The sequence below is a fragment of the Phascolarctos cinereus genome, unplaced genomic scaffold, assembly GCF_003287225.1.
Source record: "Phascolarctos cinereus isolate Bilbo 61053 unplaced genomic scaffold, phaCin_HiC Scaffold_1;HRSCAF=81, whole genome shotgun sequence".
NCBI classification, from domain to species: Eukaryota; Metazoa; Chordata; class Mammalia; order Diprotodontia; family Phascolarctidae; genus Phascolarctos; species Phascolarctos cinereus.
The window spans coordinates 266369368-266441456 of NW_027555514.1; positions in this window are offsets into that span (position 1 = coordinate 266369368).

Consider the following 72089-nt stretch of genomic DNA (forward strand, 5'->3'; position numbering starts at 1 on the left):
TCCTTTAGGTAGGGAAGCTCCCTCCAACAGATGTGCAATTATAACCTGTAATGTTGAGTCTTAGAGAATTTGCCTGGGGTGGAGATAGGGGGCCACCAAGAGCTGAAGATATTTGCCTTTGGGCAGTCAGCTACTATGCATCAGAAACAGGACTTGAACCAGTGTGAAACCCTAGAAAGAATTCTGGATTTGAAGGTGAAGGACCTGATTTCAAATCCTTCCTCTGTTGTGGACCATGTATTTGACCTTGGCCAAGAGTTTTGTCTGGGGGCTCCAAACCAGCCACTAATTCTTAATTCTTATGTCTTTGGTTAAATCCCTTTGTTCCTTGGTGCCTAATCTCCCAGTCTGTAAGACGAAGGGCTTGGCTGTTGGCCTCTGAAGTCCTTTACAGATAGAGATCTATGCTCCCAAGATTAATTAAATCAGATTGCTCCTCATCTATAAAATGAAGAAGCTGGATAAGATGCCCTCTGAGCCAATGAGCCTATAGTCCTGGCATGTAGTTGGTTCCTAATAAATGCTTATTGACAGATGAGCCCAAGTCTTCCCGACCCTAAGTCAGTCCCTGACTCTGGCCCAATGCTGCTCTATATTAATATTGGAAGACACATACACAAATGACTCTAATATACAATAATACTGGGTTAGTTTACTGTAGAGATGGTAAATTAAGTTAGGTCTGTAGCTGTGACTAAGACAGGGAAGTCAGGGCTTTAACCCAGGGTGCTGAATCTAGGGATAATGAGAGCACAAGTAACCTTTCAGCTGAGCTCCTCTCCCACCCCTGCTCCTGGTCTGTTTTGCATGGCTTGCCTCAAATACAGTTTGATACTTACTTTGGGCAAAAAATTTCCTAGTTCTTACTGTGGCAAATGCCATGGAAGAACTCCCAAAATCCATACATGAAAAAGATGGAATCTTTTAAAGTGACTTAAAAAACCCAATAGATTTTCTCTATCCCTACCATTAAAAAGGAAAAAAAGAATTCAAAAGGGTAGAATCTTAAAAAACAAAGAAACCAAAACAACCACAATACTCTCCTTTGCTTCTACTCTTTAAATCGCAGAATGTATCCTGTCCTCCCCAAATTGGTAATTCTAGCCCCTCTCCTAGATTTTCGCCCTCCCCAAATTGGTAACTATAGTCCCAGTAGGCCAGGCTGCTTTTTCCTCTGCTCTCTCCATACTGTCAAACTTGCTTCTGGCATGCTATGTACTGTCAGTCTTATTGATTAAGTCCCATGGTGGATTCTGGGACCTTCTTGCCTTATATTGTCACAGATCTACTTAAAATGGATTTTCTTTCCTTATAGGCCTGCATTTTTCAGTTGGTCGAGCAGATGCGAAGCAGGTGGTGCAGAGATTGCAAATAGAAGCCATTTCTGGGTATTAGAGAGATAGAGGTGGGGAGAGGGGGATAAACGATGGCATAATGACTTCTCTCGTTTTGTTTTCCTTTCTGTTTACATTTTTATTGAATTTTTAAGGAAGAATCATACTACCTTTTAGTACATATAGTTAATTCAAATAAGGAGAACTTGTTATATTGATAAAAGAAGGGACTTTAAATACCAGAATTGAAATGCAGAGTCAAAAGTGTCGAACATAATTTATTGCAAAAATATTTGTTGAACGCCTGCTACGCATCAAGCACTGTACTAGGTATTACTAGGAATATAAAGAAAAACCAGAACCAGTATGTCTTCAGTTCTACTCTTAAGGAATTTATAGGCTAAGAAAGGGAAGATGAAATGTGTACTGTTGCCAGTGGTACAGGGGAGAGTGTGATAACTGAAAAACCAGAGGAATAGAGCAGGAAAAGATCTCAAAGGCCATCTCCTCCAACTCTAATTACACAGAAGAGGAAACAGGCCTAGAGGGGCGAAGTGATGTAATAAAACTAGCAAGCATCATTGTATGTGGGATTTGGACCCAGGCCCTGTGAGTCCAGAGTCAGGCCCTTTACCCTCTAAGCTAGATGGTACAGTGGAGGGAGAGCAGGGATTGGAGTCAGGGAGACTTGGGTTCAAATCTCATTTCCCAAACTTACTATCTGTGTGACCCTGGACAATTTAATTAACTTCTGTGTGCCTCAGTTTCCTCATCTTCTTGACTCCTGAGTCAGAAAATCCTTTTAACCTTATACGTACTCAGATGAAATCTATCTTAGCAAGGAGAAATCACTTTCATCTGTGGCTTGAAGGAATCAGAAGTTTTCATGGAGAAGGGAATACCCCAGTTAGGGTCATAAAGGGAGAGACTATATGAGAAAAAGATGGAGGACATGCAGTGGTTCATTCCAGGCATGGCGGGATACTATAAACAAAACATGGAAGAGAGGACAAGAAATAGGGGATGGAGAGTAGTCCAATTTGGTTGAAACATAGAATACATGAAAGGAGTATGAGGAAATAAGATCACAATGCACATGGTGTCCAAATTGTAGATGGCCTTGAATCTCTGGATTAGATGTCCATATTCTTTATTCCTCAGGCAATGGAGAGCCACTCAAAATTTGAGTAGAGATGTGACATGATCAAAACAACATATTCAGAAGAATACTTGAAGAGCAAAGTCAAGGATGGGTAGAAGAGGGGATAGACTGGAGGTCGGAAGACCAATTAATCATTTAGATAGAAGTATGGGTTTTCATGGGAAGGAGATGCAAGAGATGGTTGAGTTGGAATCTGTGGCACTTAGCAATTGATTGAATGTAAGGAAAGGGAGGGAGGAGAGTCAAAGACAAATCTGAGCTTATGAGCTTAGCTCACCTTGGGGAAATCATAGTACCAACATCAAAAAAATTGCCAATGTTGTGGAGAAAAGCAGATTTTTGTTTTTTTAAGGAAAGATTAAATGTTCAGTGAGTATCCTCCATGCCAATAGATAATGACATCAAGGATTAGGAGAGGCTGCTGCAATTGGCAGTGGTGAATTTGGAAGGAGATGTTGAGTGATTATGGCTAAGCAAGGGTCTGGATGTGACAATTTGGAACAAGAATTTATCAGCAAGAGTAGACAGCTTCCTGTTTGGATACAGCCATTCTCCTGAGTTTACAATTCTGCCACTGATATATACATGCTAAATAATGTCCATTTATGTCCCAGTTCAGCATTTCTGTTCTGTTGCTGGTGGTGCCCCAGATGTGCATCTCTGGCCGTACATTTGCCTCACACTGGGAGCTCATTGGGTCAAGGCCCAATGAGATGGTACGGAGTAGCAGAATGGGACATGTTAAGCAAGTCACTTAAGCTCTCAGCACCTCAGTCTCCTGAATACTAAAATGAAGGCATTAGATTAAGTGACCTTTAAAATCATTTCTTAGCTCCAGACTGATGAGTCTATGATCCGGTTTATATAATAATCGTAATACTAGATGATATGGAGAAATAGGTATGGGCTGAAGTTTTGGATTCTTAGAAGCAGTTGAATAGACCTTGAAGGGTGGGTAAGATTTTAATAATAATAATAATAATAATAATAATAATAATAACAACAACAACAACAACAACTAATATTTATACATAGTTATAGAGTGCTGGGCCTGAAGTCAGGAAGACTCGTCTTTGTGAATTCAAATTCAGCCTGAGATACTTATTAGTTGTGTGACCCTGGGCAAGTCAATTAGCCTTATTTGTCTCAGTTTCCTCATCATGAGCAGAAAGAGGAAATGACAGACCACTCCAGCGACTTTGCCAAGAAAACCCCCAGAAGGGGTCATGAAGAGTCAGACAAAACTGAAACGTGACTGAGCAAAAGGTGGCACAGGGATAGAGCACTGGATGTGGAGTCAGCAAGACATAAGTTCAAATATGGCCTCAGACACTTACTAGCTGTGTGACCTTGGGCAAGTCGCTTGACCCCTGCCTCAGTTTACTCATCTGTAAAATGGGAATAATAACACTATCCCTGGCAGTTTCCCTCTAGCCCAAGGACCCTATCTCTGGCAGTGACTCATGAGTGGGCCCAGTGAGGCAAATTATTTCTCCCTGTTACAAGAACAAGCTGCCTTCGGTAGAATTTCCCTCATACGAACATGACTTATCTTGTACCGGCAGAACTATCAAGTACCGATGCCCACAGTTACTGTATACAATCCAGAGGTCACGCTGTAGACATCAACTCCTGAAACTATCTTGTTATAGACATAACAGACCAAAAACATACCCCTTAGGAAACCTCTCTCCCCACAGTTTTCCAGTAGTGAATGACATAGTTGTATGTTATCACCTAATTAGCATACTTGGCACAAAATCCACTGCTTTTCCTATATAAGATGTAGCATCATTCCTCTTAGGTTGCAAGTTCCCTAAGGAACTCTGCCCACCATGGCAGCATTCTTTAAGGATCTCTGCCCACTGTATAGCGTAACAATAAAATCTATGCCACCTTGACTTAAAGAATGCCTGAGTCTGTGAATTCATTCCAGACGACCCTATCCTGTGCTCCAATCTTTGAGGGGTGTCTAAATCTCTCAGACTTCAATACCTTCAAGGCTTGTTGGGAGCATCAAAGGAGATAATATGTATACAATACTTTGCAAGCCTTAAAGCACTATCTAAATGCTAGTGAGTATTACTATTATCAGGCAAAACAAGATACTGACATAGAATTCTACTCATAAGAGTATTGTGACTGATTTTATCAAAAGTTGGACCTAAATTGGGCTTCAGGAATCTGGAAAATCTGGTAAAATATTTACCAAAGCAGAGGCTAGAGTGGTTGTCATCAGGATCAGATGAGATAGTGTATGTAAGGGAAGTTTTTTCCAAACCCTAAGTTGATATTTAAATGTCAGTTTATATAATACTTAGATTTAATCTAACAGTTTTAGGGTCAGTCACCTTCACTTGTAGTCTATATAAAATATTCATCCTTTAGCAGCCTTTAACTTGTTACCATATTCATTATTATCATCCAGAGTTCTAAGGTATTATTAAAAATTATTTATTATTTTATTTCTACCTATTTTTCATTAATTGGTTACAGTAGCTCTGGAGCCCCACTCCATTTTATTCAATATTATTATTTAACAAACTAAGGGAACCTCTTTCTCTATCTGTATCTCTTTCTTTTGGTCATTCTCTCTCTCTCTCTCTCTCTCTCTCTCTCTCTCTCTCTCTCTCTCTCTCTTTCTCTTTCTCTGTCTCTTCTGTTTGTCTCTCTCATTATCTTCTGTCTCTCTGTCACTGTCTGTCTCTGTCTCTCTGAATTTTGGTCTCTCTTTCCCCAGTTCCACCTTTTACCTTTCCTAAAAAGTGACCAGAGTCCCTCAAGAATCCCATTCTTATTTCTCTGCAACATTTCATTATCTTTTAACTGTTGACCCTTAGTTGAGGGCTGACCCAGATAAAGGGTTAAATTCCACCACCTCAGAGATTAAATTCTCTCTTTATAATCTGTCTCTCTTCAGCCATGATAAGGAAACAATCTCTTCACAGATGCCGGTTAAAACTTAATGTCTTCAAAAATAATTAAAACTCAATCTCTTTACAGAAAGCAGTTAAAACTCTTTTTCTCATGGACTTCTCACAGATCAAAGATGAAGCGCATACCCTCCCTAGGCAATGGCAGTGAAATTGTCACTCTTCAGGAATCCATAGGTTCTTAAGGAGACAGTGACAGCATCTGTAGCTCAGTGAGAAAGGCTGTTAAGTCTGATGTTACAATAATTATTATTTTGCTACTAGCTCTGCCAGAGCCCATTTCTCCCCACCTGGACCAGGTACCAAGCCCTTAATCCCTTGGTGAGTTCTTGCTCTAAGGATGGTCTTCCAAACAATTCTACCATTGCTCTTGACAAAAGGGCATGACAGTTGTAGACTGCTCAGTGGATCAGCTGAACATCCTTGGAATTCTCCAGTCCAGAAGCCTCTTTCCCGGTCACCACTCTTCTATGTGTTTGCTTTTCTTTATTAGAATATAAGCTCCTTGAGGGCAGAGATGGCTGTCATTTTGTGTTTGTATCCCCAGTACTTAAAACAGTGCCTGGAACATAGTAAATGTTTAATATATGAATTTTCTATTTTTTTAATTCATTATTTTATTTACTAGATAAAATTTCATAAAGATACACATGCACACCCATGTTATAAAGACAATAGATGATCAGTTATGAAAAGTTTTCAATTCCTACCACCACTGCAACTACCACTACTATCACCACCACTACTCCTACCATCACTACTACTATTAACATTACTATCACCACCACTACTGTTACCACTACCATTACTTCTACTACTACAGCTAGGTGCTGCAGTGGATAGAACACTGAGCATGGAGTCAGGAAGACTTAAGTTCAAATCCAGCTTCAGACACTTGCTAGCTTTGTGACCCTGGGCAAGTCACATATCCAGTTTCCTCATCTGCAAAATGGGGATAATAATAGCACCTACCTCCCAGGGTTGTTATGAGGATCAAATTAGGTAATAATTGTAAAGTACTTAGCACGATGCCCAGCACAAAATAAGTGCTATATAAATGGTAGCTATGATTAGTACTATTATTATGTTTTTTTTTTCAAAACAGAGTAGGTACTTAATAAATGTTGATTGATTGATTGTTAGGCATGATGCTAAGTTCTGGGAACACAAAGAACTGGGGGAAAGTCCCTGGCTGCAGGGAGCTTATATTCTAATGGGGGATCTGGTAGGTTAGATACCCTATATCCCATAGTCCATTGTCGATATTGTTGTTGTCATACAGCAAGTCTAAAACTAGTTTTTATCTGCATTGCACTGGGGAAAGTGGCATTTTTAAATGAACCCTTTATAGCTGGCAATTCCTCTAATTTATGTTCTGTAGCACTGAAATATACAGCTAGATGCAAGAGAGAATCTGAAACGGGAATCATGCCTTCAAAAGCCAGCCATCATTTTGCAGCCTCTAGCATGGTCTGTCATTAAAAGTAAGTACCCAGGATAATCATATGCACCTCCCTGACAGGGATGTTTTGACATTTCACTAATAAATTATTGTTAAGTGCATTGAGAAATGTAAAGAGCAATATAACTACTATTATCTATCTCCAAGTATTATGTAGCTGGTGTTTTATGGCAGCTATCCTCATATTTCTTGTAGATAATTTAAATGGTGTCAATTCTCTACATCTTTGGTGGGATTTCACTTGTCCTTCCTCCCCCCTTTTTTGAAGTGACTGTGGTTTCTCTTTGGTTTCCCTTACAAAGGAGGAATTGCAAAGGAAAAGTTCAGATCTTTTCAATTTGGTACGAACTGATTATTTCCTTCATCAGGATTATTTTCATGATACTCCCCATCCACCTCCCAAAAGCCACATCCTCTAGGAAACTCCTCCAGACTGCCCCATCCCTGAGGCAATAATAACCTTTCCATCTTTTCAATCACATCATACTTGATTTACGTTTTTCCATGTGTACGTCATCTATTATTATTTATTTTGGCTTGACCTGTGGTTTCATAGCGCTAGGGAGCTCCTGATGAGGTTATATTTTTAGAGAATTGCTTAGGGGTAAAAACAGATGAAAGGATTTGCCCATGGTGATAATGCAGCCATCATGTGTTGTCACAGGTAAGACCTGAATCCAAATCTACCTGGCTTTGAGGTCAGCTCTCTATCTAATATTCAATTCAATAAGCATTTATTAAGCTCGTATTACGTGCCAGGCACTGGGCTAAGTGCTGGGCCAATATGCCATACTACCTTTCTTATTTTCATGATATTTTACATTATTAGTAATTTAAGAGGCAATATTTGGCAGAATGCTGGTTTGAGAGTCAGAACAGTCCTGGGTTCATAATCAATTTCTAACAGTAACTAAACAAGCCCCTTCCCTTTGCTGAGCCTCAGTTTCCTTGTACAATGAGGTTATTAACCTTTGTTACTACCCTGCAAGTCATGGCATCATCTTCCTGATATCATGGGCCTCTTCGAGAATGAAGGACAAATCACACAACCACAACAAGCCCACAAGGTTGTTAGGAAAAAAAGCAAACCCTAAATCGGTACATAATTGTGAGGTAGTTTTTAATCCCCATTTCGGAAGTCATTCCTTAACATGACATCTCTACTGTTGAAATCCTGTGGTGATTATTGTTTAACAATCTGGCTCCTCCCTTTTCATCGGATGACTTTGAGTTGGAAGGGACCTTAAAGGCCCTCTAGATTAGCTGCTTAATTTTACAGAGGAAGAAACTGAGACCAGAGAGATAAAATGATGCCTAAAGTGACACATTTAAACCCAGCTCCTTGTATTTGAAATCCAGTACTCTTTTCAGGATAAAGTATTGTGTCTCTTAATTGTCCCATTTCTTTTCTTATCTCATAATTTACTTATCTTTTAAAAATTAGAATCTATTTGTGATAGTGAGCTAAAACCACTCTCCTTTTTTTATAGATTAAGTGAGCATTTATTGATCACTTACTATATGCTAGACACTGTACCTAGACACTTAGACTCAAAAATTAAAATTACTTGCCTTCAGGGAGCTTACATGCTACATTTAGCATCAACTTGGAGCTTTTCATTTACTTTAATAGCTTGCCAGAATTTTACCGATAAACTCATCTTTCTTCACACTTTGAATCACAGATACAGAGGTGGAAAGGACCATGGAACCCTTAATTTTATTTCAAATTAAATTAAAATTTATTTTTTCAATTATCAAACATTTTTCCCTTCCACCCTCTACTATTTTTTAAGTATGTCAAAACCCCTGTAATAAATAAGCATGATCAAACAGAGCAAATTCCCATATTGGCCATGTCCAAAAATATATGTTTCATACTACAAATTAGTACATTATACTATATATATTATGTACTATACTATATATTAGTACTTCTGTGTCAGGAGGTGGGGAGCATTCTTCATCACTGGTCCTCTGGAATGATGGTAGATCATTGTGTTGATCAGGACTCTTAAATCTTTCAAAATTGTTTATTATTACAGTGTTGATGTTATAGGACATAAAAATCTATTGTTATTTATTTTGACTTGACCTATGATTTGATACCTCTAGGGAGCTCCCAGTGAGGTTATATTGTAGAGTGTTGCTTGTGGGGTAAAAAGAGATAAAGGGATTTGCCCATGGTGATAATACAGTATAGTAAATAAAAATTGATCTCCTGGTTCTGCTCACTTCACTCTGCATCAGTTAATTCAAGATTTCCCAGATTTCTCTGAAACCATCCCCTTCAGTAGTTCTTATAGTACAATAGTATTCATTCATATTGTAATTTGTTTATTCATTGCCTAGGTTATAGGCACCCTCTTAGTTTTCATTTCTTTGCTACCACAACATAGGTTCTAAAATATTTTTGTACACATAGAACTTGTCATTGTTTGATCTTTAGGAAATCCTTCATTTTAGAAATTGAGCAACCGAGGCCAGAAAGGTGAAATACCTTGACAAGAGTCATATAGAGAGTAAGGAAAATAAGCCAACATTTGAACTTGGTTCTATTAAGCCAATGTTCTATTAAGCCATTCTGATATTTCTTTTCTTTTTTCTTTCTCCCATCAGTCTCTCTGTATCTCTCTAAATCATTCTCCATCTCACACTTACTGGCTATGTGACTCTGGGCAAGTCTGGGCAATTCTCTGAGCCTCAATTGCCTCACTTGTAAAATGAGAATGATACCCACAGTCCCTCTACCTCCTGGTATTGTGGTAAGGCTCAAATGACATGCGTATGTAAAGCATTTTGCAAATCTCTATGCATTATAGAAACTTCAGCTATTATAGTGTCTGATAATTCTGTAAGGTTTTCTGCCATTTTCCATGTGATAACTTCCCTTTTTTCTTACCACTTCTGTTTTAAGAGATTTTCTTCATTTTATATATCAATCCTTTAAGGGTGCGGGGTTTTTTTGAGCGCTCAAATTAATATATCTCCTAGGAAGTTGATGTGGAGAGAATTTTCTTTTTAATATATTAAATGAAACCTTGGATAAATGCAACAGTGAAAATGGACTGGGTAGAGAAATGAAGAGATTTATTTCTTAACTGTCCTAGTTTTAAGGCTCCAAGAGCAGTTAGGGGAATAGGAGGAGGTTTCACTGAATAAACAGTTAGACCAGTAATACCTGAGGCCTTAGGTCTTTTATTGAAACATATATTTTTTAGCTCATACAAAGAGAAGATGGGGATCTAACGAAAAACAACCATAGTCATGAAGGAGCAGGGTAACAAAGGAAGGAAACAAAATTAGGTGATGCAGTGGATAGGGGCCACACCTGGAGTCAGGAAAATGTTCAGATCTGACCTTAGACACTCCTAGCTGTGTGACCCTGGGCTAGTTACTTAATTCTGTTTGCCTCAGTTTCCTCATCTGTAAAATGAGGTGGAGAAGGAAATGGTAAACCTTTCCAGTATCTCTGCCAAGAAAACCCAAAAAGGGGTGGAAAGGAGTCAGATATAACTTAAATGAGTGAATAGTAACAAAAATTGGTAAAAAGAAGGCTGGATCTGAAGATAAGTCTTGGGTTCAAATCTTGCTTCTATTGCTTATTGCCCATGTGATCTTAAGTCAATCACTCAAGTTTAAATCTCAAGTTTTCCATTCATATAATGAGGAAATTAGACTAGATGGCCTCTGAGTGTACTTGAGCCTATGATCAAAGGTGGGCACTGGGACCTCACGTGTAAGACATTGGTTCTGGGGAATGGTCCATCAATGTTGGCAAACCTTTGTCCCCTAAATTTCCTTTCAATCCTCCTTCACCCTTCCATGCCAGGCTCTTTATGACCTTCACACTGAGGCAGCTCAAGGTGATGGGGATTTTATACTTATGGGGGTGGGAGAGAAGATTTTCACTAGTATCTGCTTTTCCTCATTTGATGTTATGTTTAGGAGAGATGATAGTATCACCTTTGTTCTATAACTGCCCTTTTCATAATATGCGGATCTGATGCAGGGGGCTTTGGGGATGGGGAGCTAGAGAGGACATGACAAGGGGAACTAGGGTAGTCCTCAAAGCTGGACAGATACTGAGAGTATAGTGGTCATAGGTTTCCACTTGATGGAGCTGGGCATTGGGTCCAGCTGTTCTGCTACATAAGTACCAAGCTAGCTGCACCTAGAGGCAGGTGAGATCCCTACTAGAGATAGGTCCAAGACCAGACAATGTAAAAGCTTCTGTCTTCTCCCAATTCTCCTTTGATCCCAAGTCTTTCTTCCCATGCTTGGAATTCTACATCCAGCATTTCTACCTGTCATTGGATTACCTTCAGTCTAATCTCCTTTTAGGGATTGTTTCATTCTTTGTATCCCCAGGGCCTACCAATATGTATGGTTTCTAGTACCTCTTACTAGAAACTTGTTGATTGATATATGAGTTCAGATTGAGTGGGCAGTTACAGAGGGCATAGTTTTGGAGTACCACACAAACTCAAACTGGGCATTTCCTTGACCTCTTGGATCAAAGTAGATCTTTGGGCAGCTTTTGAGATTTAGGTGTATGGCAGTCAGTGGTCCTGCCTTTTATTATTTTATTATTATGCCTTTTCTTCTAGTTGTTATCAGCTACTTATTTCCTTATAAATTCTATGCCAAAGGTGAAAACAACCCAGTATCTAAAAATGTATCTGCTTCATTACTCATGTAGCCTTGGGCAAGTTGCTTAACCTTCCTGGCCTCAGTTTCCTAATCTGTAAAATACCCAGTAGAGAGAGCCAATTTTTCTATGCCTCACTCATCTAATTAGTTCTCTCTGAAACAGGGCAAATTCAAAGAAGCGGGTGGCATTTGGCTTACGAGTGGAGTCTCAGGACTGATTATGTGAATCCACAAGTCCATGTACTTCTTGCCAATGAATGGCAGTATTCTATAGAGACAGAGCAGAGAAATAGAAGGTCACTGACTGTCTGAGAATCATAGATAGCAGGGCACTAACTCAGTACTTTTACCTACTGGCTCATGTGCAAGCTGCCAGGGTGAGTTTGGGAATCCTCAGGACCCAGAATCTCAGAGCTAAAACAGATCAGGTGAGTGGTTGCTGATGCCATCTGGTGGTTAAATTTGGTATTGGATACCAAAGAGGGCTTGGCTAGGTGATAAACATAAGCTTCTAGAGAAAAGGCATGGAGTAGTTTTATATTAGAAGAGTAAGTGTGCCGTTGTCCAGAGCTGAGGTTGCTTAATGTGAGTAAGCATCATGGACTCAAAGAGGGTCACACTGTCCAGTTTTTTGGTGTGTTTGTGTTTTCTTGTTATCATATTAGTTGATTATAAAGGATGATCTATGAATGGGATATAACTAAACATCTGAATATTTTTTTTTTTTGGTTGGGATTGGTGTGGGGACCAGATCTGTGATTCATCAGTAGAGGGATCTTCCAGTGTGGAATCTTCCTCCCCAAATAAGTAAACTCTAATCTTGTTACTACTATTTGAAGTTGCTATAACTGTTCTGAAATTCAGATGTAACCACAAAGCAATGTCTAGATTGAAGAGACAACAACAGATTGAGGCTCAAAATATAGTGGATTTCAGATCAGACAGCCTAGATTTGAATCCTTGCCAGCAAGTTACTCATTGTATGATCTTGGACAGGTCACTAAATCTCCTTCAGCTTCAGTTTCTTCATCTGTAAAATGAAGATATTAAATTTTATCCCCTCTAAGATCCTAACCAACTTGGGAGCTATGCTTCTATTATCCCATGTTTTCATCAAGAAAAGCCAATAATCAGAAGTCAAACATTTATTAAACACCTACTATGTGACTAACACTGTGCTTGCTGCTGAGGATACAAAAAGAGGCAAAAGCCAGTTCCTGCTCTCAGGGAGCTCACACGCTAAGGGGAGGGGGGGAAACAGCAAGCAAACAAATATATGTACAAACAAGCGGTATACAAGAAAGTGCTTTTCCTGGAAGCTCCCAATGACCTCTAAACTGTGCTGTTGTTATAATGTCAACCTCCAGCTATCCTGAAAATAATTGACTGATAAATTCAGCTCGGTGACTCAAGTGAACCACAAAGAATTTGGTGCAGTGGTACCAATAACCAAATATATTTCCTTTCATTGAAATGTGATTGACTCATCACTGCTCTAATTATGCCTAATTAGTGCTTCAATTATTCTATCCCCACAGGTACATTTTGTAGTAATGTTTCTCAGTTGCCAAATCATACTTTAATATTATTGTTTGTGGTCTTTTATTTCATTTTATAAACAAAGTTTCAGAGGGTTAAACCTGCTGCCAAGGCTTTCATATATTTAATTAGGTTTTTTTTTTATAGGAACTATGATGTAATTAGTATAGGGAAATTCCCTCTATCAGTACTAACAACCCCTGCTCTGTAACTTAGAGGTTTTTATTGTCCACAGCAATGAAAGGTCAAGAGACTTGCCAACCGTCATACAGTTATCATGTGTTAGAGGTGGACATTGGACCTAGGTCTTCCTGACTTTGAGGCCAGCTTTCTAGCCACTACTCCTTGATGTCTCTAAGCATAATTACTAATATAATTATTGTTATTATGTTTTATTGGCTTGAGTACTTTGAGTTCAATTAAATAAATTTCTCTATGAGTTTATCATTTTACTGTAATGAGAGGACTCAAGCCTTATCTAAGTGGTACTCTTGGGCAGCACTACTTGTAAGCAGATATAGTGGAACACAGCCTTAGAGCTGGAAGGGACCTCATGGACCGTCGAGACCAGCCCCCTTATTTTACAGACTAGGAAGCTGAGGCCCAAGGAGGTTACACAAATAATAAAGGTCAAGCATTGGACATTTCTCACTTTTGTACCTTGCTATAGGCTTTTCCTTATGCTTGGAGCACATCCCTACTTTATCTCTACTCCATAGAGTACTTCTCTTCCTTGGAAATAGGGTTCCAATACCATGTTCCACATGAAGCTTTTCCTCATTCTCCCTATGTACTGGTACCCTTTATATCCAACCCCTTCGTGTTCAATGACTTTGTATATGTTTATATTTATTAACTTTATATTTATGATATACATACATAGTTACATGTATACATGTGTATTTCATGTACACACATGTATTTGTATGCATGTGTATATATATATACACATACGTGTGTGTACATATATCTATGTAAATAAACACACACATATTGTCTTCCCCATTAAAATGCACTCTTATTTAAAGTAGGAATCATTCCATTCTTTATATTTGTATCCCCAATGCCTAGCCCAGTTCCCATCATCTTTCGAGTCATTGTTGAGTCATTTTTCAGTTATATCCAACTGTTGGTGACCCCATTTGGGGTTTTCTTGGCAAAGATACTAGAGTGATTTGCCATTTCCTTCTCCAGATCATTTTATAGATGAGGAAACTGAGGCAAACTGGGTTAAGTAACTAATCCAGGGTCATACAGCTAGTAAGTGTCTGAGACTGAATTTGAAGTCAGGAAGATGAGTCTTCCTGACTTCAAGTTCAGCACTCTATCCACTGTGCCACCTAACTGCCCTTCCTGACACCTAGAAGGTACTTAGCATATACTTGTAGATTGATTGATTGAAATGGTGCTTCATCCTGTGGCTCTTTCCACTGTTCCACATTGCCATATAGTTTTGGTGGAAGGACATTGGCCCAGTCAGCCAGTAACAGGGGAGGTGGCAAAAGCCGGACAGAAGAGGCTAAGTGGCTGAACTGGCATTTGAAGCCTTGGTCTTCCGGCTGTCTCTAGTGGCCCTATTTTGAAGTCATGTTTTGCCTTGGGAAAAGCATTTCATTTGCTTTTGACTGATGAACGCACTCCAGGGCATGATGATGGATAATTCTAGATATATAGTATATGGCCCCATCTTGAAGGCATTGGCCAAACTTGTGGGCTACTATTGCCCAGTAGACAAAATTGATCTGAATGTTGCTGTCTCACTTGATATCATCCCTGATTAGTTTCCCAAAGAATAAATTGATCTTGATGAGAATTGAATAATTCTTTGCTTTGTAAAATGAATACTTTGATCCTTAGTTTGGCATGGCTTCTTTTCATCACCAAAACAGACCCCTTATGTATTAGATTGCTAGGTGGTGAGTAGCTAGAACACTGACATTGGAGTCAGGAAGACCTGACTTCAAATCCTCCCTCTGATATTTATCATTTGGGGTAGAGGGAAGGCCCTAGCCAAATCTCTTAATCTTTCTCAGCCTCACTTTCTTTAAAAATGGAAATAATTAATAGCATCTACCTCCTAGGGTTGTGATGGGGATCTAAGGAGAGATGTACTCCATGCATTTTAACTACCACTAAAAGTGACTAAAACCAGTCCTGTGTAACTGTGACCAAGTCGCTCCATTTCTTCTTCTCTAAAATGGAGAGAGTAATATTTGTATTCTTACTGCACAGATCTCATCCATTAAGATAGTATTTGTAAAGCAATCAGCAAAGTGCCTGACACATAGTAGGTGCTTAATAAATGCGTACTCTCTTCCCTTCCCAAAAGAAGATAGTTTCATTACGTTAGAGGAGACTCCACGAGGCTTCAAAGGACGAGAAGGATTCGGATTATAAAAATAACAACAGCAGCAATAATAATAATAACAATAATAATTACCAACATACAAATATACACGTACATATGTTGCTTTAGGGTTTACCCAACTCTTTACATACATTATCTAATTTGATCCTCACAACAACCATGGGAGGTAGGTGCTATTATTATACAATTAATATTTAATTAATAAACAATTTTATAGATTGGAAAATTAAAGCAATCGGCAGTTAAGTGAGTTGTCCTAGGCCACACAGCTGGTTGCTGTCCTTTGTTCTTGAAGAGGACCAAAATGACATCACTATGATAGAGTCAAGTTTTAGTGTGCCTGACTGTGGCTGATAAGACCAGTACGAGCTCAGAGTGCTCTACCACTTCAGGCACGAATAGTCCATGTGAACAATTGGGGTGGATTCTCTAAATTTGCCCATCTTGCGTTTCTTTTGAGCTACTTTAATTCTGCTTTGCTCACAGAGCATGGCACCTTCTTGGATGAGGGCATGCCATGCTAAGTGATCCTGTGACAGTATCTCCCATGTCATGCAATCATTTCCAAAGTTCTTCAGTCTTCCTCAAGTCCAAAGTTCTTACAGGTAGTAATGTGTCTGAGGCAGGATTTGAATTCAGACCTTTCTGACTTCAAGTCCAGCACTCTAGCCATCATTTCTTCTAGCTGACCCAGCCAGAGGGAAAGGAGAGGGAATTCTGGGTAAAGAGCATGACATAAGCAAAGGTCCAGAAATGGGAATCTGCTGTGGTTGGTTGAGGGATAGTGACTTGAACATTTTGGCTGAAGCAGATGATTTTTAGAGAAATCGATCAATTGATAGACATTTACTAAGCATCAGCTATGTACCAGGCACCATGCTGAGCACTGAGGATACAAAAAGAGACAAAAAGTGCCTGTCTTCAAGGAGCTTGCAATCTAATGGCAGATCCAAGATACAAACAAATATATTCAAAACAAGCTATATGTAGGATAAAAAGGAAATAATTAACAGAGGAAGGCCCTCAAATTAAGGGAGGTTGGGAAGGGCTTCCTGTAAAAGATGGGATTTTTAGTTGGGACTCAAAAGGAAGCCAGAACAATGAGTAGTAGGTACAGAGTTGAGGGGGGAGGAGCACATTCCAGGGACACAGGGCATGTAGAAGATGGATGTGAGAAGGATGGATATCATAATGAGTCCTAAACAACTCTCGTTTCCATGGGCCAGACCCCTGACAGAGGGCGCAAAAGAAAAATCAGAACCTATTGAGCTGTGGTCCAACTAATGTATGATATCATGGCCCAGAACCTTATTTGCTATCTTCAAAGAGACTCTTGATGAGAAAGCCTTGTTGCAGATGCACTTCTGACTTCCTAATTCAGTATGGAAAGGCCATGGCATCACCCAGAGTAGGAGTATGTCAGAATCATAGATTCTAGAGTTGGAAAGCACTGAAGCATCCACAAGGTCCAAATGGTATCTGAAATATGCTTCCCTATCTCCAAAAACCCAACAAGTGCTTATCTAGTCACCAAATTGGTAGAGAAATTCCTCAGCAGGAGCTCCCTGAACTGATAAAATCGCAGGTCCAGATTCCCCTGTCCCTTTGCCCCCATGCCACCAAATAACAACAATAACAACTCACATTTACATAACTTTTTAATGTTTATTGAATGATTTTTGTCAGTAGCTAGCACAAATATTATTTACATTGTACGGATGAGCGAATCAAGACTCTGAGAGGTGCAGTGATTTGTGCAGGGTCACACAGCTAGTAAGCATTGGTGGAAGGGTTTGGCTGCAGTCGCCTTGACTTTCAAGTCCCATGTTCTTTCTCCTATGCCATTTCACCATTTTGAGCAGTGCTGAAATTGAAGAGAAAGTAAGATGACAGATGTAGCAAGTAGGGCTAATAAAGCATGCTGTAGTAGATAGGCTTTGTGCCAGAATGACCTGGATTCAAATCCTGCCTTAGATACTTTTTGTTTTGTGACTTTCAGGAAAGCCAGTTAACTACTTTATGCCTCAGTTACCTCATCTGTACAATGGAGGAGGAGGGTTTTGGACTCAGTGGTTTCTAAGGATCCTCTAAGATCCTAATGACATATAAGGGTTAGAATAACTGAAGGAGAAATTCTGCGTAAATCCAGAGGAAGACCCATCTGCCTCAGCTTCCAATCTTCAAGAACCTTGTATGCAAGGTGAATGTCTTTAAGTCCCATGTTGCCATATTCACATCTAGGGAAATCTGCCCCAAACAGAGGCATCTGGAGAAGGTACCCTTCCTGTTGGGGTGATATCCCACAAATATTTAGGGAGCGTTGAATAACTTTCATTTGCTAACAAATTGAGATGATAAACAGTCCAATGGCCTCTTTCACAAGTGTCCAGATTTCATTTCCAGAACCTTGGCTACCTTCCAGTTGGATAATTACATTCTGACTACCTTTGCTGAATCCCCCCAGGAGTTTCAGTTATGAAAGCAATTTATGGGGTGATTTGTATGGTGCCTGTAGCCGTAATAACTGAGTACAATTCACCAAAAAAAAAAAAAAAGAAATTAAGCAAGAGTCTCTATCAAGTGATGGTAAATCAAACAGTGATGCCCATTATGAAAAAAATGTACAGCCCACTTCTCATTTGTGGGTATAAAATAAACAGAAATTAAGATGGAAAATAATTGCCCCTTTGCCAGTCCAAAAACCCAGTTGTGTTCATGCCATCCCAAAGTCTCCAGAACACAGCCAGCTGCTTAGTAACAGCAGCGTTCAGAAGAAGGTGTTGCTTAAAAGATATATGATATGCCATCATCTCGCTGAGAAATATAATTTTCAGGAACCCAGAGGGCTCTCTAATGATGCCTTTCCATATTACCTTCTATATGGAAGAAAAAGGTCATTCCTTTTATTGATTCAATTTAAGTCCATTCAACAAGCCTCTTTTAGGGGTCTTCAATGTTCTGTATTCTGTGGTAGATGCCAGGGAGACCAGGACAAAGACGAAAAATCCTTTGCTCTCAAGAAGCTTGTATCCTACTGGAGAAATGATGACAACAGTGACATTGGTGATAAGAACCAGCAACAAATAACCATTTTTACAGTGCTTACTGTGTGCCAGGCACTGTGCTGAGCACTTTGCAAATATTACCTCACAATGACCATAGGAGGTAGATGCTATTATCCCCATTTAACATATGAGGAAATTGAGGCAGACAGAGGTTGACTTACCCAGGGTCCCAGAGCTAGTAAGTGTCTGAGACCAAGTGTGATTTCAGGTCTTCTTGACTCCAGGCCCAGAGCTCTATCTACTGTGTCACCTAGCTGCCCCTGACATGTATACAGATAAATGCAAACGCAAAGCAAATAGAAATGAGTATGTTTGGGGCATGTTTTTATTGTTCAGTCATTTGTCAAATCTGACTCTGGGTGATCCCATTTGGGATTTTCTCAGCAAAGATACTGGAGAAGTTTGCCATTTCTTTCTCCAGCTCTTTTTTACAGGTGAAGAAACCAAGGCAAACAAGGTTTAGTGACTTGCCCAGGGTCACACATATACTAAGTTTCTAAGACTGGATTTGAATTCAGGTCTTCTTGACTTGAGATTTAGTGCTTTATCCCCTGTGCCACCTAACTGCCTGGCATGGGGAGGAGGAGGATAGAAATGTTAATGATTAGAGATATTCAGAAAGGCTTTCTCTAAAAGATGGGCAGGTCAGATTCTTCTAAGACCATACCTTTTTCTTCCTATTGGATGGCCCTGGAGGGGTGACCTTACCTCTGCTTTACCCTTACCCAGGGGGGGTGGAAAAACTTGATGACAATATCCACCAATCCAAGCTTCCTGACTCATTCTGCTTATGACGACATAGCCTAGGGATGATTGGCCCTAAGTCATGGGGTTCACCTGTATCATCTACTGAGTGAGCCTAAAGGGTTATTAATAAAACCAGCATCATCAGATTCTTACTGTGTCTCAGTTGTCAGGGGTGGGGAAGAAAGATTTTCTTTCCCTGTCACTGTGACAGTCAGACAGAGAAGGTGCATCTTCTCTATTTCTGTGCATATTTTATTCCTGGGATTCCTCTATTGCAATCCCCTTTGTCCCCTCCCCCCATGTAATTAGTCAAAATGTGAGTCACAAAGAAGTTATGATCAACATAGTACATATGAAACAAATCAGGAATTAGAGCTTACAGAAAGCTCACTCATCCAACTTGGTGTGTCTATGCACAAAACTGCAGCAAGAATCTCTCTCCCAGAGTAGGGAGAAAGGAACATTGTTCATGACTACAGTTCTCAGGATTTTCGGAGATGGCTTTCAGGGTCTTCTAGTCTCTCCCAAGACAGAGTGAAAAATGATACGTACCTTTATGATCTAGCTCAGTTTGTGGCATATACTCAGGTTTACAAACTTCATCCTTGGCATGTATTTCTCCTTGGTAGGTGAGAGGGGGATGAGAGGAATACCTAGCCTGGTATCCAAGATTACATTCTCATCTCCCCCTCAATTTCAGCCTTACTCCTACCCTTCCTTTGTGCCTCCACTAGAATCCCCATTACATTGTTAACAAATTCCCTTTTATCTTGACTCTTGCCTCTTATATTCATTTAGTATTTCAACACTTGGGAAACCTGACTTCCATCACTTCCCAGAAGACACTGCAACCCTGCTCATCCTCTCTAGTGTTGTATGTGTTTCCTTGCATGACTCCAACGCACTGGATCAGGAAAAGGAAGAAATATATTCCTTGATTTCGCTGCCTTTGTCTGATCCCAATTTTGCCTTTATCATTTAACAAACTCTTTTGCAGTTCACTCCAGCCATACTTATTACTTGATTTGGACCCAGCTGGCAGTTATGCACCAACCCCCGGGTCATTCCCTATCCTTTCTCAAGGATTTAATAACCTGCGTATTTTCCTCAACATTCCAAGCCCTGCTATTATACTTACAGAATTTAATATATATGTTGATGTCCCTCCATCTAAACACCCTGGTCTTCCCAGCTCATCAACTTCCTCAACCCTCATGACCTATATTTTCAACCCATTTTAGCCATGCATAAGAATGGTCACACACTTGATCTCTAGAAAACCTTAAAGAAACTAATGAATATTAGCTATTATTATCACCATCTCACTGTTATCCACAAGCGTTCTACCTCCGTGGTCAAGAATTCTAAAATTACTTTATCTGATCTTAACCACTTATCATTCCATTTCTACCTATGTTTTATTCCTTTCATACTTATTCTTTGTCCTTACTGTGAGCTCAAGGCCTTCTGTCCTTCATTGCTGTCAATGACCATCACCCTACCTTGCCTCCACTTTAAAATTTTCTCAGTTGATGTTATAATTAAACCAAGTCAACTACATGCTCTTCCATGCTCCCCTTCCCTGGCTCCTTGTCCTGTGATGACTCAACCCTTTTGAAATCTCATCCCATGTATTAGCAGCCACAACATGCTCCTCCGTCTCCTCAGGTACTGCTGAACATTTCTGGAGGAAACCACACCACTGTGCTGATGGCTTCAACCACCAATTTTTGTTATCTAATCTCAAACCAAGCCATCACCACATAAGGGCAATCCATCTACTCTTCCTTAATTGACTAGCTCCTCACAGTTAATGTTCCCAAATAATTTCTTCTTTCTTCAAACCTCCTACAGCTCCCCTGTCTCATTCCCTTTCAGCATAACATATATTCCTGCCTTTACTGAGAAAATAGAGGTCATTCTTCTTAAGTTGCCTCCTATCCCCTTTCCTATAACTCAAAACCTCTTGATGGAATCCTCCATCTTCCTCTTCTCTGCTCCAGTCTTATAAAGATAAGGTCTTTCTTTTTCCAAAGACCAACTCTTCTACTTGTGAACTTGACCCTATCTTGTTTCTTCTGGCAATTTCCACCTCAAAATCAATCTTCCTTGCTCTTTAATTCTCAGGCTTTCTCTATTTACTTGTTCTTTCTCTGCTGCCTCCAAACATAACCAAATTTTCCCCATCCTAAAAAAATAGAACAAAACAAAAAACCAATAACAATAACTTGATCGCATTCCGATTAAGTAGAAAAAGATGTCAACTTTTCTTACCTTTATTTCTTCTCCTCTGACTTCCCAAAACCTTGTATTTGGCTGCCAACCTTCTTACTCAACTGAAACTGTTCTCTCCGAAGTTACCAGTGTTCTGTCTTTTTTAAAATAATATTTTATTTCCCCCACAATTACATGTTAAAATAATATTTTTTAACATTTAAAAAAACTTTTTGAGTTCCAAAATTTACCTCTTCCTTTCTTCCTCCCTCTCCCGCCATGGTAAGCAAAATAGGTTATACATATACAGTCATAATATTCCCATATTAGTCATTTTGTACAACCAAAAAAAAGAATGAAAGAAAGTGAAAAACAGCATGCATCAGTCTCTATTCAGGCAATCTCAGTTCTTTCTCTGGAGATGGGTAGTGTACTTCATCGTGAGTCCTTTGGGATTGTCTTGAATTGTTTGTTGCTGAGAACAGCTAAGTCATTCACATTTGTTCATCATATAATACTGCTGTTACTATGTACAAGGTTTGTCTGGTTCTGCTGACTTCACTTTCATCCGTTCATCTAAGTCCAGGTTTTTCTGAAGTCATCCTGCTTGTCATTTCTTATAGTACAATAATATTCCATCACAATCATATACCACAGCTTGTTTAGCCATTCCCCAATTAATGGGCATCCCTTTACTTTCCAATTCTTAGATACCACGAAAAGGGCTTTTTATAAATATTTTTGTACATGTGGGTCCTTTCCCCTTCTAATTGTCTTCCTTATTCCAAGCCCAGTGTTCTATACACTGTACCACTGTACCACTAGTTGTCCCAAGCTGACTGTAAGTATTGTGAAAAGACATCTTGACCCATACCTGATTCATTGTTGATGAAAACAGGGCACTATGAAAACTTTGTCTACAAAGGAAGCATAAAAGGGTTAATAGAAAGACTCCATTTCTGTAGTCAGAAGTTCAAGTCCTGCCTTTGCTAATTACCGTTAGGTTACCTGGGAAAATCACCAATTTGAACCTCAGTTTTATCACGTATAAAATGAAGGGATTGCAGGAGATGGATTCTGAATTCCCTTCTAATCTATGGTTCTAACTCAGACAATTATTCAGGGGAAATATAAGTCTTCCCCCCCCTTCTCTCCCTCTCTCCCTCTTTCCCTCCCCTTCCCTCCCTCCCTCACCCCCCTTCTTTTCCTCTCTCCCTCTTCCCTCTTCCCTTTCCCCTCCCCCTCTCCCCCTGTCTCCTTGTCTCCCTCTGTCTCCCTCTCTCCCTTCCCTGAGTTGCCCAGGGTCTAGGCCAGATTTAAACTTGATCCTTCTGGCTCTGGGACTGCTTACTCTATCCATTGTGCCATCTAGCTGTTGCATTACAGTTTTTCTAAATATGCAATTCCACATCTTACTGGTTATTAAGTAAATCAGCTGCTGGTAACATTAGGATCATAGATTTAAAGCTGGAAGGGACCTTATGGGCCCTCTAGTTTAACCTCATCATTTTGAGATGAGGAAATTGATGCACAGAGAAGTAGGTTGACTGCCCAGGGTCACAGAGGTTGTATGTATCACAGGTGGGACTTTCAGTCCCAGGCAGACTTCAAAGCCAGTATTTTTCCACTATATTTGTTTCTAAGGCAAAGCCTTAAGACTTGGTAGGCAAGAGATAATAATTTTGCAAAATTTGTATTTTCCTGAGTTCTTCTCATATTACCTTCTAGAGAATGAGAGATAATTAGTATTAAAATGTTAAAAAAAAAAACAACCCATAGGGGATTTCAACACCTCCAGCATGTTTAAAGTCTCGAAGTGAAACAGAATAAAAGTTCACCCCCTTTTTGTTTCACTCCCACACTGATAGTATATTCATAGAAGTGATAAAAGCTGCTCAAATTAAATTGACTTTGTTTATGAAATAAGTTTATTTTTCCATGTGCCAAGAAACTCTGGAGTTTCTTTGTCCAGCTGTGGATGTCTCAATTCATCAGCCTATCTATAACTCAAAAGTCCTGTGTTCATCAGATTTTGCAGGTCTATTGGTAGGATAAAAGAAAAGCTTATTCATCTTGTTGGATTAGTTGATCTCTGAGGCCCTTTCTAGCCGTAAGATTCTATTATTCTCTTCTATCCCAACCAGAGACAAGTTGCAGACGTGAATGTTTCTCTCCGGGATAATAGAATCTAGGAGAATTAACTAGCTTTCGAACCCCAAAGCTTTGACCTTCTCTTTTCCTGTCTCATTGGTGAGGAGGCCCTGTGCCAAGCATTGTTATTGACAATCCTTGGGGAGGAGTCAATTAATGATAAAAATGGAAAGATGGGCACAAAGGATCAAAGATTTAGAGCTGGGACGATATCATCTAGTCCAAAGCCATCCTTTTATAGATAAGGAGAGTGAAGCCTATGATCAAAGATAAATATTGTGGGAGAAGAGAGAGGTGGGGGAGGGAGAAGAGGAAGAAGTTTTGTTTTTCTCTTTCTTTTCGTGAGAAATACGATATTAGAATCAGCCCTGCATTTTCATGTAGCCCTTGCGTTTTACCTTCCTTTACTCCATATCTTGAGCAAAGCCAAACAAAAGATAACAGAATCCTAGTGTTAGATGCCCAAAGTCCGTTATCTGCTGGCAGGTTAGCCAGTCTTTGCTCCCTTTGCAGAAACACTATGAGCTACTCCCTACTCTGTTGACTGACCAGTGCATGAGCCCTTCAGGATTACATCTTTTTAGTTATCTTTTATTATCTGTGGGAAATAACTCATACTCAGCATCATTTCTATATGTACCGTAAGAAAAGGCAGTGGGTAGAAGTTGCAAAGAGGACTTGGGTTTGATGTGTGGGAAGTTTAGCAGGGGTGAATTAGCAGGTTCAGGGCAGCTATATGGCACAGCAGATAGAGTGTAGGACCTGGAGTCAGGAAGAACCAAGTTCAAATCCGGCTTCAGACACTACCTAGCAATGTGACCCGGCGCAAGTCACTTAACCTTATTTGCCTCAGTTTCCTCATCTGTAAAATGAGCTGGAGTAGGAAATGACAAACCACTTCAGTATTTTTTCTAAGAAAACCCCAAATGAGGCTTGTACGTGACTGAAACAACTGAAGAGTTAGAGAGTTCACCTCAGCTCAACATCTCTAAGCAAAAACTGGATGCCAACTTGTCAAGGTTGTTATAGAAGGCATTTTTGAAGTAGGTGGACTTCGAAGTCCCTCCCCACTCTGATTCCATGATCAGTAATGTTTATATTCAATCTAATATTGTGATCCTTGGGGGAGTTGGTGCCAGGGATTTGTAGACATGAAGTGGTAGGTGGAAACAGTTACTCAGAGGTCCAGATCTTAGTTGCTTAGCCTGAGAATAGAAGCTAAAGAATGACAAATTCACAGAACCTGAGAGCTGAGCAGGATCTCAGGGATTTTATTGAGGTAGCACAGTTCAGTGGAGAGTGACCTAGATTTTGAGTCACAATACCTAGGTTCAAATACTGAATCTGCCACTTATTCTCTATGTAACTTCAGGTAATTCACCTGTCTAGCCTCAGTTTTCTCATTTGTAAAAGATGGAGTTAAACTTTTAAGGTCTCTTTATTTTTTTCTCTTGTTTTAATTTCCCCCCCCCATCACATGTTAAAACAATTTTAATATTTTTTTAAAAATTTGAATTCCAAATTCTTTCTCCCTCTCTGCTCTCTCTGCTCCTTTATAAGGCAAGCAGTTTGAAATAGATTATAAATATTCAGTCATGCAAAACAGTTCCATATTAGCCATGTTAGAAAAGAAAATACAGACCAAAAAAAAAAAAGAAAAAAAGAAAGTAAAAAAAAAATAGGGTGCTTTGCTCTGTACCTGGATACTATCAATCTTTTCCTCTGGGGGTGGATCACTTTTTTCATCATGAGTCCTTTGGATTTTCTTGGATCATTGTATTGCTGAGAATAGCTAAGTCATTCACAGTTGATCATTGTATGGTACTGCTGTTATGGTATATGATGTTCTCCTGGTTCTTCTTAATTCACTTTGTATCTGTTTATATAAGTCTTCCAAGGCTTTTCTGAAACCATCCTGCTCATCATTTCTTATAACGAAATAGCATTCCACCACAATCATATACCCCAACTTGTTCAGTTATTCCTTAGTTGATGGGCATCTCCTCAATTTCCAGTTCTTTGCCACCACAGAAAGAGCTGCTATAAATATTTTTGTACATGTAGGTCCTTTTTCTTTTTATTTGATCTCTTTGGGATATAGACCTAGTACTAGTGACATTGCTGAGTCAAAGGGTATGCATATAGGGGGCAGTTAGGTGGCACAGTGGTTAGAGCACTGACCCTGGAGTCAGGACCTGAGCTCAAATTCAGCCTCAGACATGTAACATTTACTACCTATGTGACTCTGGGCAAGTCACTTAACCCCAATTACCTCATGAAAAAATAAATAAATAAAAACAGAAAAACAAAAACAACCAACCAAACAAAGGGTATGCACAGTTTTATAGCCTTTTGGGTCTAGCTATAGATTTCTCTCCACAATAGTTGGATCAGTTCACAACACCACCAACAATGCTTTAATGTCCTAATTTTCCCAAATCCCCTCCAATATTTGTCATTTTCTTTTCCTGTCTGTCATATTAACTGATCTGATAAGTATGAGGTGGTCACTCAGAGTTGTTTTAATTTGCTTTTCTCTAATCAATAGTGATTTAGAGCATTTTTCCGTATGACTGTAGGTAGCTTTGATTTCTTCTTCTGTAAACTGCCTGTTAATATCCTTTGAACATTTATTAACTGGGGAATGACTTGTATTCTTATAAATTTGATTCAGTTCTCTCTATATTTGAGAAGTGAGGCTGTTATCAGAGAAACTTGATTTAAATCTTTCCCATTTCCTGTTTTCCTTCAAATCTTGGTTGTATTGGTTTTGTTTGCACAAAACCTTTTAAATTTAATGCAATCAAAATTATCCATTTTATATCCCATAATGTTCATTATCTCTTTCTTTGGTCATAAATCTTCCTTCATCCATAGATCTGGCAAGTAAAAAATTTCATGCTCTCCTAATTTCATTATGACATCACCTTTTATGTTTACATCGCATACCCATTTTGAACTTATCTCAAATGTATATGGTATAAGATGTTGGTCTTTACCTAGTTTCTACTACACTGCTTTCTAATTTTCCCAGGTTATTTTTGTCAAATAGTGAGTTCTTGTCCCAAAAGCTTGGATCTTTGGGTTTATCAAATAGTAGATTGCTATGGTAATTTACTTCTGTGTATTGCATACCTAATCTATTCCAATCCCAGATTGTTTTTATATACTGCTTTGTAGTATAGTTTATAATATATTGCTTTGTAATATAGTTGGAGATCTGGTACTTTTAGGTCACCTTCCTTGACTTTTTTTTTTCTCATTGATTCCCTTGATATTCTTGACCTTTTTTTCTTCCCAGGTAAATTTTGTTATTATATTTTCTAGCTGTATAAAGTTATTTTTTGGTAATTTGATTGGTATGGCACAGAACACATAATTTAATTTAGGTAGAATTGTCATTTTTTTATTATATTGACTTGCCCCACCCATGAGCAATTAATATTTTTCCAGTTGTTTAGATCTGAATTTATGTGAAAATGTTTTGTAATTGTATTCATATAGTTCCTGAGTTTGTTTTGGCAGTAGATTCCCAAGTATTTTATATTTTCTGCTGTTATTCTAAGTGGAATTTCTCTTTCTATCTCTTCTTGCTGGACTTTTGGTAGTATATAGAAATGCCGATGATTTAAATGGTTTTATTTTGTATCCTGCAACTTTCCTGAAGTTAATTACTTCAACTAGTTTTTAGTTGACTCTCTAGGATTGTCTAAGTATACCATTATATCATCTACAAATTTTGTTTCCTCATTGCCTATTCTAATTCCTTCAATTTCTCTTACTTCTATCATTGCTAAAGCTAACATTTCTAGTACAATATTAAATAATAGTGGTAATAATGCACACCCCTGATCTTATGGGGAAAGCTTCTAGCTTATCCCCATTACATATGATGCTCACTGATGGTTTTAGATAGCTTGCTTTTCTAGGGCAGTATTAAAAAAAAAGTAGTAATGATGGGCATCCTTGCTTCATTCCTGATCATTTTAGGAAGGCTTCTTGCTTCTCTCCATTATCCTCCTCGAAAATGAAGGATGAACAACATTACAGATAATGCTTGCTGATGGTTTTAGAAAGTTACTAGTTGTTTTAAGGAAAGCTCCATTTATTCTATGTTTTCTAGTGTTTTTTACTAGGACATAAGTGTTGTAATTTGTCAAGAGCTTTTTTCTGCGTCTATTGATATAATCATATGATTTTTTGGTTGTGTTTGAGGTCTCTTCTAACTCTGAATCCATGTCTATGAACTTCCACTGAAGGGAAACCCACAATTTCCCAAGGCAGCCCATTATGATTTGGGATGGCTCTATTGTTAGTTATATCTAGCTTAAGTTGGTTTTCCTACAGCTTTTACTCCCTGTTTTTTCAGCTCTACCTTCTGAGGACGAATGCAGGAAGCCTGACCCCTCTCCTCCATTCAAATACTTGAGAGAAGTTCTTGTAATTATAAGGATTATAAGGATGGGATGATATCTTGTGGGATTACAAAGATATAAAGATTATAAGGGGACTAGATGACCTCCAAGGTCCCTTCCAACTTTACATCTCTAGTTATATAATTATAAGGATTATAAGGATGGGATGATATCTTGTGGGATTACAAGGATATAAAGATTATAAGGGGACTAGATGACCTCCAAGGTCCCTTTCAACTTTACATCTGTAGTTATATAATTGTAAGGATTATAAAGATGGGATGATATCCTGATAGGAAGATAGTAAAATCGAAGACAGGTGGTATAGTGGATTGAATGTTGGCTTGAAGTCAGGAAGACTTGTGTTCAGATCCTGTCTTAGACACTTACTTGCTGTGTGTCCCTGGGCAAGACATGTCACTACTCAGGTTCTCAGTTTCCTCATCTGTTAAATGAGGGGCTGGGCTCGGTGGCCTCTAATGTCCCTTCTAACTCTAAATTTATGATTCTGTGGACTATTTCCCATAAGGTTAGGTATGCATAAAAGGTTAATTAAAGAGGAGACTTGATCAAGAAGAGTTCAACAGTCCATTTCTTGGCTGAATTTTCATTAGGAGGGAGTGAAGAGGAAGAGAATAAACATTTATTAAGCTCCTTCTGTATGTCAGGTATTGTGCTTTACACATTATGCCATTTGATCCTCACAACAACCTCCCAAAGTAGGTGCTATGATTATCTACATTTTACAGTTGAGGAAACTGAGGGACAGAAGTTAAGTGACTTGTTTAGGGTCAAATAGCTAATAATTATCTGAGGCAGGATTTGAACTCAGGTCTGCCTGAATCCAGGGCCAGTGCTCTATCCACTGTGCCACCTAGCTGCATTAGATGTCAAAATATCAGCTAAACAACTGCTGGGTTTAAAAAAAAAACAAGTATAATACATTTATAAAACACTTGGCTTATACCTATGAAATAAATATGTATGAATGAATAAATGAATGAAAAGGCATTTCTTAAATGCTTTCTAAGTTCCAGGAAAATTGAGTCAGTAAGCATTTATTAAGCACCTACTGTGTGCTAAACACTGTGCTAAGCAGTGGAGATGAAAATAGAATCAAAAAGATCATTTCTGCTCTCAAAGCACTTACATTCTAATGGAGAAAGACAGCCCCCAAAAGGGGTGGAGGTAGAAGGTGTCTACACTGGGGCATGGTGGAAAAAGAAGGCACTGTGCTAAGCGCTGGAAATACAAATTTGAATAAGCAAGATGTCCTTTCAAGGAGTTACCTTTTAACAGGGAAGACAATATATATGGGGAAACAAGAATTACAAAAGGTGGAGTGTTGGGGGCTCCATGGGCTGCTGTGGAATGGCTTAGAGATGACTAAGACATGGTATAGTGGGCCTGGGAATAGGTAAGATAAGGTAAAAGCTAACCAATCAGAGCTCGGGTTCCCCATTTTACAGATGGGGAAACTGAGGCACAAGGTCGTAGCTAATAAAGCAGGTAAGTGTCTGAGCTGGGACTTGAAAATAGTGTGATTTGAACATAATATAAAGAGTTCTGGATTTGGCTTAAATCTTGGTGCTCTACTAGCATATTAGCCCTTTGACCTTTGGATAAGTTACTCACCATCTCTGGGCTTTGGATATGATAGCCTCTGAGGTCTCTTCTGGGAATAGTAGATCTAGGAATCTATGATCCTGTGATTTTGTGACTTCAAGGCTGATGCTTCTTATTTCCCTCTCTTTTCATCCATAGTAAAACTATGTATATATTATGATATAAATATGAGAACTGAGCCAGTTGGAGATTTATGCCTGACCACTGAGGTTCTTGCCCAAATACCAAGAAGTATTTAGGGTCATTAAGTTATAGATATTGTTATCCTATACAGCATAAACAGAACAATGAACTCTTTAAAAGGTACCTGTTGCGTGGGCACACTGTGAGAACTCTGATGGGATGTCTTGGAGACATCTGTGTCTAAGTGGAAAGAGCAGCCAAGTGAGAATCAGGAGACCTATCGCTAAATCCTGGATCTATTAAAAATATATCTGTGTGACCTTGGACAAATCATTTCACCTCTTTAGGTGTTTCCTCCCCAGTAAAATTGGGACCTTGGACGAGGTGACATCAATACTTCCTTCTAGTTGTTGAGTCCTGTGAGTTTATCATTTTGAATATTTTTTAAAAACTTGATATTGACAACAAATGCCACTGTTTCCACATACAAAGACAGAAAAAGGAGGATTGTATATGAAGAAAACTGAATTTCTATGATGTATAGCTTAGCCTACAATTTTTTCACTTCATTTTTTCTTCCTTAATATTTTATTTCCTCCTAGTTAAAGGTAAAGACAATTTTCAACATTCATTTTTAAAACTGATTTCCAAATTCTCTCCCTTTCTCCCCATGCCCCTTATTGAGAAGGCAAGGGTCTGTAATTTTGAAAGGTAGAACTTGTTCTCACCTGGCCAGGCGACAGCTTATTCAGTATTGGCATGGGTGGAAACATCGTGGAGTGGAAGCCCATTGGGTTGGTAGTTCAGAGGACCTGGGTTCGATTTCAGCTCTTTTGTTGACCCCTGTGTAATCTTAGACAGGTTATTTCATCTCTCTGGGTCTCTGTTTCCTCATTGGTAAAATGAGAGGTCTGGATTAGATGTCTACGGAGATTTCTTCCCATCTAAACCCCAAGACATCGATAATTTTCTATTTAAAATCCCGTGACTCCACTTTCAAACTGTGCTGCCATTGTCATTGAGCAAAGTCTCTGAAGAACACATGGTTCATTGTTTGCCAATTCCCAGTGACCGCAACCTTGCACAATGCCCTCCACTCATCATGGAACTTACGAAATGTGGGAAGAGCACTGACCTTTTTGATTCAGAACAATTGGGTTCAAATCCTGCCTCTGACAATTGGATGAGTCACAAAGCTCCTCTTGAGTGGGTTGGACCAGATGCACTCCAAGGACCCTTGCAACTCAAGATCTATGCTTGTATGAATAGGGTTGTGCAACCTAAGAAAGGCTCAGAAGGCAGAAGAACACAAGGGGATTTGTATTACTTATATCATGTTTACAGAAGTATTCAGACCACGTGGGAAACCCATTGATTATTGATCCTATCCTTACCCTGACATCATTATTTTACTCAGCTTGTGGTTTTCAACATATACTCTCGTCTAAATATATTGGAAAATGTCTTTCAAAAACAAACTCCAGCCTCTGCTCCCTGATTAGTAATTCTACTGAAGCGTCCAGGGACTGACCTTGGTTTCTGTCTTACTTAATATCTTCATTAATAACCTTCCGGAGGCAGTCAACAATAAATTAATGAAATCTGCAAATGATACTAAATTAAGAGGTGGCAAAAACACCAGCAAGGGCACTGCTGTGTAGCATAAGCTGCCCGGAGAATTTAGGAGTAGGAAGGAAAGTCAACTGGAAATTAACCTGTTGTTACAACTTCTTTTTCACTCTACTCCCTTCATGTAGTCTTCCTTCAAGCCAAACTGAATACTAGTTGCTAGCCAAAGTCAACCTGCTATTTCTCATTTCATTGCATTTGTGAGGGCCAGCCCCCTTGTATGGAGTTCACTCTCTCTTCATTTTGGCCCCTTGGGATTCTCCTTTTCTTCTTTCAAGGTCCAACTCCAGAGATCTCTGTAGTCTTCTGCTCATCCTTCTAGCTGAAAATGTTCTTTCCTACCTCAGATTTTCCTCAAGTACTTTGCATCTCCCTTTGGCCTCCATCACACTCTACCCCATTGCACTTATTATACTAATCCACATATTTTATATACACATTTTATATCTCTACTCCCACTCAGTGGAATGTCAGCCCATTAAGGACATGGAATGCATTTAAAAAAAAATTCTTTGACTCCTCATCATGGAGCAGAGTGACTTGCATATAGTAGGCGCTAGGAAAAACTTGTTGAAGGATTAGGAAAAAATAAAAAGTTAATATAGGGAATCTGGGTGAAAATAAAATTTCAAAATGAATATATTTTCTAGGAATGAGAAATCTACAAGATGGTACTTCTGGAAGAGATGGAGAGACATGAGAGTTAATAGTCCACCCAATGTTTTGTAGCAACAAGGGATTATTAGGAATTGTGCCTGTGGAGGCATTATCTCAAACAGTAATGGAATTCCAAGACTTCTGAGTAGCAGGAAGTGCACATTTCCATGGATGCCTAATTTTCAGTGACGACACCTATGCAGTCATCAGCACTTGTTGAAAAAATATCCCTTGAACTTTTTGAATCAGCCCTTAGGTTTTATCAAATTCAGCAGACTGAAGCCCTTCTAGCAGCTGTGTGGAAGGCCTGATGAAGGCAGAATGATTACAGTGACATCAAAATCCAAGAGTCAGGAGTGTGAGATGTCTACTCTCCTTCTGGCCACTCCAGCCCCCTTAAGATACCTGTCTTTCTTTAACACACAGTTTAGATTCCAACTCCCACACGAGGCCTTTCCCAATCCCTCTAGTTATTGATGCCTTCTATTTCCAGGAACTGACTTTGTAAACCCTTTGCGTTTTCTTATCTTTGTATATTATTTGTATTTGTTTGGTATATTTTTTATATTTGCTTATATTTATCCCACCCCCAATAGAATCTAAGCTCTTTGGGGGCATGGGCTATTTATGTGTCATCTTAGCTTTTCATTTGCATACCTAGCACCATGCTTCCTCTATGGTGGAGGCCATGGGTGTGCCTACAATGGTGTTCTTGGTGTGCTGGGATACCCTGCAGTGTATATTACAATTAATCCTCCCATTCCTTTTCACCTTCCCCTCAGGAGAAGCAAGGTGCACATCCTATATAGACCCTTGTTAATTCTCTTAACTTCCATATGCTTCAGTTTCCTCAACAGTAAAATGGGGATATGATAGCATCTATATCTCAGGGTTGTGAGGTTCAAAAAGAAATAATATTTGTGAAATGCTTAACATTTCACGTAGTACGTATTTAATAAACACTTGTTACGTCCTCCCTTCTTCCATTCCTCCCTTCCTCCCTCCCCCCTCCTCTCTCCCTTCATCCTATTGTTGGGCTTACCAAATGTTGAATGGAATCACACTGAATTGACTTGGAGTCAAGAGCACCGGGTTCCAAACCTTGAATCTGCTATTCAATATTTCCTGAGCCTTAATCTCCTTGTCTGAAAAAATGAACATAATTTCTGAAATTTTATAGCACTTTAATTTTTGCGAGCACTTTATTATGCATGTTATCATTATTTGTTCTTCACAATAACCCTGTGCAGTTGGAGTGGTAGGTGTCATTATTCCTATTTTATAGATGAGGAGACTAATGTTCAGAGTGGTCACACAGCTACTAAAAGCTCACATAGTGCTGGGGACAGGGTTTGAACTCTTTTTCCTTGACTCCAACCTCAGCATGATTTCACTACATGTGCATATGGATATCTGTCTGTTTGTGTCTGTCCATTCATCTGTCCATCTAAAATATATTTATGTGTCTATATGTCTATGGCCAGAGGTATCAAATTCACTGGCCCTCATGTGGCAGCAAAACTCCCCTCTGTGACAGAACAGGATTAAAACATAATTGGAAAATGTTTACAAAATAGAGTTCTCCTTAGATAATGTTCTTTTCTGGTTTTCCAAGTCAATAGATAGCCCATCAGGATCCATTTCCATTTGACTGTGACACCTGGGCTCTGGGCAGCTCTCTAAGTTACAGAGATAATGCCTGCTCTGCATTAGCTGAGGAAATTACCTCATCCGGGAGTTTCCCAAATCAGTGAAATCAGGCCTGGTCCATATCCCCAGGACTAAGAGGAATCATAGCTTAATAGATGGTGCTGTATTCATGGTTAGGAAGACAGGGATTCCAATTCTGCCTCTCCTACTTATTGACTGTATGACTCTGGTCAAGTCTCCTAACTTCTCAGGGACTGCACTGAGACTATAAGTTATAGATGAGTTGTCATTCTGTGAGGATGAAAGAAATTTCCACACCAAGTGCCAATAAAGTCACAGATCTAGACACACCCCCACTCACACTCACACACTCACTCTCAAATAAATTCACCAGTATCATGTTGGGAGTGGCAGCCAGGTGGTGCAGTGGATATAGCACCAGGTTTGGAGGCAGGAGGACTGCATCTTCCTGAATTCAAATCTAGTCTCAGACACTTACTAGCTGTGTGACCCTGGGCAAGTCACTTAACCCTGTTTGCCTCAGTTTTCTCATCTGTAAAATGAGTTAGAGAAGGAAATGGCAAACCACTCCAGGATCTTTCCAAGAATACCTGAAATGGGGTCATGGAGAGTTGGACAGGACTGAAATGACTGAACGACAACATCATTATTGGGGATGTGGGAAAAATAAGATTTGCATGAGTACATACTTGTCTTTCTTAGAGTCCACAGAGCTACCAAAGCAATAATCCTAAAGTACAGCTCTCATCACATCGATTTTCTGTCCAACAAGCGTTAGTAATTCCCTCTTGTCTCTAGGATCAAATATAAACTCCTCCCTTTGACATTTAAAGACCTTCATAATCTATTTCCAAACTGCCTTTCAAGGTTTATTATGTGTTACATTTTTACAAATTCTCCGGTTCAGTAGTCCTGTTCTTGATTTTCCTAATCCACAGCATTCCATCTACTACCTCCATGCCTTTGCTTAAACCATCTTCCATATCTGGGATGCACTCCCTTCTGACCTTCACCTCTTAGAACCCCTCACTTTCATCAAAGGTGGTCTTAAGCACCACCTTCTACCCATAGCCTTTCCTGTTACTTGAACTGATAGTGTCTCCCCTTGGAAATGACCTTAGATTTATGTTGTACAGATTTTATATAGAAGTAATGGTTAGAGACCAGAGTTCACTTCTATCTCTGACCCATCTCCCCTCTGTCTTCTTCTCCTCCTTCCCCACCTCCATCTGTGTCTGTCTATATGCCAATATCATCATTGCAATCTCTTTACATACATTTTATGTATGTGTAATTTACCCCAGTAGAATTTAAGCTTATGGAAGGCAAGGCTTGGTTCACTTTTGTCTCTGTGCTGATAAATGTTCAACAACTGGCATTCTGAAAACTCGGTACATAAACTTTGTTTAATCTGCATTTAACAAGATTTGTAGCACTTGCTGATTTTTAAGGTATTAATGCTCACACTGAAAATTTTACAATTACATCTTGAGAGTAGAATGAGGCAGCTCCCACATATCCCTGACTGTATCCCCAACTTTTAGCACAGTAATCTGGCAAATAATAGGTACTAAGCTTGTTGATTGATTTATTAATGTATTCACACTTTCTCTACCATTAGAATGTAACCTCCTTGAGGGTAGGGATTGTTTTTATTTTTATTTTTCAATTTCCATGCCAAATACACACATATGTACACATGTGTGTGTATATTTCCATGCCAAATATATATACATATATTTGTATATATGAATATATGTATATATACATGTGTATGTACATGTGTGTATCTATCTATCTATCTATCTATCTTCTACCTATAGTTGAGTTTCCTCATCAATCAATCCACTGCTTGTTGATGGATTGATTGATGAGGAAACTCAACTATAGGTAGAATGAAAAGCAATTTACTAAAGGACCCATAGCAATCCCATGATTGAAATTCAACTCAAACACCATAAATTTAAGCCTAGACTATGCAAAAATGAACAAAACCCCAAAAACCATATAGATGCATTCCTATCTCTCTCTCCTTCCGACGTATAAGACCATGATTATTGGCTCAATTGTGAATTAAATTCATCCTCATGTTTCTTGTTCCCATCATCAATATAAATCCTTTAAGAGCCATTAGACTTTATGCTGTTTTTTTCCCAGTGGCTAGGTCAATAAAAATGGCCTCTCAGAAATAAGTAATAGGAATCTGCTCAGGGCTTTGTTCCATTTAAAAAACAAACACACCATTTTACCTCCAGTTGGAAAGTTAGTAGGATTTGAGAAATTGGAGCTGGAAAAGGAGTGGTCGGTCAACAAAGTGAATCACTTTGATTTCAGCCAGATTGTCATCTCTGGTTCCCATTCTGAATTCCTCCTATATGTCTGTCCTCTTTGAAAAATGGCAGCATTGCCCCCAGCAGTTATAGGTCCTCTACAATATTGGCGATGTACAGATACCATGGTAGAGAAGGTCTTAATTTGGGATACTTATCTAGAGTAGTGTTACGCTCAGTTCTGGGCACCACTATTTGTGAAGGATAAATGGGAGAGTGCCCAGGGAAGGGCAATCAAGATGGCAAAGGGCCTAGAATCAGGATCTCCTGAAGGAAATGGGTACATTTTAGCCTAGAGAAGAGAAGACTGAGGGAGCACATAAGTGTGTTCAGATATTTGAAGGGCTGCCATGTGGAGGACAGAAGAAACTTGTTCTATTTAATCAATATGTACAATAAGAGTAATAGGTGGACATTGCAGAGAGGTCAATTTAGATCTGATGGTAAGAGTTTTCTCACAATCAGACCTTCCCATTTTCCATTTAGGTGTTCACTAGAGAGAGGTGTTGATTGATAATTAAAACCCTGTAAATGGTTCCCAGTGTCAATTGATAAAGATCAATTCCCACTCATGAAATGCATATATATCTGTTACACAAGTAGGATTGGTATTTAAAGGGATGGCTGAAAGTGGAATGGAGGCCGTATTGGAAAATGGTGGGATCTCCGCTTTGGAGGTCTTCAGATCATGTCCAGATGATCTCTTGTTGGGTGTGTTATTACGGGGGTTCCATTCATGTGTGGGCAGGACTAGATGACCATCAGGTTTCCTTCACACTCCCAAATCCTGACATTCTCTGATTTCCTGTCCTTCTATGGGAATCTCAGAGGCAGTAAGGTATGGAATCAAAGGTATTGGAATCAAAGCACTTTGGTTTGAATGCCAGCTCTGCTACTTACTACCTGTCTGATCTTGGCACTAAGTCATACAAACTTTTGGTGACAAAGTTTCCTCATCTGTAAAGCGAGAAGGTGAGATTGGACTGGAATCAGGGGACCTGATGTTTAATCCCCTTCCAGTGACCTCTTTTTCCTTCTCTCTGACTTGTTATTTTAAAATTTTAAATATATCTTTATTACGTTAAATATTTTCCAATTACACATTTTAATTTTTAACAATCATTTAAAAAAATTTTTGACTTCTAAATTCTCTCCCTCTTTCCTGCCTCACCAATGGAGAAGGCAAACAATAGATCAATCCTTTCCTACTTTTTAGAGCTGGAAGGGACCATAGAGATTATCCAAACCAGCCCTTCCACTAAAGTGGTACAGTGGATAGACCACCAGACCTGGAGTCAGGAAGACCTGAATTGAAATTCAGCCTCAATTACTAACTGTGCCACTGGGTTGCATAGTGGATAGAGTACCAGGCCTGGAATCAGGAAGACCTGAATGTGGCCTTATACACTTGCTAGTCACTAGGTAAGTCATTTAATATCATTTGCCTCAGTTTCCTCATCTGTAAAATGAGTTGGAGAAAGGAATGGCAAACCACTTCAATATCTTTGCCAAGAAAACCCCACGTGGGGTCAGACAAAGAGTTGGGCACAACTGAAATGACTGAACAACAACAACAAAACTGTGTGACTCTGGGCAAGTCACTTAACCTCTGTTTGTCTCAGTTTCCTCATCTGTAAAATAGGAATTAAAATAGCTCTTACCTCCCAGGGTCGTTGTGAGAATCAAATGAGATAATATTTGGGAAGCACTTAGTGCCTGGAACATAGTAAGTGCTATACACATGTTAGCTATCATTGTTAGCTATTATTCTTATTTTTCATGTGGGAGCTTAAGGCCCAGAATGGTAAAGTCGCTTACTTAAAGTCATTAACATGGCACTTAGTGCATCTGGGATTTGAACTCAGGTCACCTGATTCCAGACATAGCAATCATCCTCCTCCACTCCAGACTTCCATCCCATGTTCAACCTTCTACATTGGAACAATCTTAATAAAAATTTAGCCTGTTTTTCAAAAACAGTTACTCTCCTGCCTCCCCCCCTCCAGAACTCTGATGAGTTACATAGGCAAAATAGGCTTCCCTATCACTAATGCCATTATAGGCTGCACCAAGTCCATTAATAAATTAGCCATCATCCAGCTCACTGCTGCATAATTGAGAGTTGGCTCAGAATTGTTTCCTATGAAGAACTACACCAATTACTTGTTATCTCATCCACTGGGTTATGCAGGGTTTTTTTCCCCTTTATTTCTTATAATAGGAGGCCAATTAGCACTAACAAGGAGATTTTTATTTCTTCACTAGTTTTTGAACTGAAATAATTAAAAACAGCTACCTGAAATAAGTGGCAACAATCTGCAAAGAGATGAAAATATAATCTACTCATCAACTCATCTAACTCAAGACTTTCCAATTTAAAATTCTTCCATTAAGCTATGTAAGCTTTAAAAAAAAAATTTTTTTTAAAAAAGATTTGAAGAAAATTCTCTCTCCAGGGATTACTGGAGTGGCCAAAGTCAGTGAATAACATAGAGTTTCTTCTATTTTGAGTAAGTCAATGTAATTTTTTTTTTAAAGCTTAGAGGACTCCAAATTATCAAATCGAATTCAGTGAGGATGCTGGGGACTGGAAACCAACCCTAGAATTGCCCTCAGAACAATGCTGAGCCTGAATCCCTTTGGGCAGCACGATTTGATCACAAAAGCTTGCAAAATGCAAAGTCCTTCAAGCCTTTCATTCTGTCTCTTTGTCAGCTCTTTGCATTGTTCATCGATGGGCCGATTGCTGCCGTCAGGATTTTGCCAATAGTCGGCTGCGATCTCATGACTGGCATTTTGCCTTTTTAAAAAATCATCCTCTTTGCTCTAGGAAAGACTTTGTACCTTTTCAGCCAGCTGGGCTGTCCGTTAGGACTTAGGGTTTCTTTACTTACTTATTTCCAGTGGTAGTGATTATCATTTATGTGTTCATCGGAGAGAGATATTGACTGGTAATTAAAACCCTGTAAATGGCTCCTGGTGTCAACTGATAAAGGTCAGTTCCCACCCAAGAAACTCATGTGTGTCTCTATTTTCCTCATGTGGGATTGGTATTCATGGGGCTGCGCCAGGCCCCTTTGTTCATGTCAGGTGAAGATAATAGATTGCTTCACTGTTGCTAGTTAAAAAGGAAATGCTGTGGATATTGGATTTCAATTAAGCCTTTCTTCTCTATCTGTCTTACCCTCTGTGTATTTCTCTTCTGAGTTGGGGAATAAAGGCTCAGAGTAGCATTAAAAACAATTAGACTGGGCCAGGTTGGCCTGCCGAGCTCCGTCTCTTGCGGGGCCAAGGCTTGGAGAAGGGAACATGTTGAGACAAATGATTGCTTCTTAAATTTGGAAAATGGGTTCATAAAATCAAATTCAAAGGTGGTGTTGTTAGTTTTGGAGAAGACAAGATAAATCAAAATAGGATATCCATCTGAAGAAGGAACAACTTGGCTAAAGTTTTTCTCCTAGCATGTAAATATTTAACACCTCCTTAATCCTCCCTTACCTGTTGATGAACTTTAAACAGTGCTGAAAATGCATGGCCCAGAGTTGCTTATAGACTGTTTTTATTCCTTTAGGCATCATTTCCAGGACAACCCATATAATGGAAGATTAACTCAGAGAAGAGATTCTTGTTCTGGCCTCCTCCAGCTGCATCGTTCATAGGTACTTCCTTTTGCATGGATATGCCTTCCTTCTTAAGGCTACATGTCTGGCATTCAGATATGTGGTCATATATAATGCAGTGGTGGTGGCGGTTGCTTGACTTATATTTTTAGACTGATGGGTGCATTTATAAATAGTGCAAACATTGATAAACCATCTCAGGTGTCATGGCCGGGATTGGGTTGACTGCAAGCCTTAATAAGTGAATTGTTCAAAATCAAAATTCTTCCAATTCAAATGAGTGAATTTTTTTTAAAAAAATCAAATATTTTTCCAGTAAAGCAGAAAAAAAGGTTGGTCAGCTTTTTCTTAGTGGCTAGAATGACTCATTCAAATTTCATAGTTACTTTAAAAGTTATATCTACTCTTTATGCTTCGGCAAATACTGAAATTTCTGCCTCTGGTGATTTGATAATGGCAGTAGATATCACTTGGTGGATGCAACTCAAACAAAATCATTTGTCAATTACTGTAAGTACGTATTGGTCAGCTAGGTGACACAGTGGTTGGAGCGCTGGGCTTGGAATAAGGAAGACCTGAGTTCAAGTCTGGCCTCAGACACTAACTAGCTGTGTGACCCTGGGCAAGTTACTTCACCCTGTTTGCCATTTTTTTCATTTTTTAAATGGGAGATTTTGCCAGATGGTGGGTAAATATCTCCTACTTTTCCACCGTGATACCCTTCTTCATGATGTCAGTTTCTCATCTATAAAATAAGCTGGAAAAGGAAATGGCAAACCACTCCAGTATCTCTGCCAAGAAAACCCCAAATGGGATCATGGAGAGTTGGACACAACTGATATGACTGACCAAAAATTAATAAGCAGTAGAATGTAAATGCCTTGAGGACAAGGGATGTCTAGGTTTTATCTCAGTGTCACAGGTGCCTAGCACAGTGTCTTAATGAATGCTCATTGATGGATGAGTCTTCTCTGTGTGAAGCATGTCATATTCTGCCCTTGCTATGGTGAAAGTCCTCTATGTAAAAAGGCAAGTAAGAGGCAGATTAGCATAGATGGAGGGTTGACTTTAGACCTAATTGAAATCTGCCCTTTTATTCCTTACACTAGGAGCGAGACACTTCAATTCTTAGTGCCCCAGTCAACTCTCTGGGACTAAGCTATGGATAAGTTTCTAATCTGCTTTGATAGAGGGAATTTAGACACCGACAAATCATCATACCAATGATCACCTTGCCCACTATTTCCTAGACCCATCATGCCCCATCTCAGCCAAATATTATTTAATATATTTCCAATCACCTTGGCTGGTGGAGTTGTGGTGTTTTTTTTTTGTTTGTTTGTTTTTTTTTTTTTAGGGAAGGGTATAGTGCTACGCAGTAGCAAACAGTGCAAGATTTGGGGGTCAGAGGACTTCACTCTGCCACCTGTGTCACTTTGGGTGAGTGATTCAACCTCTCTAGTCTCAGTTTCTTAATCTGTAAAATGAAGGGATTGGGCTCAATGTTCCCTGAAATCCCTTCTATCTCTAAGATCTATGATTCTATGGACCTTTTCCACTTCTTTTTACCATTTTTTTCATTTTTTAAATGGGAGATTTTGCCAGACGGTGGGTAAATATCTCCCACTTTTCCACCATGATACCCTTCTTCATGATGCCAGGCTTTAGTGACCTGTGGATCACAGTAGCATTTATTTTCATAGACTACTTCATATACCCTTAAACTCTTTACCTGGGTCACAGTTTGAATTTTGGAGCCCATCATATAGTGATGGTTGAACATCTGGAAGTTAACTTGGACATTGTTTAGTCCAAAGTTCCCATTTCACAGAAACTGAGGCCAGCAGGGGATAGGTCAGTTGGCCAAGGTTATCCAGATAGTAAGGGGCAGAGTCAAGGGTCATTGAATCAAAGCATCATAGACTTATCTTTTTGGTGTCACAGACCACTTCAATGGTGAAGACTGTGGACCTTTTCTCAGAATGATGTTTTAAATGCACAAAATAAAATTCATAGGATTACAAAGGAAACCAATTCTACTGAAATAGAACTACCAAAATTTATTTTGAAAAGCAAGTTCACAGAACTCAGGTTAAGAACCCCTGAGATATAGCTAGAAGAGACCTTCGAGATCAACTATCCCAGGTCTTTGCCTATTAAACCACACTGCCTTCCATCCTCCAAGTAGCATTTAGATTACTAGTGGATACCATAGTGGACTTGGAGACAGGAAGACCTGGCTTCAAGTGCTACCTCTAATACTAGTCATGTGACTGTGAGCAAGTCAATAAATCTCTTTGAGCCTCAGCTTCCATATCGCTAAAACAAAAGAATTGGATTAGAATGGTCTACAAGGTTTACTGTAGCTCTAAATCTATTATTCCCATGGTTCTCCATGCCTCAGTTTCCCCCTCTGTAAAATGAGGGAGTCCAATCAGCCCCTAAAATCCTTTCTGGCTCTATATGTAGAATCTGTGATCCTACATGTATTAGTTTGCGCTTGCCAATATCAAAACTGAACTCCCATACTGCAAGTTTTTCTAAGAGTTTATTTGCTTAAACTTGCCTGGTAATTAATAATTGTAATGAGTTTAGTGTCACCTAAACAACTAGACATTTTGCTGTGGACTCCCTTCTCTACATAACATGAAAAGAAGCTTTAATAACGCCTGGAATGCCACTCTTTTGGCTTGTCTTCACTGAAAAAAGCTCATTATCCCAAACCTGTTTCTAGTCTGTAAATGAGTTTTCCATTTTCTTTCAACTTTTTTCCTTAACTGGTGGCAGCAACAGACAGTCTAGTAGAGGCAGCGTGACAGTGACTAGAGTGCTGAGTCAGCATCACTTGCCTTTAAATCCTGTCTTTGGCTTGTTTGACTCTTGACTCTGATTAAGTCACCATCTCCATGGGCTTCAAGCAATTCCCTGGGACTTATCTATCAATCAGCAAGTGCTTATTGTATTATAAATGCTGAGAATACAAAGAACAAAATAAAATCATTCCTACCCTCAAGGAGTTTCCGTTCTATCAGACAGCCATGGACATATATATATATATATATATATATACACACACACACATATATATACACACACACACATATATGTACACACATACAATATATATGTGTATATACATATATATGTATATATATGTGTGTGTGTATATGTATATATGTGTGTGTATATATATTGATGGATACAAGATACCTTTCATTGCATTTATGGGGAAAGGGAGAAAGTAGCAGTTGGGGGATCCCCCAAAATATCATAAAGGTCATAGTGTCTGAGCTGGGCTTTGAAAGAAAGTAGAGATTTTAAGAGGTAGAGATGAGAAGGAAATGTATTCCAGGCCTGGGGAACATGGGGACATGGAAATGGTTGTTTGTAAGGAGCAACCAGAAAGCCAGTTTGCTTAGACTGAAGAGTTTGGCAAAGGGAGTCATTTTTAATAAGTCTAGAAAGCAGGTAGTAGCCAGATTATGAAGGGCCTTGAATGCCTAACAAATGAGTTTGGTTGTAATCACAGATGTACTAGGGAGCCGTTGGAGTTTATCAAACCAGAGAAGTGACATGGTCAGACCTGTGCTTTAGAAATATCACTCTGACAACAGATTATGTGGGTTCAGACCCTATGTCTGCTACTATCTGTGTGACCCAGGGGCACTCACATTACAATTAAGACATATCTACTAAGTCATAGAGAGAATAAGTCCATTTCACCTCTAGTCCATGATCGCATGAACCTGTGCTTTGCCTTGGCATGAATCCTTCACGCCAATGAAATAAATCAGAGACCTTATGGCATCTAAATGATGAAGTAGATGGAGTGCTGAAGCTAGTGTCAGTAAGATCAGAGTTCAAATGCTGCCTTAGGCACTTACTAGCTAGATGACCCTGACGAGTCATTTAACCTCTGCCTACTTCAGTTTTGTTGTTTTTCAGTCATTCAGTCATGTCCCACTCTGGGTGACCCCATGGACTATTTTCCATGTTTGTTTGTTTTTTTGGCAAAGATACTGGAAAGGTTTGTCATTTCCTTCTCTAGCCCATTTAACAGATGAGGAACTGAGGGCAGATAGGGGTTAAGTAACTCTAGTTCAGTTTGCTTATCTGTAAAATGGGAATAATAATCGCCTCTACCTTCCAGGGCTATTGTAAGGCTCAACTGGGATAATGTATATAAAGTGTTCTGCAAACCTTAAAGTGCTATATCAGTAACAGTTATCATCATCATCATCATCACCATTGCTATTATTCACTCTTTGACAATGGCAATATTGAGTTAATTTTTAGCCAATGTCATCTTGTCAGAAATAGGATAGTCAGCTGATGAATTTCTTGACATTTCTCTCTCCTGTCAAGATGCTGGACTTGGCCACTGTTACACCTTGTCTCACCCACCAGCTTTTAATTTCTACTCAGGACCAAGTTCAGCTGATTTCTCTTCCTCATGGGTTCTAGAAAAGTATACTTTTTTTTTTTTTTAGAGAAGTCTGCTCTCAGATTCAGTTAGTCAATTAAGCTCCTGTTACTTGCTCAAGCCCCAAGTTAGACTACGGGTAAACCGAAGGTATTATGAGCTTTTAGCTTGTGTGGCTACCTAAGGGATGCAGGGGGTGCCTAGGTTTCTACCTGGGAGCTCATTTACATTTTGTGCCCATGGTTTCCTATGAAGAGGAGTTGGGAACTATTAGGAAGAATCTGAGCTGAGATGCTAAGAAAAACGGACAGATGATATACAACAACTCCTGATAAGAACCATTAGGAAATATGAGGAAATACGCTTTTAGCTAAGAGAGCATCCTTGGCCTTATGGACAGAGCAGAAGGGAATGAAGAAGTTAAGTGATAGACCTAGTGGGATGTGCTTCCCAGAACAGTGCCTGGCACTTGGAGGTACTGAATAAATGCCAATTAGTTAGTTGGTTGATTGATAACTCAGAGGGTTCTGAACTTCTTGAAAAAACTATGTAGTGCAGAGGCTGCTGCTAGAGAGCTTAGACAAAATGGTGCTAAGACAGTGAGACAGTAATGACTCGGTAGAAAGAGAGCTGGAGAGTTCTCTGAGTAGGCGAGAAGGAGGGGGGACTTTGGGCAGCTAGGTGGCACGTGGTTAGAGCACTGGGCCTGGAGTCAGGAACACTCACTTTCATGAGTTCAGATCTGGCTTCAGACACTCACTAGTCATGTGACCCTGCACAAGTCACTTAACTCTATTTACCTGAGTTTACTCATTTGGAAAATGAACTGGAGAAGGAAATGGTCAACTTAAATGGTCAACCATTTCAGTATCTCTGTTAAGAAAACCCCAAATAGGCTCACCTAGAGTTGGACAGGACTGAGAACAACTCGGCACAGCATAAAGCAAAAACACAGGGGACTTTGGAGAAGTGGCAGGGATGTGCTGCTATTGGGAGTCACTGTTGACTGTCACTGTCCTTTGATGGGAGCCAATGGTACCGACTGGGAAGGACATGGTGGAAAGAAAACTGGTTTGGGAGTCGTACTTAGTTCAAATCTTACTTCTGATACTTATCTGTTTGACCATGGCCAGGTTATTTAATCTCTGTGAGCCTCAGTTTCCTCAACTGTAAAATGAGGGGGTTGTACTCTGTGGCCTCTGCTGTCCTTTCCAGCTCTGGAGCCATGTTCTAAGTGTGATATTGGACAAATCACTTTATCTCTCAGAGTCTCAGTTTCAAGGGAATTAGACTAGATGATCTATCCCTACCACCTCTAGATCCAAGGTCCTATAACCTTCCAACTCAGAATTAATTAGGTTGGGGAGACTTATTGTCTGGAGGTCTACAGTCCTCTTCCCTCTTCCAAGTATGAATTACCTAGTTTAGATAGACCAATTATTTACTTAATATCTAAAGAGAGAGCAGATATTGATGTTCTTTTTTCATCCTCTTCATCAAGGAGAGACTTCCTGCCAAGAAATCCTTGGGGCTGGCAAGCTGAAAAAACTCTGGGTTGGATTTTAAGCCAGTTATAGGGATTCTAATCCAGCTCCTGATCTTGAAATTCCAAAGAAAAGAGACTATGTAGATCTGTAGAACTAAAGGGGTTACAATAGTTATAATGATTTAAACAAAAAGCAACCTTGTAATATATTTAAAACTTTGGGCAATGCCTGTATCTTTTTTATGAACTCTCATCTTTTGCTCATTTTCATTTTCATTGAATATTACAATATCAGAGTTTCTCTAAAGTACTGCAGCTCAAAATTATGTTCCATCAATATTACATTATGTTTTAGTCATGCCTGTCACCTGAATGAACATCTTGAATATTTTGCAAATGTAGCTGGAATTTTTCATTATCCTTCAGTGATGGATAGCTGCATTGTTCCAGTAACAAAAAAAAGTTATATAATTCAAATTAGCAAAGTTAAAACTCAAAAGCAAGACACCATTCCATGTTCTATTCCATGGACCACCATGATGGTTTTCCTTCCTCAAAAATCAGATATGAAAGCATTAAGGATCAAAGTCTGATTCTGGATGTTGTTAACAACAGGAAAATCTATTAGAAAATGAATGAACTGAGCGCTCTGTCTGTACTATGAATAAAATGGGCATAAGGGTAGGAAAGTATATAAAATTGAAACCTTGCTGTGAAATACATGAATATGGAGACTCAAACATGTTACCAGATACCCCTAGGCCCTAAGGGCTTTAATGATGCAGAGAACCCTGACTTAAACATTACTTTCCAGTAGAACGTAAAACTCTGTGTGAGCCAAGACCATCTCACATTTGTTTCTGAATCCTCAGTGCCTGGCACATGTTAGATGCATAACAACTATTGATTGTCTAAACAAGTGAAGAGCTTTGACAATAGACATTGAAAGTATAAAGTGGACCCTCATCAGTGCTTCTGCTAATTGTTCTTCCTAGTTGAGGGAGGTAGCTGGCAACTGGAATTTAACCATGATATATTCATTGTAAATAGTGAGATCCTTAGATTTTCATCATTATCATTGCTAATGTTTACATAGTGTTCTAATATTTACAAAACACTTTGTATATTTTGTCTCATTTGAATCTCACAACAACCCTGGCAGGTAGGTGTTATTATTATCTCCATTTTACAAGTGAGGAAACTGAGGCTGAAAGAGTGACTTGTTCAGGGTTGCAGAGCTAGTAAGAGTTTGAGGTAACATTAGAACTCGGGTCTTCTTGACACCATGTTGAATGCTCTATCTACTGTGGCAGCTAGCTGCCCCACAATATAAGAGAGAAAATGTGTGATAGTGAATAGACATCTGGTCCCAGAGCCAGAAGACCTGGGTTTATGTCTTACCTCATGGAGTGGGTGTGTGACCTTAGGCAACTGTCTGCCCTGCCAACCTACATTGGTACAGGGGATTTCCTCATCCAGGAGGTCTCTGTACTGATGAAATCACAGAAATGCATGGCTGAGAGCCAAGGTGGCCCAGTGCGGCTCCTCAATTAGATTAAAATGCAATTGGGAAATATTTAACAAAATAAATAGAAATATAGTAGAGCACAGACGATGTTAACATGCGGCTTTCTAGGTCAACATGTGGACCTCAGGGATCCCTACGTAGTATAGTGGTCCTGTTTTTTATTCGAGTTTGGAGCTGTTTGGTTTTCCTCATAATAGTTATGTTTATATCCGTATACGTGAAAGGGTTCACTCACTTTATATGTATATCATCCACACACAGCATAGTCTATTTTCTTTTCCATTCTCTTGTTTTAAAAAATACCCTTGGGAACTGAAACCATTTGTTCTTTAATCTGGATTTTCTGACCTGATAACCTGGTATCCATTCTTTGAATGAAAGTGCTTCTATGGCTGGGACCCTAGGATTTAATGTCTCCTCTGTATATACATTTGAATTATGGCCAGAGTATATAATGAAATGGATTATTAAATGAGTGAAAAAAGACCTTGCCAACCTGCTGATTGTTTTTTTTTTTTTGCTTTTATTGGGTTTTTTTTTCTCTACTGTGAGATTATTACAAGGGCAGTGTTTGGCAAACCTTTCAGTCTTTGCATTTTTAAGTTCTCTAAACATATCTTTTCTTTGGAATTTCTGTCTTCTCAAAGCTCCCTTCCATCAGAAAACCCACAAGGTTAGTGTCTGCTGGCAATGTGGGCATCGCGTGTCCAACTTGTTTTTGTCACGACTGAGTGTTGTTTTTCCCCCTGAACATTTTCTCACTTAAGTCTTTCACAAAGTAGCTAAAATCCATCACTCGAATTGCAAACATGGTGTGCATAGACCATTTTCAGAGAATGACCCACTTTCGCCCTAAGGAAGAGGAAACTGAAGATGGGAAAAAAATGCATCCACTTACCCGATGTTTCTAATGTCCTAATGTCTGTACAGACAAGGTGAGAAAGAAGGTGAGAAAGAAATATAAGGCATGTTTGGCAGGGGCTGTTAGGCACTTGAGCAATTAAATTTCTTCGGAGCTAATTAATGTGAGATTCAACAATCCAATAAACATTTATTAAGTGCTTACTGTATACAAGGCACATTTCCTTCCTCAAAAATAAAGTGAGAAAGCCACGGTAACTACAGCCCAAAGCTGGCTACTGTTAACATGAAGGAAGAATAATTAGAAAATGTATATATAGTGTGAAAGATATGAGTATCTTTTGGAAGGGCTGGGTGGGATGCACTGGTGAGGGAATTTGAGTAGCCAGGGGAATAGAGATAGAAACTGGGCCTACAGTTTCATTGTTGTGGGTAATCACTGAGGAGCAGTCTCCCTCCGCCATTCTGTCCTCTGCACTGCTGTCCAAAGTGATCTTCCCTAAGTACAGATCTGACCAGGTGACTCACCTGTGATCCCTAAACCACAGTGACTCTCTTCTACCTCTAGGGCAAAGTATAATTCTTCTCTTTGGTTTTTAAATTCCATGACAACTTGTCATCTTCCTACCTTTCCAGCCCTATGAGACACTCTTCTTCCTCCCACATGCTACAATCCAGCCAGACTGGCCTTCTTGCTCTTCTTCACACAGGACACTCCATCAATTTAAATTCTAATGGTGAAAGGCAACACATATAACAAGGAAGCTTAAAAGGGGAAGGGGATACATGCATCAGGGTACGGGTTTAAAATAGGAAGTGATTCAGAGATCTAGCTCCTGGAAAAAGAAGGTGGAATCTCAAGTCTCTCTGTGTAAAAATATAGGATAGGTGATATACATACACATGTGCATAGGGTTACAGGGTCATAGATGAAGAGCTAGAAAGGATCTCAGAAACCACTTACTCCAATCCTCTCATTTTACAGATGAGGAAACTGAGGACCGAGGAGGTGAAGTATCTTGTTCATGGTCCCTCCAGGTACTAAGTTGTCAGAAGCAGCATTGGAACTAGGCTCAACAAGTTAAGAAGTATTTATTAAGTACTTACTACATGCCAGGGACTGTTCTGAGAATTGGTAAAACAAAGCAGGGAAAAACATGGCCCCTGCCCACAACTGCACCCAGGGTTCTTCCCATTGTACCGTACATTGTGTTCTGTATTGGCCACACTGTGAATACTGAATGTGTGTGTGTGTGTGTATGTAGAAAAATGTATATATGTATGTATACACATGTATTTTTACATATATTATATATGTATATATACATATATATTCACCTCTATGTGTATAAAATACATATGAATTATATGTGCATGTGTTTGTGTGTGTGCATGTGTGTATACACAGACATATGCACATGTGTATAGTATATGCATTGTGTTTACATGTGTACACATAGCATATGTAGGCATGTGCACTGGATAGATGTATATACTTATAAGAATGTGCGTGTGGTTGTATATTTGTATTGCACTGTATTGCATACATATTCATGTACATATGCATTTACGTGTGTGTATGCATATGTAATACATGTAGATATGTACACATACACAAGTGCATATATAAATATACCACCTGCTATAGGTATATGCACATGCATGTATGTGTACATATATTTGTATGTGTGTGTGTGGTGTGTGTGTGTGTGTGTGTGTGTGAGACCAATATGCTTATTCTGAGTTACAGTAATAGTATAACAGTAGGACTACCTGTCTAGTATCTTCCATTAGGGCTGCAGAAAACATAACAAACAGATGTTTTTAACTTCTATCATCTGAACAGAGTCATTGGGCTGACTGTGGATGCATAAATCACAGATTGTGTTCAGTTCTGTGTAACTGAAATGACCAAGCAGTTCCCAACCTGGTTTGGGCCATGAACTTCCCTCTTGGCCACATTGTCATCCGTTCCTGTGAATGTTTATGATTAAGCCTGCCTTGGACTCTGTATGTCTTGATTTCCATATGCTGGGGTCACATGGTCCATTATCTTGTAACACAGCTCAGTGCTCATTGTTAGAAATATGGGATGAATGGCACCATACCAACCTGTGATTCAGCCTGCCCCCAATGGCCTGACCGTTTGCTTCTTAAAGAGAATGCACCCCCATAGTGACACCCCCAAATACTATCACTCTTTGTACTAAAAAAAAATAATAAAAATAAGGAGATCACAAAGGCCTTGGTTATCATATCATGCTCCTTGTTCTCCATATCAGGCATTGGATTGAGGGGGAAGCAGTATCTGAATGAGGCACAACGAATCAATTTGGTGTGATTGATTCTGTGCCTGGCATATCCTAGGTGACTGTGTTGAGTGGAGAAGCCATCAATTTGCTCCCCCAAATGAGTTGTGTGGTTCAGCCATAAATATTTCAGAAATGGGGATGGCATCTGTTTCTTTGTTCTCGGTGTTGACCATGCAGGGATCTGATGGATGGAAGGGCATTGCTGCCCAGGTTGGTAGGTGCTGGTACGGACCGAGGAGACAACAGAATAGTTACCCAGGTACAGAAGAGTCGCCAGCCCTTATGCTTCCTTATATCCCCTCTCTTTGTCTTGCTGCCTGTGCATGCAGAGGAGAATTCTATTATTATACGTTTTACAAACTGGTAAAACCCAAGTATACTCATTCCTGGCTACAGGATCAAAGTATAAGCTGTTTGTAGAACAGCAGATGCATCTTCATGGAAAGACAGGTTTTGATTCAGTTAGCACTTAATGGTTGCTGAGTTGACCTGATGTTCTCCTCATTATTTTATAGTTTTGAAAGTATATTCTGCGATACTTCCTTCTTTGGCCTTCACAACCTTGTGAGACAGGAAAGGTGTGTATTTTCCTATTGATTTTTAAATGGGATGGAACTGACACTAGAGAAACTGAGTCAGTAGCACACTTTGGAGATAGATCAGGAAACTGATAGGATATTGGTCATCCTGCAAAGGCCCGAGCAAACAATTATCACCCAAGGCTCCGTGTGAGTTCTGAAAGCCTACTCCCTAGAATGACCAATTCAGCCTCTACTGTAAGTTACTTTTCCCTGGTCACATAGCTGGATAAGGGAAGACTCTGGACTGGAAGTCATGTCTTCTGACTCCTCCTACAGTGAAATCTTTCACTTTAAAAAATTTAAATAGAAGAGAATAGTTGATCATAGAATCTCAGAACTGGAAAGTAAGATTTGTTAGCTAACATAGCCAGCTTAGGTATTATAGTGCTGGGACTGGAGTCAGAAAGACAAGAGATAAAATTCATCCTCAAAAAACTCTAGAAACTGTGGGACCATGGGTGAGTCACTTTACTTCTGCCTCAGTTTCCTCAACTGTAATATGAGAGTAGTAGCTCCTAGGGCTATTGTGAGGATCAATGAGATAATATTTGTAAAGCACTTAGCACAATACCTGACACACAGTAGGTACTTAAAAATGCTTGTTCCCTCCCCTTTTCCTAGTATGACCCCTTTTGATCTATCATTTTTTCAACCTATTTGAAAATGAAGATTCCCAGAATAGTTTATGAATAACACTCAGCAGTATGTGGTATTTCCCTTCCTGTTGGGAGGATTTGAGGAAGATTTGCTTATTATCTAAAAATGAGTTATGTCTAGAAAGACTGATAAAGTCTCACTCTTGTGTTTTCTGGGTGATGGTTCTGGTAGGTCACCCAGCTGCTGTTACCCATTGGCCTTTTCCCCCTTAACCAAATGATGAAACTGCTGAGAGAGAGTGATGAACATCCTACCAGTCCATATGTGAATTATTGCTGTCCCTTGTCTGGTGTGAAATGTCACGTCCCGGGAAGACAGCCTTTGCTGCTCAGTGAAAGCTTCTTGTCTTTGTTAAAGGTCCAATAACAATGGATTATTGTAAACCCAGCCTTCATGTATGCTGGTGAATTGTGCCACGGCTTCTATTTGTAGACATGGGCAATTAGATTTTTTTTTGAAGAGATAGTTTAAAGTTAAGACCAAAAATGGTTTTGAAATAAAATCCAATGGCTTTTCACTTGTAGCTTACCATTAAAATGGTCACAACCCTAAGATGCTTGGAATTTTAGTACTGAACTCTTTGGGACTCCTTCTTCTTCTTCTTCTCCTTCTTCTCCTTCTTCTTCTTCTTCTTCTTCTTCTTCTTCTTCTTCTTCTTCTTCTTCTTCTTCTTCTTCTTCTTCATCTAGATTACTGATTTAGAGTAGGGGTAGATTTTTAAGCCCTGTTTATAAACTTCTATGTTTTTTTCTAACTTTACCCTAACTTTGCCTGTATTATCCAAGTGTTAGCCACCATGGAGGCATTAGGGATGTAGAATCCAAAATTGTGACCAATATGATTTAATGCTCTTCTTAGTGGGAACAGCTCAGAGAGGCTAGATTTGGAATTGGCTGACAGAGGACAGCTACCTTAGAAATAGAAATTGTCTTGATATTTGTTGACAGTTTGGTCCAGATAGCGAGGTTGGTGTGTCTTTTTTTTGTGCTCTAGGTTAATTGGACTGTGTTCAAGCTAGGAAATGCATTAGGAAAGGTAAACAAGGTAGAATTCATCCCTAGAAGGTTCATTCGGGTGTGGAGAAAGACACTGTAAGCTTATTCTGACTGGCAGCCCCATATCCCACTCCTAGCAAGGTGCCCTGGTTTGGTTTTGAATAGATTATTTGAAGGAGTGAAGGGTACCTGTGTTGTCAAGAGAGCCATCATCTTTGCAGCCAAAGTTCCAATTGCATCAGGGCCGCCGTGCCAAAGAATCACTCATCTGAGGGCAGAGACCAGAGTCAAGGCTGCTCTTGAGAGGCCTGGGGAAGGCCTCAGAACAGCTGTTGGCTCTGACTCTGGTTTGTGTTTATTTCATAAACACCAGGGCATTGCTTAGGAAGGCCGCCATTGCTGTCTCTTTGGACCAGGATGCTGTGACACTTTGCTTTCAGTACCTAAAAGAGAGGTTCTTCAATGTTTTCGATCAGGGATGCTGATTTGAATTTTTTGAGTCCACCTGTCACCCAGATTTCCCAGGCTTCCTCCATCTCTTTTCATGCTCTTGGCAGACAGTTAGCAAAGTATCTTGAGTTGTAGGTCAATAAAAATTTTGACCTAGGTCAATGGAAGTGGAATTGGACTGGCCAATTCTTAAAAATCATCTCAGCAAGCCATTCCCCAGCAGATGAATGGTGAAATGAAGGATGTGAATAGGCAATTTTCATAGAAGAAATCTAAGGCTATTAATAAGTAAATGAAAATTGCTGCCATTCATTAATAGACAAATGTAAATTAAAGCAACTTGAGGTTTCACCTCACACCCATCAGAATGACAAAAATATTATAAAAGAGGAAAATGTCAAAATTTGAAGGGGCCATGTGAAAAGAGATACACAAATATCCTGTTGGTGGAGCCATGATTTTGAGTGGAGCCATAAGGCAATAGACTGACCTGTTCTTTGTAGTAGTAAAAGCAATATTGGTTTAATTATTGTTCCCAGAGCAGGAAGAAGGATATAGGTAGGAGAGAATGTGTGTGTGTTGGTGTGTATATAACATATTCTGCAATATTACAAATATATACAATGGATATAGATGTTCTATAGATACTTATTTTATGTCTGTATAGAAAAGCTGTAGTGCTTTCTATAGTCTATATAGTATATGTGTAGACTATATTTATATATTCTATACAGCATATCTATAGAACATAGAGAGCACTAGCTTATTATATAGATGTCGCTTAATGCTGTTTGCCTCAGTTTCCTCATTTGTAACTTGAGCTGAAGAAGGAAATGGCAAACCATTCCAGTATCTTTGCCAAGAAAACCCCAAATGGGGTCATGAAGAGTCAGATATGACTGAAAACAACTGAACAACAATAGTAGATGTGAGATAGATTATATCTAGATATTACATAATCTTCATGCTGGAGAGACATTTTATGTATATTGCATATTGGAGAATGATTCATAAATAGGGAATGATGAAAAGAAATAGTATTTTCTTTTAATTTATGAAAAAAGAGAGGCTCAATGAAGGATATTCTGCTGAAGAGAAGGTTTGATCAATCTATGTAAATTTCAAAGGAATTCTAGAAATATTTCATTTCCTCCTCTTTCAAATATTAAAAAATTACATATTACATATAGTATGTATTATCTAGATATAATATGTTATATCTGTATTGAATATATATATATATATATATATATATATATATATATATATATAGAGAGAGAGAGAGAGAGAGAGAGAGAGAGAGAGAGAGAGAGAATACATATCTTATAGAGAGTATATTCTGTATATACATGTAGACACACATGGGGGGGTGTTTGTGTGTCTATCTGGTCTCTACTATCTGTATCTTTGCTGTTGCTTTGGAAAAAGTGGCACATACACACACACACACACACACACACACACACAGTGTATCCAAAAATCTTGCTGCCATTTTAAGCTACTCATTTAAGCTACTCAAAACCCACTAAGATTTTGGGGATATGCTGTATGTGTTTGTATATATAGCAGTTTCAGCAAACCTCTATCTGCCTCGTCACCTTCTCCAGAGACAGTGGGGGAGATGCTTTAAAAGAAGGAAATAGAAACACTATGATTCTGGCCCAGTAAGAAAGGACAATCATTGCCTGGGGAATTGTTTATGTTCATCTATATGACTTCAGGAGAGAATATTTTACCTGCAATATGCATTTTTTTTAATATTTGAAGGAGGGGAAAATGAAGCATTTCTAGAATTCCTTTGAAATTTACATAGATCTATCGCATCTTCTCTTGAGCAGCATATCATTCATTGAGCCTCTCTTTTTTCGTAAATTAAAAGCAAATACTATTTCTTTTCATTATTCCCTATTTATGAATCATCCTCCAGCATGTAAGGGAATAAGATGAAAATGTGCTGAAGCACTTTTATTCCTAGTAGAGAAAGAAAAGTTTATTTGGGGCTGGTGGGGGGAGGGAAGAAGTAAAGACCTTTGGCAGTCATCTGCACCTTTATTTGTGGAGGGCACTGATCATCATCATTACTCATTCTTCCTGTAGTTGAATGATTTAAGAAACTTGTGTGTGCGTCTTTCCCCATACTTGGTTCACCGTATGACTGTGGGCAAGTCATTTCTGCTCCCTTAAGCCTTGTTTGCCCTTCTGATAATTAAATATAATCATACTTACAAAGGTATTGAGGACTCATTAAGCAAATGACAACTCATTTAGTAAATTAGGGCTCCTGTCTACCAGATGTTACTCTCGCTGCTCTAAAATGCTAATGCCCGTCTTGAAGGTGAATGAATCCCTCACTTCTCTTCAGTAGACTCTTATCATCCATCACAACCACCTTCCTTTCCTTTCTCTCCTCTGAAGCAGAATCCAGTGCTAACTAGTTTCCTTGGGAAGAGTCCAGTGTCTCTTTTCCAATCCTCTAAGATGACCCTGGTTCCTCAGAGGCTACGTAGTTAATTCCAAGTAGTTTTCTGTATGTAAAATCAGTTATTTGTCCTCCTTTTTTCTGCTCACATGGGAACAACTCTAGTTCATATTCCGGCCAAACTGGGATACTTAGCTATCCCTCATTCATGGCATTTTTTGTCCTCTCTCCACATTTGTTTTCTGCACAGGCTGTCCTCCATGCCTGGACGGACCCACCCTCAGCTCATTAGTCTCTTAGAATCTGCCATTTTATACAGTCACCATTTTCTGTGCAAAGCCTTTCTGGATCTCCCTTGCATTCCCTTTAAAAATTGCTCTGTATTTACCCTGTATCAATATTTATGTATGTACATGCGGAATTTAAGTTCTCTAAGGCTAGTGATGGTTTAATTTTTGCTCTTGTATTCTCAGTGACTAGCACAATACCTGGTGCCTTGAAAGCCCTTACAATAAAATGTTTGCTTTTATGTGTAATGAAATCCTATATGAAACCACCATATAGTTAGCAAGTGTTGAGAAAATGCTATTGGCAGCATTGAGAAAGACCGTAGGGTCATAGGTGTAGGGCTTGAAGGCTCCTGGAAGCCACTGGGTCCCCCCCCCAAATCCCCTTTATTTTACAGTTGAGGAGCCTGAAGCCTGGAGAGATTAAACCACTTGCTCAGGATACATAGCTAGTGTCTGATGTGGGCTTTGTATCCAGGTCTTCCTGACTCCATTACACTGGCTCTCCTGGGCAGAGATGAAAGAGAAAGGAAAAGAGGGAGGGGGACAGGAAGGTGGAGGTGGGGGGGGAAGGAAGGAGAGAGACAGACACACAGAGACCAAGAGAGACAGAGACAGATCTGGAAAGACAGAAATTGAGAGAGACAGAGAATAGGGAGCATTCATTAAGCATGTGCCTGGCACTGTACTAGTTAATAGCTGAGTTGTGTGGGATGTTCAGAAGGACGGCACCTCTGGTGTGAGGACTTGCTGAGCCCTTTTTGGGGCTGCTTTTCTACTTTTGGTGTCTACCTGATTCACCCATCTCTCACCTGTAGCTCCAAGAAGTTGTAGCGTGTACACTGGCCGTGCTAAAATTATCTGAGCAGGTGGGCTACCCCAGGTTGAGGGTAATTCATCGGTGAGTTGGGAATATGTACTCCCAGCATGTGAAGGCTTCTCCCAGAAGAATGGGTAGATGAAGTCTTTGGTCTGCCTAAACCAGCTTTCATTCCACTGCACTGCAGCTGCCCTCAAAACCAAGCACCCTGAAGATTTTTTAAGTGCTAAGATGTTTCAGTGGTCATCAGTCACCCTTCCAACTTCCCTTACTGTTAAGATGTGACTCATTCAGGTAAATACTATTTTGGGCTAAATTGATTTGTAAATAAAATACAAATATATGAACGTGACATTCCAGCCTGCTTAGCAACCATGGCCACTGTTTGTGTTTTATAACGCCAACATGGGTTTACTTAGCAGTCAGAATTAAGACTCAGCTGGGGCTCTTGGGGCCAACAGGGCACTCTCTTCTACCACTGACTCATCCCACAATCAAGCCGGTAGTTAAAGATCTCAGCTCAAATCCTTGGTGAATATTTGATTACAGGAACAAAATGATAAAGTGGGCCCTGCTCCTACAGCTGAGCTGATGGATGGCCAGCAGAGAATGTTTTCTATTGGTTTTCCATTCTGTTTCCTGATGACTAGAGAACTCTGTGTCTGCTTGAAAGAGAAAACAGATGGGTTATTCTGGTTGACTGGAACATTGGTTGATAGGATATTGCTCCTCTCGGCATCTCTCTCAGACTGCTTATTAGTAACTTAATGGCTGTTGGAGCCAAGAACTGGTCTGGCAGGAGCTCCAAGATGAGCTTTGTCTGCTGGAGGGGTCTCTGTTTTGTTAAAATTCTGTCCTTAATGTGTCTCTGTCTTTTACTCTAAGCTGTATCTGAAAGGGGCTCCCAATCCAGGGCTCTCTCTCCATTGTACTATACTGCCATTTACCCCCACCAAGGAACTCATCTGAGGTGTAATTAGGAAGTCTTTGGGCAGCTTTTCATGTTCACATTGAGATTTGCGCAGGCCCATAGACCCAGTACCATCCATTTATGGCCATTACTGGGTTAACATTTGATGATCTTTATATACCAGCTTGCTGTTTTCTTGATTTTTCTCTTTTCTCTATCCCTTCTTGGTGTTCCAAAGTCAAACCTTTTTCGGCATAAATGAATGAGAAAGGCCTAGTGAGAGGGACCAGCTGAATACGTTTCCAGACTTTTAAAGGTGCGCTGGGCCACAATTTGGGGGATTCTGCTCTAGTGACTTCATTAACTTTTTTAATTCAATTAAGTATGAGGAGAAGGTGTGCCCAGTGGCTAGAGGGTAGGTCTTGGAGTCAAGAAGGCCTGAGTTTTAATTTCTCCTTAGGACACTAACCATGTAGCCCTGTACAGGACAGGACACTATACCTTGCAGACAACTCTCTATAGGTTACCTAATAAATTACAGAAGCCTTGTGGTCTGCAATCTCTTCGTTGACAAAGGGATTTTCCACACCAGGAATTCCCTAGGCTGACAAAATCCCAGCTTCTTTCCATGAAGAGTGTGTGGAGAGAAGTGAGAATATTAAAAGGATTAGGGGAGAAATTCCATGAGGCAGCTAGGTGGCCTGATGGACAGCGTATTCTACTTACGGTTAATGTTAAAGTCATGAAAATTAAGAATGGGGCCAAGATGGGAATGGAGGCAGGCTAGCCTGGCTTTTTCCACAAAATGGAGGCTCCAGAAGGAACTCACCCATGGGAGAATAGGGTAGATTTCTGGGTAGATGGCAGTGTTTGAGTAAACTACTTTGGAAAATGATGTATCATAAATTGAGAGCCAGAAGGGACCTGAAAGGTCATCTAACCAAATCCTCTTTTTTTTATTAAATTTTTTTTTCAATTAAGAAGAATTTATTTTCCTTTCCTCCTACTCCCTCTATTTAATAGGAAAAAAAGAAGAAAAACAAAACTGGTGTAGCAAATATGCAAAGTTAAAGCAAATTCCCACATTGGTCATGTCCAAAAAGATATGTCGCGTTCAGCTTCTTGAATCTATTACCATCGTGTCACCAGCAGATAGCAGAGTCCATCCTTGGTGCTCTAGAATAATGATGATAGTGATGATAATAAATAATAAATAATAATAAAAAATAAAATGATAAATAATATAGTACTTTTAGTTTTGCAAAGGTTTTTTTTGCTTATGGTATTTCATGAATCATGTATTTTCATTGCATTCATCCAAAATATTAGTCTTTCTTTTCTTTTCTTTTGCAGAAGAAGGAATTTAGGCTCATGGAAGGGAAGAGACTTGTCTAAAGTCACACAGTTACTAAGTGCCTAAGATAAGATTGGAATCAAGGAGACAGTAGTGTGTAATTGAAAGAGCCCTGACTTTATAGTCAGAGAACTTGAGTTGTCATTTCAACTGCTGCCTGTAGACCTTGGACAAGTCACTTAACTTCTCTCGGCCTCAGGTGCTCCACCTGTCGAATGAGAGGGCTGGTCTAAACAGCCTCCGAGGTACCTGTAGTTCTAAACCTATTATCCTTTGACTCCAGAGTCCGGAGTCTTTCCAGTGTCCCATTATTATTTTATGGAATGGTTGTTCAGTCATTTTTCAGTTGAATCTGACTCTTCCTGACCCATTTGGGGTTTTCTTGGCAAAGATACTGAAGTGCTTTGCCATTTCCTTCTCCAGCTCATTTTACAGATGAGGCAACTGAAGCAAACAGGGTTAAGTGACTCACCCAGAGTCACACAGCTAGGAAGTGTTTGAACTTGAATTTAAACTCACATTTTCCTGACTCCAGGCCTACCACTCTATCCACCATGCCACCTAGCTGTGCCTTATGGGATAGTGCACTCATACAAATATATAACTTAAACTTCTCATTTCATGGTTAATCCCTAAATTAAGTTAAAAATAGAATAATAAATAGACCTTTAAGCACTGTTGAATGATTTCACTTTTTAGGATTTCCACTAAACCCTCATAATAAGTATCTCCCACAGCTATGCGTACACTGAAGCAACCATCTCCTTGTAAGGGTCCTTCTGCCTTCCTGAACCTTTCTTAGATTTTGTGTGTGTGTATGTGTACACACACATAAATCTCTGTTATACACATACATATGTGCATATATCATATGTGTATTGTGTAAAACAGTTTTCAGTGTTTTGTCACACTAATATATTGCTTGTAAATAAATTTTAACCCAAGAGTGACACAACAACAGAAAGTCTCTAGGAGGCTCCTGGAATAATTTAAATTCCCCCAACTTTTTGTGTGATGAATGCATCCTAGCCAACTCAGAGAAGGCCTAGGGAATCCAGGGTCAACTTGAAGCACCTCATTTATATGATAATTACAAATAAGCAGTGGCTAGTGATTCAAGATACAAATCATTTGTTCCTAGGGGACGTGTATGTTTACTAGACAGGAAGTATGTGATTATGTCGTACTAATTAGTTTCCAGGTGACAGAAAGAATGTAGCACCGAGTCCAAATTCAATAATTGTGTACTATGCAGTCTCCCATTCCTTATTAGATTGCTATTTTTTTAATTTAATTTTTAATCCTTGGAAAATCTTACTGCAGGTCTCTAATAAATACATGGTATGACCACAAGCATTGAAATCAATTTTTGTGGTGGGGGCACTTAGAAAAAACTGTCTTATTACTTTATAGATCTACTATCTACCCCCACTTCTTCTGTTGTACAGAAGTCTGAGATTGTAATGAATGACCCAGAGAAATACTTGTTTTCCTTTGTATCCCATGTTTTCTCATCTTTTAAAAAGGGGTTGTTAAGAGAGTAGGTAATAGGACACTTGAGTTTTAGGAAGGATGAATGAATGAAAATAAGTTGGTGGGGGGAGTTAAATGTGTATTGGTAGGGTCTATTTTCACACAAAAGACATGCAACGTTAGCGGGTAAAAAGCATGATTTGAGAAAGAATGAGACGACGTTCATAGGCCAGAAGGAAAAGAGGTCTCAGAGATAGAAGGAAGAGAGACTGTGCAAAAAGACAAGTTGAAAACACGAGGAACAATAACACTGAATCGACAGGGAAGGACAGAAGAAAGTGAAAAATAATGAGCAAATGTCTTGAAAAGAAGAAGCCCGTCATTAAACTGAGCCTAGCCAGGAAGAGAGATGAATAATAAGTTTGGTTCCACTAGGGTGGGTTTTTTTTTCCCTTCTGTTCCTGGGGATCAGAAATCCTCATTTAAAGGGACTGCCCAAAAGTCATTATTATCTGAAATAGGATGGGAACAGGGATTGCAACCACTTTTAACTGCCACCCAGCATTCTTCTGCATTTGTCTTCCAGGCAAATGTTTCCTGAATATGTATGACAGGGCATTTCTGACAAATAATACAGTTTGCTCTACTGCTTGAAATACAGGAGAACTGCTAGGGGAACAGGGAACCTGGAGGCCCCCAGAAATGGGTCATAGCAAGATAATATTGTCTCTGAGGAAGCAGATTTTGCCGTTCTGATAAGAGCCTTGGGCAAAAAAACATGTAGATATTCAAAAATCCCAAGTCTGTCATTCTGTAGGTTAAATGTTTTGTGGGCTGGTGGAAGACCTGGTTCTGAAATGAGAAGATGAAGTTCTGTAGAAGAGGCCATGAGCTGATCGACTTGAATAGCCAACAAGGTTGACTAGGAATGAGGCCCTTTATTATCTCAAGGCTTTTCTTAGGGACAAGTCCTCAGGATATACTCCTGACATCATCAGTCTAGAGCTGAGAGGGATTGTAGAGGCCATCCAGTACAACCCCTTTATTTTACAGATGAGGAAACTGAGGTCCGGTGAACAAAAATGTTTCCCAAGATTGTATGATGGGATAGAAAGGATTTGAATCTTGCTGCTCTGGCCCCTGACTTAGCAACATTTCTACGGTATTCTGCTGCCTTGGGGACTTGGTTTGCTGAGACCCTGTCAAGAACCAAGCCCTTCCAAGGATCACAACCTCCTCCTTAATGCTTAAACCAAGGACATAATCAATTTTTTACTAATTCGTGGCTCTTAAAAAAGTACCAGTTCTTTCCTTCCTTCTTTGGAGAGATGGGGGTGCTATGGATACAGAAGCCTGCATATACTGTTGGGTTTGGTTAGTTTTGCTGAACCGCTTCCCCAATCCTTCACTTTTTATCTTTTATTGTGAGGGATGGACCTCTGAGTAGGGAAGGAAGGGAATGATATAGCAATACAATGCCTGGCCCATAGTAGGCACTTGATAAATGTTTGTTGATTGATGGGGATAGGGTGATGTGAGAACACAGAGATATAAATGGAGGGAACATTTTTAATTAAGAAGCACAAGTTAGAGTCATGCCTCCAAGGTAACCAGTGGGCAAAAAGTCTCTGGGCAGAGAGGACACGTCGCTGAGAAGAGAGAAGTAGTAACCTGAGCTGTCAAGAATTTATATTTAGAAGATTTTCAAATGGCTGGATTATTGTGTTGCATGGGCTCCGTAGGGGTGTGTGTGTGTGTGTGTGTGTGTGTGTGTGTGTGTGTGTGTGTGTGTAGCTCCCAACGATGACATGCCAAGTGATCACTGAATCCACAGGAGAAAAAAACAAAAAAGGAATCATTGTCTGATGACTTGGGAACTCAATGATAGAACCTGGTGTTTTATCCATGTGGGTGGGAGCTTGAGAAGGCAGAATCCAGCAGCCCTGAATGGTAAAAGTAATGGATGGATAGATGTGTATGTATGTATGCATATATTTGTGTGTGTGTCTATGTATGTGTGTTTATATGCTATGTATTATTTGTCATTTTTAATTATGTAAAAGGTTGGAGTTAAATTTATGTATTATTTGTTACATGTATGTATATATATTACATATGTGTGTGTGTGTGTGTGTGTGTGTAGATTTTCTATTTGAAGGAAGAGTATCATCCGAATGACCTTTGGCCCTTAACCTTTGCCTCCATCAATCTATTCTACACGGTGCAGTCAGAGAAGCCTTCCTAAAGTTAAAGACCGCTTCCATCATTTTGTGGCTCAAATGCCTTCAATGACTTGTTGCTACTTATGTAGATAGCTAACCATCATGAACCTGGCTTTTGAGGCTCTCAACAGCCTGGCTCTAATGTAGGATGATGGAGAACTGGAAAGGTCCTCAGAGGTCATCTCAGCCTCTTGTTTTACAGATGAGGAAACTGAGGTAGCTCTGGTGGGTCCATCTTCTGTGAAGTGGGGATAGGAAAAGCGACTACCTCAATGTGATGAGTGACCCCTGAAAAAATGTATGTGAAGCCCTATGGGAACCTTAAAGTAGTATATAAAGGTGAATTGTTGATAAAGGGAAGGAAAAGGGAAGGGAATTAAGTATATAGTGCCTGTTGTGTGCTAGTCGCTATGTTGAATGCTTTACAGATAGCTCATTTGATCCTCACAATAATCCCATAAGGTACATGCTGTTATTATCCCCATTTTACAGAAACCAAGTCACAAAGCTGGTGTCTGAAGCCAGATTTGAACTCAAGTCTTCCTGACTCCAAGTTTACCACTCTATCTATTGTACCACCAAGCTGATGAGACTCTGCATGGCATGCAGAGGACCCAAGTTCAAATCTTATCCCTGATTTCTGTTTACCTATGTGGTCTTGGGCAAGTCCCATCAAAGAGCATTTATTAAGCACTCATTGTGTACCAGGCTTCCCTAGGCTTTATGAACACTGTGACAAGTGGATTAATCAAGTCGGCAAACATTTATTAAGCACCTACTATGTTCTAAGCTTCCCTGGTTTTAGTGAACACTGTGACAAATAGATTAATCAGTTCAACAAACATTTATTAAGCATCTACTATGTGCCAGGTACTGTGCTAAGTAGAGGGGGTTAAATAAAAGGTAAAAAGACAGTCCCTGCTGCCAAGGAGTTCACCGTGTAGTGGGGTAGGTAGAGATGAGGAGAGGAAGTATTCCAGACTTGGAGGACAGCCAGTGAAACGCCCTGAGTCGTGTAGGTAATGAGTGGCACAGATGGACTTCAAGCCTAGAGCCTAACACTTCAAATCTACCATCCTTTCCATAGTAGCACAACTCCATCACCATCTGACCCTTTCCACAATCAATAGTCTAGCGAGCCCAGAGAGGTGGCTGTCTCCTGTATGCATCCGGTACTCTCCTGCTGGTGTGCTTCTGGGTGCAATATTCCTTCTCTCTGGAATTATATTTCATCTTCTTGCCTGCTGATACCCTACTCCTCCTTTGAGCTTCAGCTCAAAAATGTCCCTTCCTCCGGGAATGCTTCCTTGATTTTCCCAGCTGGAAATGATCTCTTCCTGGTATGATCCCCTAATACTTTGGATGCCTGTTATGTGTTTATTGTCTAATTTGTGTTTTATGTGTGTGTGTATACATACATATATACATATATGTATACACATACACATATATTTATATATCAGTTTATGTACATAGTACCAACCAGGTGGTGCAGTAGATAGAGTGCTGGGCCTGAGGTCATCTTCATGAGTTCATATTTGGTCTCAGACACTAACTGTGTGACCCTGGTCAAGTCACTTAACCATGATTGCCTCAGTTTCCTCTTCTGTCAAATGAGCTGGAGAAAGATATTAGAAACCACTCCAGTATCTTTGCCAAGAAAATCCCAAATAAGGTCATGAAGAGTTGGACAGGACTAAAAAATGGCTAAATAAGTACATAGTTGTTGCTGCTAATGCATATTGTCTTTGAGGGTATGGATCTATATTTATCTTAGCTGGCTCAGGTTTGTCATAATATATTACACATTGAGGGAAGGGGAAGCCTCGTGATTTCCTTAGAGCAGTGAGTAAATTCCCTTCAAGCAAATGCCTTTTACCAATACAAATCAGCACCTCCTCTGCATCTTAGATTATTGTCTAGAGAACTGAGAGGTGAAATAATTTGTCTAGGGTCCCAAAGTCAGACTGTGTCAGAAGTAGGACTTGAACTCAGATCTTCCTGTTTCTGATGCCTGTTTTCTACCGACAATATCACATGGCCTCATGCATTGCATAGCATGCTCAATGAGCATTTATTGAATGGATAAATGCTTCAAATTTGGGTGGTGCTAAAAAGGCCTGCTAACATGGTCACTCCTGGATTTTACAAACAAAAATCAAGGGATTATTTGAGTTTCTTCCCCACTTCTTTTGGATATAGAATGAGAATACCTCAAAAAAAATGGAAGAAGGAGGATTAGGAGTTTATACTTTTTTTTTTAAGGATTGGGGAGCCATTGAGCGTTTTTGAGCAAGTGAGTGATACATCAGATAAGGAGGGTATCCAGCATGCATGTTGACATAAAAAAATAAGTAGGATGGAGTATATGGACCTAATGGGAGTAATGCAATAAGAACATAGTTATAGGAGACCACCCTTTGATTGAATCTGAACTTCACAGGGATCACAGGGTTCTGTAAAGTTTGGATTCAGTCAAAGGGCCGCACTTGACGACCTAGAGGGCCACGTGTGGCCTCAAGGCCACAGGTTCCCCAACTCTGGTTTAGAGTGTCAGTCTGATGTAATGGAGAGAGAGTTGGCCTCAGAGTTAGGAAGATGGGGGTGCAAGACCTGCCTCTTACACATCCCGACTGTGTGACCCAGAATAGTCACTTAACTTCTCATTACCACAGCAGAAATCCGTTTGAGAGCAGTCATTGATTTGTATTGGTAAAGGGATTTTCCGCACTGAGAATTCCCTATACAATTGAAATCACAGGTCTAGTCCAAAAGCCAGAAAAAGCATTTAGTATCATTTCACATGATTAGATTAACTGGTGGATGAATTCAATGGATATTTAGCTTTCATTGTTAGGAAAAAAGGAGGGGGTGGTGATGGAAGAGAGATGGGAGTTTTTGGAATTGTTTTCCATCTGGAATTAAAAGAATAGTTCCATAATTGTAAAAGAGAATGAGACCAGGAACTAAAGGGTTCAGAGCTCTTTTGGGTCCCCTTAAAAAAAAAGCCACGGAGCCTGATCAAGCCTTAACCATTAGCTGATTTCTTTCCACTAGGGGAGAATAATGTGGAAGCCTGCAGGGAAAACGGGGAAAGTGCAAAAGACCATTAGCAGAGGTCCCACATCCATTTGTCAGCCCATAAAATTGACTTTCCTTTGATGAGATGAGAAGTGGATTTTTTTAAACTAGGCTAAAAATAAGGGTATACAGCCATTGAAGCCTCCCTCCACTGATGAGGGGGGAAATCTCATCTTTATCTCAGGGGACGTTTTGGAAGGTAAGCACTTCATTAGTCTTAGCCAGGTCTTTTATCAAGCTGTATGTGCCTCTGGACTCTTGAAGCTATTATCACCTTGCTCCTGTCTTCCTAATCAGGTTCTGCCTTATGTATTTTGGGTCATTTTTCTAAGTTGTTGAGATGGACAATTAGGAAAGATGGTGGTTGGGTTGGATGGCCTGTGCCCTCCACTGTGTCCATGCTGGGTCAGCTGAACCAGCGCGAGGCCCCTAGAATGTGGGGTAGGTGCCCTGTGGACAACATGCAGGCTGCCATGGACAAGTGTCATCTAGAAGGAGAAGATAATGAGTCCTGAGCTACATTAAAGATGTCATACTCATAGCCACAACTGCTTGGGGCCCACCAGATTAAATGTAATTAGGAGATACAACAAAATAAATTGAAATACAATATAACATGGATGATGTTAATTTGTGGTTTTCTAAGTTAACATGTGGCCTCAGAGATCTGTTTCTATTTGTTTGATAGCACTGGTCTACATCACTGGAAGAAAGTCCTACGTTGATGAGATCGTAGATTCATCACAGCATTGTGAGGGATTTGGGCAAGACTGTCCATGCTCTCTTATTTCATCCCCATTCTATCTCATGGTTTGAGAGATAATAGCTGAAGTTGGAAGGGGAGGGAAGTATATTATGAGATGGGGCAAGGCTATCTGACCCCCATGAGAATCATGCTGATGGTATAGGGGAAAGAGCACTGAGTGAGGTTGGAGGACTTGTATTCAAATTCTGGTTTTGCCACTCACTACCTTGGTAACATTGGGCAAGTCACTTAACCTCTTTGGGCCTCAGTTTCTCCATTTGTAAAATGAGGGGAGTTGGATTATGGGCATCAGAGGTGCATTCTAGATCTATGATCCCATAACCTTTACCTTGCTGCCACCATATTTTAAGCAGCTCAGTCTTTCCCTGCTTTATGTCATTGTTACTTCTTTATAAGTGAAAACATTATGATCAGTTGGGATTAAATCCCTCGTACTTGTCTCCTACAAGATGAAAGATGAGAATAATAAGGAAGTGAAAAATGACAGCCTAAATAGAAAGTACTTGGAAGAGTGGAATTTTCTGACCGTTCTCCTTCCCAGGCTCCTTTGTTGATTCTTCATTTAGGTCATGACCGTAAAAGCATGTCCTAAGTCTATGTCCTGACCCTTCTTCTCTTTCTCTCTATATGCTATTTGGTGATCTCATCAGCTCCCACGGGTTCAATTATCATCTCTATGGGGATAATTCCTAGATCTACATACCTAGCCCTCCTCTCTCTCCTGAGCTCCAGTCTCACATCACCATCTGTCTTTTGGATACCTTGAACTGGATGTCCCGTAGATTCTTCCTACTTAGTCTATCCAAAGCAGAACTAATTATTGTCACCTGTCCTGGAGTGTACTTTCTTCCTAATTTTCCTATTACTGTCAAGGCTTATAATGTCAGTGTTACTCCTCTCTCAGACTCACTCCATATATCCAACCTATTGCAATGTCCTGGCATTTATACCTGTACAACAGCTTTTGTATATATGTCCCCTTCTCTCCAATTATGGTGTCTCTACCTCAGTTCTTTCCCTATTCCAGTCTATCATTCTGTCAACTGCCTGAAGTGATTTTCCTAAAGCTAACCGTGTTACCTCCTTACTCAGTAAGCTATAGTAGCTCCCTATTACTTCCAAGATCCAATATAAAATCATCTGTTTGGTATTTAAAGCCCTTGGCAACCTTGCCCCTTCCCATTTTTCCAGTCTCCTTCCACTTTACCTCCTTCCACACACTCTATGATCTAGCCACGTTGACTTTTTTGCTATTCCTTAGCACATAACACTCCATTTTCCCATTCCGTGATTTTTTACTGATTATCTCCCATTTCCTGGAATGCTCTCCTCTTCACCTCCCCCAATGGCTTCCTTCAAGACTCAGTTAAAACCTCAAGTACTGAAAGCTCTCCTTCCTAGCTCCCTTCCCTGCTGGTGAGATTACCCTCAGAGATTACTTTTCTATCTTTCTCTGTATATATCTTGCACAGATACAATTGTTTACATAATCCTCTCCTTCCCCACTTAAAGAAGAGCAGCTACGTGGTGAGGTGGATAGAGCAGTGGGCTTGGAATCAGAAAGACTCATCTTTATAGGTTCAAATCTTGCCTCAGACATTTACTTGCTGTGAAAGCTTAAAACCACACCAGTACTTTTGGGATACTCTGTAAACAGGTGAGTTTTGATTTTGGAGTCCAAAGACATGAATTCAAATTCTGACTTGGCCACTTTCCTGTATGAGTAACTTCTCTGGGCCTCAGTTTCATCATCTGTAAAATAAGGAGGTTAGACTAGATGACTTCTAAGGTCTTTTCCAACTCTAAATCTATGACTCTAAATTAATCTGGTAAAGTCATTCCCTTGAGAAGCAAGAAACTTGTCCTTCAGTCTTGCCCAACCCTTTGATTTCTCATTGTGTCTCTGGAACATGGAAGGTCCAGAACATTGTAACCTGGGGAAATCCAATGATGAAAAAGTGCTTCATTGGAGAAATGCCCATCCCCTTCTCCTTGGTGGGTTCTTCTGCCCTACTTTTGGTGAGGTTTATTTTTCTCTCCTTTCCTATTTGCTCTCTCTCTTCTATTAACAGCATTTTCACCTCTGCATTTTAATCTTCTCTTGAGCTGTTTACAATGATCACTTCTCTGTTTCGGTGCCTCATTCCTCGCCCTCCATCTGCTATTGTGCTCTGAAAAACTCTCATTCCATTCGGACTGTTCTGAATTCAGTTTGACTGTTCACCTTTCCCATCCCTGTTTTCACACAGGGCCCACCAGCGTTTTAATCTTGTCTTTCTTGTGTGAGCTTGCTGTCACTTCACTTCTCTTGTTTTGGCTCTTGGCAACCCAAATAGAGCCACAGGCAGGCGTCACGTCCAGTAACTTGTATTTCCATTCCCTTGTATACCAGGGCCTCTTTTTTTAGTGTCATTTATACTACATTTGCTTTTATGCTGACAGAGTGAGATCTTTGTGAGTATGCAAGAAGCTACTCTCTCTCTCTCTCTGTCTCTCTCTCTCTCACTCTCTCTCTCTCTCTCTCTGTCTCTCTGTCTCTCTCTCTCTCTCTCTCTCTCTCTCTCTCTCTCTCTCTCTCTCACACACACACACACAAACACACACACATACACACACACACACACACACACATACACACACAGCTTTAAAAGGCTGAAATAACAGCCAAGATAATACTGGATTCTGGGCTTAAGTGCAGGTGGGACAATCTGTCTTGACTTCTGTTGGGAACTTTTTATTGTTGGATTGCTCTCTTGGGGGAGTCTTGTCTGTCCAGATTGATTTCTCCTAGGAGTGGGCATCTCATTTCGGGAATTGTTCCTAAGAAACTGGGCTGGTTTCATGGCCTGCTGAGTGAGGCCAAAGGAGGGGCTACTTTGATTCATTATTTCTGTGGTAATGGCCCTTTCTCAAAAAAAAAAGCATATTTAATCAGGCAGGTGGTCCTTTGTTCTCTGGCATGCATGGCATCATGGGTAGTATCGTCCTCCTCTGTCTGGAAAAAAAGTAGCCTTGGCGTTTTGTTTGGATACTGATATACAATGTTAGCTTTCATTTCTACCTTTCCCTGTGTTATAATCGGCAGTGGGAAATAACATTGAAATTGCTAGCATAAAATGCCTTTCTTCAGATGTTCAACATGGACCTGATTTTGCATTGTCATGGTCTCTCTTAGGCATCCCTCTCTCCCTGGAGGCTGAATCCTCCCAAGTTAGAATGTTCCAGAGTTCATCGCAGAGACAGGTTAAGAAATAAAAGGGCTGGGCAAGTCTGAAGGATGAGGTTCTTACTTCCCTGTAACGAGTGAATGATGAGGACTTGAAGCCAGACGGAGAAGATGGTGGGTCCACTTCTGAATGATGGGTGTGACAATGCTCTCCAGCTGTTGGATTCCAGCTTCCTATCAATGAGCAATCATTGTGTAGCAAGAAGGAACGGTTGACTATTCACTGTACCAAATAATCTATTAGGCAGTATGCTAACATATGCTTGTTTTTTCAGTTTTGTCTGATTCTATGTGACCCCATTTTGGGTTTTCTTGGTAGAGGTACTGGAATGATTCCTTCTCCAGTCCATTTTTACAGATAAGGAAACTGAGGCAAATGGGATTCAGTGACTTTCTCAGGTTCATATAGTGTCTGAGGCCAGATTTGAACTTGGGTTTTCTGATTCAAGCCCAGTGCTGTCTCCATTCTGCAACCTAACTACTCCTTAATGTATTCTAGTCAGCTGAATCCCAGTTCTGACATGTATCTCGAGTCATCTCTTCCCAGTGTGGTATTAGTGGAAAGAACCTTGGATTTGGAGTTAGAAACTGGGTTCAATTCTTGCTTGTCTTACACCTCTGCTTGACTGTCAGCAATTCATTACAGGTCTTTGGGCTTCATTTTCTTCATCCTTCATATATAAAAAGAGGGGGTTTGGATTTAACTGACTTAGATCATGAAGGGACTTCAGATGTTATTAAGCTTAACAACATCATTTTACAATTGAGGAAACTGAGGCCCAAGAAAGTAAAGGGGCTTGCCCCAAGTTATTCGTGTAATAAAGCACAGAGCTGGTAATCAAATCCACTTCTCCTGATTCTAAATTAAAAGTCCTCATTCCATTAAACCTTATTTTGTGGACTTTTTTTTCTAACCAATGGCCAAATAATTCAATTGAACAGACAGTTATCGAATGAATGGAAAAGCAGTGCTTCAGCTCCTAATATGCAGCAGACCATGCGGATGGAGACAGATTCAAAAGGGAGGCAGGCAATCTGTTCTCAAGTGGCTTGCATTCTAACACTGGGAGACGGCTCACATAGAGTGGTGGCCAAAGAAATTTTGGTCTGGGGAATCAGAGGGATGATGAGTGAAGCCATGAACAGTTGATTAATATGCCCTTTTCCAGAAGTATGGCGGGGCTGCCTGAATTACTGCTTCCAGGGCAAGTAGCAAAAAGTGAGCGGTTAGGAACAGTCGAGTACGGAGGGTAAGGCGTGGCGCCCAGAGGTCTGGGCAGGACAGGGCTTATTCATCACAATGTGGACGCCTGACTTTTCCTTGTATCCGCAGCATTTCATGTCACAGTCTGGCCCATAGTAATCGCTCATATTACTGTAATAATGACATTTGTATAGAGATTTAAAGATTTCGAAGCGCTTTACAAATAGATCCTCACTACAAACCTAGGAGGAAGGTGCTAGTATTGTCCCCACTTGACAAATGAGGAAATGGAGGCGAAAGGAAGTTAAGTGGCTTGCCCGGGGTTACACAGCTAGTGAGAGTCTAAAGCGGAATTAGAACCCGGGTCCTACCAACTCTAGACCCAGCACTGGGCTTGTCAATTGCTTGATTGGGGTGGGGAAGGAGAAGCCTAAAGGGGGAAGAACAAACATTTATATTACTCTATTAAGCGCTTCACAAATATTGTCTCTTTTGATCCTCACACCTGTGAGGCAGATGTCTTGATTGATGGATTGACCAGGGTAGGGTGTGTGGGGGCCTCCACAGAGCAATTGACAATGTATCTACACATGAAGGTCCTGGGATAGTTTTCCCCTCAGTCAACAACTAAGTTATTCTTTCCTTCCTCATCCTCCTCTCCCAATCAGGTATCTGGTTGCCTGATGTTTACTCATCGATTTCCACCAAATGGCAATTGTTAATAATTACTTTTAGAAGCTTTCTTTCATTGAGCTTTTCTATCTGGCCTCTTGACAGGTCCAGCACAGATTTGCTTCCTGCCTAAGGGGCTGGAAGTTACTCAAATCCCAAACAGCATCTGAACCTACCTTTTAAAAGCACCTTTTTATGGAAAATAACACGTGTTTAAAGCAAGAGCTAAAGTGATTTCTTTTTTCCCCATGGTGGATAGCTTTGTTGTGAAGCTGCCACCATATGTCACATTAGGTCATCTGAGAAATTTCCTTATCCAGCATGACTGAGTCATTCTTCATGACATAAAAACCACTTCATTGAATTTTCTCTGAGACAACACCTTGCCAGGGGAGTTTTCTGACGGTCTATCTTAATGCCAGCCATGGAAAAGAAAATCACGACACGTCCTTCTTTAACTTCTTCCAGACATTAATAATGTAATCTCAAGTGATGTTCTCCTTTCTTAGAAGAAAACATGGTACTTCTGCCTTCTGGACTCGGGGCACTTTGAAACATATCTATATTATGGTATTATTAATGGAATTATTTCAAGCCCCCTCATTCAAAGTAGAGTGTAAGCTCCTTGAGGTCAGGGATTACAATATATATCAAATTGTTAGA